The 72,089-nt window shown below is 44.0% G+C and overlaps 2 protein-coding genes and 1 non-coding gene across 3 annotated transcripts; 2 read left to right on the plus strand and 1 right to left on the minus strand.

Annotated features, from left to right (window-relative positions):
• Nucleotides 1-218: 218 nt before the first annotated feature.
• On the minus strand, nucleotides 219-15,326 carry LOC129851541 (transmembrane and coiled-coil domains protein 2-like). The gene is made up of 4 exons (XM_055918162.1): nucleotides 15,282-15,326; nucleotides 2,020-2,430; nucleotides 1,136-1,816; nucleotides 219-980 (listed from the first exon to the last, which is right to left on the minus strand). The coding sequence occupies exons 1-4, from the start codon at nucleotides 15,324-15,326 to the stop codon at nucleotides 681-683; spliced, it is 1,437 nt and encodes a 478-aa protein (XP_055774137.1). The 3' UTR covers nucleotides 219-680.
• trnaf-gaa (transfer RNA phenylalanine (anticodon GAA)) lies at nucleotides 11,049-11,121 on the plus strand. Its single transcript has one exon. It is a non-coding gene; the product is annotated as a tRNA-Phe (tRNA).
• Nucleotides 15,327-34,778: 19,452 nt separating the features above from the next.
• Nucleotides 34,779-36,428, plus strand: LOC129847563 (uncharacterized). Its single transcript, XM_055915302.1, has one exon. It carries the CDS (start codon nucleotides 34,889-34,891, stop codon nucleotides 36,392-36,394), a length of 1,506 nt encoding a protein of 501 aa, XP_055771277.1. The 5' UTR covers nucleotides 34,779-34,888; the 3' UTR covers nucleotides 36,395-36,428.
• Nucleotides 36,429-72,089: the final 35,661 nt, after the last annotated feature.

Raw genomic sequence — 72,089 nt, forward strand, 5'->3', positions numbered from 1 at the left:
TCTCAGCATGCATTGCACCCAGCCCGCCACAGGAGGCGCTAGAGCACAATGGGACAAGAACATTCCTGCCGGCCAAACCTGGGCCAATTGTGCACCGCCCCATGGGTCTCCCAGTCGCAGCCGGCTGCAACAGAGCCTGGACCCAAACCAGGCTCTCTAGTGGCACAGCTAGCACGGCGATGTAGTGCCTTAGACCACTGCGCCACTCGGGAGGCAACAATGCTATTTATATTTGAGTAGTGTAAGATTAATTAATCAAAGTACATGGAAAAACAGATTTTAACAAACAATTAAAAAAATCTACCTGCAATATAGTATGCTGGGGCGTGGTTTATGTTCAACTCTGGTTACTAACACTAACACTGGGTCTATTTTACACCCCTTAGTGTTAATTTAACTCTTTACCGTGTTAATGTAACTCTTGAATCAACACTAGAAATGTTACACTGAAAAACTATGGCCACTTTGCTGTGTTTTATGAAAGGGACACATCTGCAGGCTCTCATACATTTCAAGAACCTTTTAGAATTCTGAAGAACTGTAGATGCCACGTCAAGAACCTTACACTTAACTCCAAGTTTATTTATCGGGCAAGAATTCTCCAAGGAACCTTTATTTTTTTCAGTGTAGGTGATAGGTCAAGTCAAAACAATGTGTGTGGGTGATGACCTATGGAGGGGTCAGCCTGGCAGTAGCCAAAGCTCCCGGAAGTCCCAGTACTTCCAGAGGATAAACAGAAAAATGGCCAGCAAGACAGTGGCAGCCACGCGTGCTCTGGTCTTTATGAGCGGGGTGATAAAGTTAGCAGGGGTGGAGACGAACACTAGCACTACAGCCATGACAGCCAGGATGATGTTGATGAGTTTTCCCAGCAGGGCGTGGGCATTGGCGTTCTCCACACCCTCCCATTGCAGCATCTGCTGCTGCTGCTGTTGCAGCTCTAACCTAGTGATGCGGTTCATGCATGACTCCACCGCCTCCTGTACAAACACACACATTAAATAATATGTATATACAAATACAAACACAGGCAAACATAAAGTTACAACAGCTTTACGTGTACTATAGGCTCCTTTCTGCACTCATACTTGTGTGTTTCAGTACATCTTATACATCCAGGTTTTTGCCTCTTTACCTGAGAGTCTCTGGTTCTCTCATAGGACTGGTAGGTCACTTTCTCTTCCATGCTGGCCAGCTCCTGTATCAGGTTGGACATCTGGTTCTGGTGCAGCTCTGTCAGGTCATTCAGCTGCTCCTCCAGTAGCTCATACCTGTATTTTTCTTCCTGTAGGCACTGGGTCATGTAGGAGTAGTCGCTCTGCAGCTGACTCTTCATGTCCTCGATGGCGTCCTCCATGTGAGCCTGGCTGGCTTTGATCTCCTGCAGGCCTTCCAGCCGAGTGTCCCAGGACCTGTGGTGGTGGTTCCTGGACGGCTCCAACCCCAACACCCCCCCTCCTCCCCCAGCCCCGAAATAATTACTGCTTGTCACAGAGTCACTGGAGCACTCGTCGTCACTACTGTACTTTGAGCTGGAGGCCAAGGTGACGCTGCTACTCAGGGGTACATCATCTAAATGCTCCTCCACACCATCCTCCAGCGAGTGTGTGCTGCCGAATTTGTTGCGGATCAAGCTGACAAACTCCAGGGGCTTAGACACCACAGCTGTATGAGTGAGTTCTGACACGCCCCCTTTGACACCCTCCACCACACCTCCACCAAAGCTACTGATCCCTGCTCGTACGTTAGCCCCTACATCCTTCAGCCCCTGCTGCATATCCCCCAGCACATCCTTAGGCTGCCGGCCCAGACCTTGCTATAAGGAGAGGGAGGTTATGTGGATGGGGGAAAAGGTGTCAACGCAAAAGTAGACCAATTAGACATGGAGGACTCATTTCATTTTCTTTCTCTCTCTCTTTACTCTCACACACACACACACACACACACACACACACACACACACACACACACACACACACACACACACACACACACACACACACACACACACACACACACCTGCTGTATCTCCTTAAACTTCTTGTGGTAGTGATCTAGCTTCTTGTGCAGGTGGGCGATGGTCTGAGCAGACTTCTGGTTCTTCTTCTCAAACACCTGTTTGATACGAAAAGCCTGATGGCTGTTGGCATTGTGGGCCAGCTTCAAGTACTCTGCCACGTTGTCGTTTCGTGCCTCCTGTTCTATCCGAATCTGCTCAATGCTCTTCAGGATCTTCTGCTGTAGCTGCTCCAGAACAGCCCGTGTCCGCTGGGCCTCAGCGCCCACTGACACTTCAGCCCCCCTAGCCAGAGCTTCCACCCCGGCCACAGCCCCTGCTCCATCCACGCTGATGTTAGAGGCAGAAGCTTCAGTGGCGCCATGGCTGGCTGAGAGGGGCAGGTCAAACGTTGTCACCTCACTCTTATCCAGCTAAGGGGGGCGGGGGTGACAAAGTACAGGCAAAGAGACAGAGTGGAGTGAGCATGATTGATTACATTGCAGCATTATATGGTAAAATGTCCCTTTTAAAGCAGAAAACGCATCACAATGTCAGATCTGGTGATTTTTTATATATTTTTTCCCAACCCCAGCCTCATATGCAGTCATTTCCTGACAGAGCTGCCTTCAAACAGGACTAGGTGCTCAATACATTAAATGTTCACATAAATACAATTTTCACATAGGCTGCTAAACTAGGAAATCATGATTTACAGTGCCTTGATTCTAATCAGAATTCTGTTTTTCATTGTGAAGAAACAACAGTTACATGATATGGACAAACATCTGTATTATCAATTGATAATTATATATTCTTTGAACCACAATCTAAGATTTCAAACCGTTCATTGGTCAATTCAATTAATGTAGCATCCCGTTGATTTTGGGAGAATATGAGCACAGCTGTCATACCTTTTAAACAAAAAAAATAAAGAACAATAACTGCATAGCTGAAATAGTTTTGTAGACCACTTATGACATCACCAGGTTACAGGCTGTTCCTTTAATGGAAAAGGAATGCAATAGAATGTATATTTATGGTAATTACATTGATTATGACACAGGAAGCAAGAAGATGAGATGGGCCTGCTCTTCATCTTGACTGTTGTCACACTCAAACATGGATGTGCTGAGCATCAGCAGATGATTTATTCCATTTAACTATAGAAGAGGTACCACCATGCTGGCATAGCCGCAGGAAGTAGGGGTGCTGGAGGTGCTGCAGCACCCTCTGATAAATTGAAATCATTTTGCCAAAATTATATACAGTGCATTTGGAAAGTATTCAGACCCATTGTCTATTTCTACATTTTGTTACATTACAGCCTTATTCTAAAATGTAGAATACATAATTTTTCTCATCAATCTACACACAATACCCCATAATGACAAAGCGAAAACAGGTTTTTAAAAAGACCTTATTTACATAAGTATTCAGATCCTTTGCTATGAGACTTGAAATTGAGCTCAGGTGCATCCTGTATCCATTAATCATCCTTGAGATGTTTCTACAACTTGATTGGAGTCCACCTGTTATATAGATATATAGACAGGTGTGTGCCTAAGGTCCTACAGTTGATAATGCATGTCAGAGCAAAAACCAAGCCATGAGGTCGAAGGAATTGTCCGTAGAGTTCTGAAACAGGATTTTGTCGAGGCACAGATCTGGGGAAGGGCACCAAAACATTTCTGCAGGATTGACGGTCACCAACAACACAGTGGCCTCCATCATTCTTAAATGGAAGATGTTTGGAACCACCAAGGCTCTTCCTAGAGCTGGCCTCCCGGCTAAACTGAGCAATCGGGGGAGAAGGGCCTTGGTCAGGGAGGTGTCCAAGAACCCGATGATCACTCTGACAGCATACTGAAGTTCCTCTGTGGAGATGGTAGAACCTTCCAGAAGGACAACCATCTCTGCAGCACTCCACCAATCAGGCCTTTATGGTAGAGTGGCCAGACGGAAGCCACTCCTCAGTAAAAGGCACATGACAGCTCCCTTGGAGTTTGCCAAAAGGCAACTAAAGGACTATTAGACCATGAGAAACAAGATTCTCTGGTCTGATAAAACCAAGATTGAACTATTTGGCCTGAATGCCAAGCGTCACGTCTGGAAGAAACCTGGCACTATCCCTACGGTGAAGCATGGTGGTGGACACATCATACTGTGGGGATGTTTTTCAGCGGCAGGGACTGGGAGACTAGTCAGGATCGAGGGAAAGATGAACAGAGCAAAGTACTGAGAGATCCTTGATGAAAACCTGCTCCAGAGCGTTCAGGACATCACACTGGGACGAAGGTTCCCCTTCCGACAGGACAACGACCCAAAGCACACAGCCAAGACAACGCAGGAGTGGCTTCGGGACAAGTCTCTGAATGTCCTTGAGTGACCCAGCCAGAGGCCGGACTTGAACCCGATCGAACATCTCTGGAGAGACCTGATTATAGCTGTGCAGCGACGCTCCCCATCCAACCTGACAGCGCTTGAGAGGATCTGCAGAGAACAATGGGAGAAACTCCCCAAATACAGGTGTGCCAAGCTTGTAGCGACATACCCAAGAAGACTCAAGGCTGTAATCCCTGGCATAGGTGCTTCAACAAAGTACTGAGTTAATGGTCTGAATACTTATGTAAAAGCAATTTCAGTTTTATTTTATTTTATGCATTTGTAAAAATGACAATCTGTTTTAGTTGTCATTATGGGGTATTGTGTGTAGATTGATGAGGGGGAAAAACTATTTAATTAATTAATTTAGAATAAATGTAACGAGCGTGCTGAGAGTCGGGAAGCAATTTCAGGGAGTGAGTGTTTTAATAAATAAACGTAACATAATACAAAACAAGAAAACACAAACAACGCACAGACATGACAGAGGAACAGAGACAATAACGCCTGGAGAAGGAACCAAAGGAAGTGACATATATAGGGAAGGTAATCAGAGAAGTGATGGAGTCCAGGTGAGTCTGATGACAGGTGTGCGCCATAACAAGCAGCCTGGTGACCTAGAGGCCAGAGAGGGAGCACATGTGACAATAAGGCTGTAATGTAACAAAATGTGGAAAAAGTCAAGGGGTCTGAATACTTTACAAATGCTTGTGTAACAAAATGCCATGTATAAGGACTACCATCTATGGATTATACTTTTATGTTTTGTTGCGGATGTCAGTCAACAACCTCAATTTGACCGAACAGCACTGTTTTTCAAAGTAGCTTATGTTGTGATAGGCTATTGGCACAAGCGCATTGGCCATCACCGGTGAGTAGCTTAGGCTTCGTGTTCATCATTAGGTAAGTCAGTGCATAGTTTACCTAGTAGCCGACTGTAGCCTATAATTGTATAATATTAGGAGGAAATATATAAATCTGTGTCTCTCTTCATTGGCCTGGGCCCGGTTTCTCAAAATCATCTTAAGGCTAAGTTCGTCATAAGAACCTTTGTAGGAGCATTGTTAACCCCCTAAAGTCCATGTCGGAGCCCCTGCGGAAATCTAACTAGCGTCATTAAAAATCCCCATCAAAGTCTTGTCAGTTTAAACTAGCGATACCTGTTTTCTTTTACATTGGATGCTTCTCAATCCACCGCATCTGCCTATGTAACACTTCTGCATCTGTGGTAAATGGTGACAGAGCTAGAGCCCTGTTTGTCAGACCATGAGACATCCCGAAAATCGGTCTTCTCACAAAATCATCTGTAGCGTCCAAACGGTTTGGCCTACAAACTCTGTCCTCTGTGGAAAGATGAGACTCTCACGATGGTGTTCTCCATTTTGCTCTACGGCGCCCACAAGCGTCTTGGGATTCGTCTGATGTTGGTACAGCCGATCTGGCAACTTCTGTCTGTAGCATCTGAACAGTTTGGCCTACACACTAACAAGACCCCTCTGTGTATAGGTGAGAGTCACAAACACATACATGTTTTTCTCTAGGATGCCCACAGGCCTCACAAGACTCGTCTGACTGTCCCCCGGTACCAGTTGAAGAAAAAAATCTATGGAGTATACATGGAGACTATTTAGTGCAAAAAATAATGGGTTAAATACATGTTTTTTTTTATTTTAATCAATTTTAGATTAAGGCTGTAACGTAACAAAATGTGGAAAAAGTCAAGGGGTCTGAATAATTTCCGAAGGCAATATAAAACAAACTTCCTTTCGATTTTTTGGAGGGGACTATCTGTTGTTTCATGTAGTGAACACACAAGATCTCCACTAGACATAGAATCAAGATGTTTATCTGTCTCTCTGACAGCAGATAACTTCAGAACAAAGTTGACTACAAATAAATACAAAGTTTCCAATGTCTTTGCAATTCTTACAAACCAGTTAAGAATAAAGTTAGGCTTGAAATGAAACCTGAGATGACTGCATTAAAAGATAAATACAATAGGTTAGATAGGCCTATATCAATCATATTGAAATCAATTTCAAGTTCATTCAACTGAGTTTGATTTAGCTAATTGTAGGCTCCTATCTGCAATTTTTGCCTCAATATATTTAATGATGTTGTGTAACAACATGTGTGCAATGATGTCAAATCTACGATTTAGTGCATTATTATAGGGTAGGCTAACATTCGAATTAGCCACCTCAATATTTGTAGCCATATAGGCAATAATATATCTGTGAGCTGAAATAAAAAACTCCTGAAATGTTCCATATGCACAAAAAGCTTATTTCTCTCAAATGTATTTATATCCGTTAGTGAGCCTTTCACCTTTTCCAAGATAATCCATCCACCAGACATGTGTGGCATATCAAGAAGCTGATTAAACAGCATGATCACAGATGCACCAAGTTTTGAGGGCAGGTGCAATTGGCATGCTGAGTACAGGAATCTCCATCAGTGTCACACATTGATTTGTTTCACCTGTCTTTGTGCTTGTCTACACCCCCCTCCAGGTGTCACCCATCTTCCGCATTATCCCCAGTGTATTTATACCTGTGTTCTCTGTTGACTATTCGTTGTGTCTTGTCAAGCAGACCGGCGTTTTTTCCCGTGCGCCTTTCTTTGTCTTGTTCCTGTTTTCGACCATTGCCTGCCCTAAACCTGACTTCCGTTTTATACCTTGTCACATCACCCTGGATTACGGATCTCTGCCTGCCCTGACCCTGCCTGCCGTTCTGTACCTTTCGGACTCTGCTATGGATTACCGACTTCTGCCTGCCCTTGACCTGTCGTTTGCCTGCCCCCGTTTTTGTAATAAACTTTTGTTACTTCGAAACTGTCTGCATATGGGTCTTCTCCTGAGCCTTGACAATCAGAGCTGTTGCCAGATAATTAAATGTTCATTTCTCTACCATAAACTGCCTCCAACGTTGTTTTAGAGAATTTGGTAGTACGTCCAATGGGCCTCACAACCACAGACCACATGTAACCACGCCAGCCCAGGTCCTCCACATCTGGGCAGACAGGCCCACCCACTGGGGAGCCAGGCCCAGGCAATCGGAAATATGTTTTTCACCACAAAAGTGCTTTATTACAGACAGAAAAAATATTCCTCAGCACCCTCTCCCCCTCTCAGACAATCCCACAGGTGAAGCTCACACATGGCTTGGCTGCACCCCAGTCATGTAAAATCCATAGAATAGGGCCTAATGAATTTATTTCAATTGACTGATTTCCATATATAAACTGTAACTCAGTAAAATCTTTGAAATTGTTGCATGTTGCGTTTATATTTTTGTTCAGTATAGTAGCTGATCTGTCATCAGTATTGTGGAATAATTATGTTTCGGTAAGATGTGAATGGAGAAAGCTGATCCGAGAGCATCGCTGCCTTTCTTTCAATCCTATCACTATCGATACATGCTCCAACAATGCACTTAGCAAACGTTCTTTCTGTTACCGATCTTTCTGCTTGGTGTTTTGGGAAATGCATGTTACATCTTCAGCCGTTGAAAGAATGATGCATTGCTAAAACACTCGTAAGCCTATAAGTTCCCTCACTATCGGGATATTGTTTGCATTCAAGACCAGGTCGTTTCTGTTGATCTCAGCTTGTCAGTGTCAGAGTAGCCACTCATTTCTGTAATTTAAAAAAATATTATGCTAATGTATTCTGTTATGTAAATTATGTGCATGAAATGTGTTAATAAAAAATATACTTTTTTGGGGGGAACCCTGCGACAAAAAAAAAAAAATCCCCATGTGTTGAAATCCTAAAAACACCTGTGCTCAACTGTATGTCACTCACCCCTGCAACCCCAACTCAAAACATCTTCCCAGGGCTATGTGTATTGGCTTATTCTGTAGGATTGTACCCTGTTTATTTGTTTCTCTCTTTACACTACAAACATAAGTGTAAACACCTGCAAGACACCTACAACATTGTGCTAAAAAAAAATAATAGCATAAGCTGCTAAAGTTTTAAACTTTCAAGATTAACTGTATCATGAAAGAGGGAGGCCACGTTCCTATGCTTAGATGTTTCTGACGCGTGAAAGATCTTACAACGCCTGGATAGGTATTTTAAGTATCAGCTAACCACATATATATTTTTTTATTTTACCCCATTTTTCTCCCCAATTTCGTGGTATCCAATTGGTAGTAGTTGCAGTCTTGTCTCATCGCTGCAACTCCCGTACGGGATAGGCGAAGGTCGAGAGCCATGCGTCCTCCAAAACAGAACCCAACCAAGCCGCACTGCTTCTTCACACAATACACATCCAACCCAGAAGCCAGCCGCACCAATGTGTCGGAGGAAACACCGTACACCTGGCGACCTGGTCAGCGTGCACATCATATGTTATAGCATTTTATCAGTCAATGACACAGTCAACGACGTGGTACGCAACCATTGGTTGATGCGTTATCTGGTCTTAGCCAAAGACGTTTATAACTAACCTAAGATAGATCACAGCCTGTCGTTTCCAATGGGAACAAATGAGTCATAGTGGGCAGACAAGCAAGGAGGGGGACAGAGCCAAGAACGATCTAGCCTGCTAGCGAGATCTTATTTGCTCATTCTAGCATGTATTTGCATATTTCCGTTAGGGAACGCCTACTCGAAGTACGCGTGTGCAAAAACTCAATTCGCCCTTGCACTCCTTCTAAACAACGGAATTTTTGGGAACTTTGGCAAAGGGTAAAGTTTACAAAACGTAGTCCAATCTTTTCGTAACATATTCTAGTATACTGTATTGAGATCAAATGTTGCATCGATGAGATCTTGTTCCATCCAGTTCCATCTCCCATCTTCCACTGCCGGCCACCGGGCTTCCTCTCACCAACATATTTGGTAGTCAGTGGAAACGCCAAGTGAATGCTTCACATTTATACATCCGCTGAAATATCTGTCCCATTGTACTACTTGTGCCTTACCTGTGGAACACTACGAAAGAGAGGAGTAACGCCCCCCTTCTAGGTCCCGCTCTAGCTCTAACTCAATTGGCCAATTGCACAGCTCTGGTCTGATTAGGCAATTGTTGGTAGCTTCTTGATTGGTTGGCGAGTGCAATTCTTGGAAGCGAACGAAATTGATTGTCGCTACCAGACATTTCCTAGCCTAGACTCACCGTTGTCAGGGTGCGTAAATAAAATACACTAGACCCCTTTCCTGTACACGAAACACTGACAGATGCGCGCGACTCTTGGCTACATTAAGAAACCCACCGCCATGTGCACCCGTTCAACGTTGCCTATATTTTTGTTTTTATTACTTATAAGCAAAATACATTTTTGGGATTCTCATATCCTTATAATGATGTTTTTAATATTGCTTGAACAGTCGATAATATTATATTTGGTTGAGATCTTTGCAAAATAAGTATTTTGGATGCGTCAGTTGTTAGCTAGAATGTTAACGCTCATTGACATAGGCTGTGTAAAAGCTAGCCAAAGATACATTTTACAAGTTGGAAGTGCTTTTTAAGTATAATGCAGTTGATTTGCGATGATGACACAAAAATGATATTAAGCAGAATTTTCATATGAGCTTGAAAATCCAAATAGAATCCAAAAGTAGTGTGAAATGCACTCATAAGCGACATGTAAATAGAGGATTTTTTGTTTGTTGCTGGCGTTATATAAGAGCTCCTTCGTATTCTGCCACCAATTTGCGCGCATCGCCCTCGTGCGGCAATCTTTGCAAACACAGAAAGGTGTCTGCTCAAGCGTTTAGCACAGGAGTGGGCAATCAGTTCTCTAGGGCCTGATTGGTGTCACACTTTTTCTTCACCTCTAGCAAACAGTTGATTAATTAAATTGCATTCTGAGTTACAGTTCCTATAAGGAAATCAGTCAATTAAATAAATGAATTAGACCCGAATCTATGGATTTCACATGACTTGGCAGGGGGTGCAGCCATGGGTGGACCTTGGAGGGCACCCACTGGGGAGTTAGGCTCAGCCAATAGGAATTAGTTATTCCACACAAAAGGGATTTATTACAGACAGAAATACTCCTCAGCTCATCCTGCAGGTGAAGAAGCTGGATGTGGAGGCGCTGGGCTTGCGTGGTTACATATGGTCTGCGGTTGTGAGGCCGGGTTGGAGGTACTGCCAAATTCTCAAAAATTATGTTGGAGGCAGCTTATGATAAAGAAATTAACATTACATATCTGGCAACAGCTCTGGTGGACATTCCTGTAGTCAGCATGCCAATTGCACACTCCCTCAAAACTTCAGACATGTGTGGCATTTTGTTGTGTGACACATTTTAAAGTGGCCTTTTATTGAACCCAGCACTATGTCATGACCATCCTCTTTAATCGGCTTCTTGGTATGCCACACCTGTCAGCTGGATGGATTATCTTGGCAAAGGAGAAATGCTCACTAACAGGGATGTAAACATATTTGTGCACAAAATTCGAGAGAAATATGCTTTTTGAGCCTATGGAAATGTTGTATTTATTTTTTATTTCAGCTCGTGAAATATGAGCCCAACACTTTACATGTTGCGGTTTATTTTTGTTTAGTGTATATTACGAAGTGTCTTCCTTGCTCTGAAGTTGACGACCAAGTTATTGTTGGAGTTTGAGCAGCACCATGCGACCACTCCCAGTATTGTACATTTGACCGTTTAATATACTTACTGATGGCTTGTTATTTAGAGCGCCGAAATAGCTCAGTTGGGAGAGCGTTAGACTGAAGATCTAAATGTCCCTGGTTCGATCCCGGGTTTCGGCAGCAGATCGGTGTCAAACATTTTCCACAACCATTTTCCACCCTGTTTCTCTGAAACGTCGTGTGTATCTCAGCTCATATGTTTTTGAGCACAGGTTTTTAATTTAGACCTACTTCAAGAATTTACCCTATTATCAGCTAATGGTGCAAATGTTGCTAGGAATTTTGAATAATCCTATTAAATTGCAAGTAATTAATCAAGTAGTAATTCCATTGTAAATTCTGTAGTCAATAAAGCATCCTCAAAATATGTTACACAATTTCACCAGGGTTGACCTATTAATTTACTGTTGCACATTATATTTACAGACCCCTTGACAATTTTCCACATTTTGATACATTTTTGTAAAATGGATTAAATAAATAATAATCCTCATTAATCTACACACACTATCCCATAATGACAAAGTGAAAACTGCTTTTTAGAATTTAGCAATTGTATTAAAAATAAAAAACAGGAAAACCTTATTTACATAAGTACATTTGCTATGAGTCTCGCTATTGAGCTCAGGGGAATCATGTTTCCATTGATCATCCTTGAGTGGTTTCTATAAGTTGATTGGAGTCCACCTGTGGTAAATTCAATTGATTGGACATGATATGAAAAGGCACACACCTGTCTATATATTAGGTCCCACAGTTTACAGTGCATGTCAGAGCAAAAACCAAGCCATGAGGTCAAAGGAATTGAACGCAGAGCTCCAAGACAGGCTGTTGTAGAGGCACAGATCTGGTGATGGGTATCAAAAAATGTCTGCAGCATTGAAGGTCCACAAAAACACAATAGCCAAATTCCCTTGCCCCTAAAACCACGAAATTCCAGGCCTGGTCTTAGCTCAACCCAGTTGATGACAGTTTGAATAAAGGTTTTATTTACATGGCCATAGAGTACCACACAGTATGAGTCATAATACCCATAAAACCTAGTGGTCAAACAGGGAAATGGTTCCTATCATTCTTCCACCATTACAACAACAACAAAAAATCGAAAAGGGGATTTAAGAAACACTTTAAAAAAAGGGCTGTGTTTTGAGTAGGCTTAACCTGATATGGTTAGCTGATTTTCGATCAGGTTCAAGTCCGGCCTCTGGCTGGGCCACTTCAGAGACCTGATCCGAAGCCACTCCTGCTTTGTCTTGGCTGTGTGCTTAGGGTTGTTGTCTTGTTGGAAGGTTGAACCTTCACCCCAGTGTGATGTCCTGAGCGCTCTGGAGCAGGTTTTCATCAAGGATCTCTCTGTACTTTGCTCCGTTCATCTTTTCCTCGATCCTGACTAGTCTTCCAGTCTCTGCCACTGAAAAAAATCCCCACAGCATGATTCTGCCATCACCAAGCTTCACCGTAGGGATTATGCCACGGTTTCCTCCAGAAGTGACGCTTGGCATTCAGGCTAAAGAGTTCAATCTTGGTTTCATCAGACCAGAGAATCTTGTTTCTCATGGTCTGAGAGTCCTTTAGGTGCCTTTTGGAAAACTCCAAGCAGGCTGTCTTGTGCCTTTTACTGAGGAGAGGCTTCCATCTGGCCACTCTACCATAAAGGCCTGAATGGTAGAGTGCTGCAGACATGGTGGTCCTTCTGAAAGGTTCTCCCATCTCCAGAGGAACTCTGGAGCTCTGTCAGAGTGACCATCGGGTTCTTGGTCACCTCCCTGACCAAGGCCCTTCTCCCCCGATTGTTCAGTTTGGCTGGATGGCCAGCTCTAGGACGAGTCTTGGTGGTTCTAAACGTTTTCCATTTAAGAATGATTGAGACCACTGTGTTCTTGGGGACCTTTAATGCTAAATGCATTTAATGCATAAATGTTTTGATACCCTTCTCCAGATCTGCCTCGACACAATCCTGTCTCGGAGCTCTACGGACAATTCCTTCCACCTCACTACTTGGTTTTTGCTCTGACATGAACTGTCAGCTGTGGGACCGTATATACTGTAGACAGGTGTATGTGCCTTTCCAAATCACGTACAATCAAGTTGTAGAAACGTCTCAAGGATGATCAATGGAAAAAGGATGCACCTGAGCTCAATTTCGAGACACAAAGCAAAGGTTCTGAATACTTATGTAAATAAGTTATCTGTTTTTGAATTTTAATAAATTTGCAAACATTTATAAACAACTGTTTTCGCTTTGGGATTATGGGGTATTGTGTGTAGATTGATTACGAAAACATTTACTTTAATCCATTTTAGAATAAGGCTGTAATGTAACAAAATGTGGAAAAAAGGAAGGAGTCTGAATACTTTCCGAATGCACTGTATGGACGCGACCCAGTCGTTCGTTCTAAACGTTCAATTGCCAAACTTCTTATCCCTTACTTGCTAGCTAGCCAACTACGGCTAACTTACCTTCACGTCAAAAAGTGCAGCCAGAATAACAGCAAAGTAGCTGCATTTGCATTTGTTTAAGCTGTTTTCTAGTGACATTTCTTTGGGTACATCCATAACAATGAGCTAAAGAGGTGTGATTTCACCTGGCATAGAAAATGTGCTCACTCATCAGGACACTGTTGTTCAGAGGAGGTAGCCAACAACACCACTAACACAATCACTTCAAACTGAAGCTGGAAAAACTTCAAACTGCATTTGGTTTCGTTTGACCTTTTCTTACTTAACATTTTTGTAGATATATCCATAAAAATGATACCAGCTGATTCACGATTTCCACTTGCTGAGAAACACTGCCTGCTTTTCTGTCTCATCCTGACACGTTCATTACTATGGGACGGCTGGAGATCGAATTTGAATATTGAAATAATGTTGCAAATGTCAGAGAGACAGACATCAAGATTTATACAAATCTCCACTGTTGAAAACTAAATGTTAGTCTAAAAGAAATGTGAGATTATGTCTACATGCATTTTATAGTGGAGATCAAGTTTATAAATTGCTTGGCTGGGCTGATGATATAGTGAATTAAATAGTCATTTTAACGTCATAGATTTAGCCAGTGGTAAGTTGAATAGATTTCGACTGGAATGCGGTTTTAACCAATCAGCATTCAGAATTAGTCCCACCCGTTGTATAATTTCCCATAATGGATAATGCAATGTTTGGTGGGTTGCTCTACTTTAAAATCACCCTGACTGGCTCATGTGTAAAATTCCAATCTTGGTCACAATCCAAGCAAAGCCTGACTCCATATCTGTCTCCTCTAATAACTGGGGTCTTATAATGTAATAGTCTCAACCCCTGTCCAAAGCCACGGTTGTGAAAGTATTAAGTTGGCATCTTTCCCCAACCCGTAACACACATCATTTTGCATTCCGAATTTCAAACCGCCTTCTGCTATTCTTCTCATTATGTGTACAGTACATGCGGTTCTAGGCAACTGCATGGCCAAGTTTTACCCTAACACATTGGTGTTAGCAACCTCCTGGTTTACAAGCGACATATCGGCCTGCAAGTCACATTATGCTGAGAGTTAAGATATCCACCAGCTGGAATTCTTATTCCTTCACAACCTGTATTCAGAATGCCTGTCAGGGTTAGGAACATTGATAAGGGACATGACCTAAACCCCTCAAACTCAAATCTGGGCCTCAAAGCCAGTTCCACTGTGTTTTTTCATTGTTCCCCTCTAATCAGGGATTGATTTTAGACCTCGGACACCAAGTGGGTGCAATTAATGATCAGGTAGAAAAGAAACCCAGCAGGCTCCGGACTAGTAGGGTAGGAGTCGAAACCCCCTTACCTAAACCATTTAAACTGGAACAACCCTTTGTAACTAACTGATTGGATATGTTTAGAAATATGTATATTATTTATCTTTGTGTCGCATAATATTAATCAATAAATGTAAATGCAAAAACACAGATATTAAAAACAATCCCCCAAAATCTAGCTGCAATAGAGCATGCTGGGAAATATGATAATGAGTAGAGTAAAACTGAAACCATCACAACCTGACACTCAACACTGGTTAACATCAACACTGGGGTTCCTGATTCAGAGGGGTTGGGTTAAATACGGAAGACACATTTCAGTTGAAAACATTCAGTTGTACTACTGAATAGATATCCCCCTTCCCTTTTATACCACTGGGTGTTAATTTCACTCCTAGAGAGTTAACACTAGACATGTTACATTCAAAAATCAACTCTAGGTAACACTGGTCAATTTGCTGTGTGGACACCCTGCTCCTTACCATCTTACTTTTGACCTCTGACCTGAGAGCACCTGTTGGCAGTGGCAGTGTTGATCTCCACGGTCATGGTCAGTGTGTGTTTAAACTGTCACTACTCTGTTAGCTGCCGCTGTTCCTGTTTCTTAAGACCAGATACTGTATCACTCCTGGTTATTGAGTGAGTTCCCATCAGAATCAACCTCCTAGATGGTGTAACACAAATATTGACCAGTGCCATATTTGTCAGGGAATGAGGCAGTCTGTGGCAAGCAATGTCGGGAGAAGAGGAATATTGAGACAGGGACACAGAAAGGTGGATTTCTGAGGAGGAATGGAGGGAAAAAAGAGGAAGAAGAGGTTGAAGAGGAAAGCAGAGGTTGGATTTGAATTTGAGGAAGATGACGATAAAAATGGAGGCAGGGTGTCGAAGAAGATTGGTGTCAAGTGCAAACAGAGCGAGCCGTGCGCCAGAGTTCGGGAGTTAAAATGGAAGTGAATGAGGGCGAGTTAAGTGAGGTGGAAGGTGTGGTGTAAAGCTCGGCTATTGGCATCGATGGACATGATAAAGAAGAATCTGGTCCAGTAGGAGTGACATTTTTGGAGAAAGTATATCCTTGCCTTTTGGCAGATCCATTTATAGTTTCAGGGTGGGTAGGAAAGGAGTTGGGTGCAGTTGAATCAGTGAAGGTAACCTGTAGTGGATTTATGATATTTGTTTGTGTTTCTTCGGACCAGAGGGAGTGGGCGCTCCGTGTCACGCAACTTGAGTCAATATCTGTTTCTTGCTTTGCGCTTAGGAGTAGGGTACCATTGATGAAAGGAGTGATTTCTGGGGTAGTGTACAGATGAAGCAATTGAGCTTGAGGATTCCTGGTGTTTGTGGTGCCCGCCGTTTCGTGCGACGCAGACCTGGTGGTGAGAGTGGGGAGTTGTCAGTTGTTTTGAGTTCTTGAGTCTGAGTTTTTAACTGACAAAATTGTGTTAGGATATATCAGTTATCCTGTTATAGCTTTTGTGCCGAATCCACGGCATTGTTTCAGGTGCAATGTTTATGGTCATGTCGCAACCGTGTGTAGGAAGGGAGATTCCAAGATGTGGGAAGTGTGCAAGAGGGTATGGGACCAAGGATTGTGAGTTGTCTGTGTCAACTGTAGGGGTGCCTATGTTGCTATGGATCGGAAGTCCGGTGCAAGAGAGGCAGATGGAGGTGGCCAGAGTCAGAGTAGTGCAGAACGGTCGTATGCTGAGGCAGTGAAGAAAGTAGAAGAGGATGGGTCAAGGTTGAAGGATCCTGAGAGGATCCCTGTGAGTATTTGATGACTATGTCAGCACAGAGGGATAGGCCAACGAGTGATACATGCAATGGGTTGGCTTCTTAGCATTCATAGCAATGGTTATCAACTATACCGCAGAAATGGAACGTAAATCACAGAAAATAGATGTTGTGGTGGCAGCTACAGAGAAGAGTTACAAGGTGTGTTGAGTGGTGGTGTCCCGTCCTCCCAGGGCCGGTGGCATGGTGCAGGAGCAGATAGTGTCAAAGTAGTCGAATAGGGTGGTGTTTTTTGTTTATTTTAATGTTTATATGTGTAGGGTTAGTTAGTGGTGAATTTGTTTTATTTTTTATTTTCCCCTTTCCTTTTTTTGGTTTTGTATCACAAAATGTAATGTGATTGAACACATACTGCCGCACAGTAGGTGGCGGTATGCACAAACAAAATGTGTAATCGCCATGATACCAATGAAGAAGAAGTTGATGAAGAAGCCATATCTGTCCATTCTCTTGAGCTGGCAGTCTTGTAGCGTTTTTTTGACTATATTAGCTATGCCCGAATAAAAGACAGTATAGAGGGGGCCATGAAGAATAGACTGATTAACACTTATATCCACAGAAAGCTATAGAGATGTAGAATACAGTGGACTGGTTCATATTTGTGTGTGTGAGACGTACTGAATTGGCATTGCAAAGGCTCATCATACATTCAAATAAAAAATTCTATAAATTATTAATGTGAATGAATAAGGCTTTTCACCTTTTGAATCCTTTACAAATATTGTTTCTAACACAGGGTTCATCACATGACATCAAGGATTATGTGTCTTATACTGTTTAAATGTATCATGAAATTATGAGTAATAATAAAAAAGGGGAAAAAACATATTGAGGTACTAGTTCCATGAATTTGACTGTAGCATTGGCCCCTCTGTCGGACAAACAATACAACATACAACTTGGGAGGCCCAGCTGCTTCTTTTTGTTGTGTTTTTGCTGTTGTTGTGTCCATATCATATTTTACATTTTAAGAGGTTTGGGGGGCTGATGTCTAGTCCTACAGAGACTAAATGGGTCTTTGGGTTGCCCCGAGCGAGACACGTTTAATGGTATGGTACCCCGCAGTTCACTCTACCTCACACGGAAGTCTGTCTATAGCTGTTGAAATCACATGAGCCTCCCTGAGCCAATGAACATTTTGCAGGCACGCTTATGGAACTAGGTGGTTTAGTACGGCACATAATATACACGCTTATGGAACTAGGTGGTTTAGTACGGCACATAATATACACGCTTATGGAACTAGGTGGTTTGGTACGGCACATAATATACACGCTTATGGAACTAGGTGGTTTGGTACGGCACATAATATACACGCTTATGGAACTAGGTGGTTTGGTACGGCACATAATATACACGCTTATGGAACTAGGTGGTTTGGTACGGCACATAATATACACGCTTATGGAACTAGGTGGTTTGGTACGGCACATAATATACACGCTTATGGAACTAGGTGGTTTGGTACGGCACATAATATACACGCTTATGGAACTAGGTGGTTTGGTACGGCACATAATATACACGCTTAGGGAACTAGGTGGTTTGGTACGGCACATAATATAGACGCTTATGGAACTAGGTGGTTTGGTACGGCACATAATATACACGCTTATGGAACTAGGTGGTTTAGTACGGCACATAATATACACGCTTATGGAACTAGGTGGTTTAGTACGGCACATAATATACACGCTTATGGAACTAGGTGGTTTAGTACGGCACATAATATACACGCTTATGGAACTAGGTGGTTTAGTACGGCACATAATATACACGCTTATGGAACTAGGTGGTTTGGTACGGCACATAATATACACGCTTATGGAACTAGGTGGTTTATTACGGCACATAATAAACACGCTTATGGAACTAGGTGGTTTAGTACGGCACATAATATACACGCTTATGGAACTAGGTGGTTTGGTACGGCACATAATATACACGCTTATGGAACTAGGTGGTTTAGTACGGCACATAATATACACGCTTATGGAACTAGGTGGTTTAGTACGGCACATAATATACACGCTTATGGAACTAGGTGGTTTAGTACGGCACATAATATACACGCTTATGGAACTAGGTGGTTTAGTACGGCACATAATATACACGCTTATGGAACTAGGTGGTTTAGTACGGCACATAATATACACGCTTATGGAACTAGGTGGTTTAGTACGGCACATAATATACACGCTTATGGAACTAGGTGGTTTAGTACGGCACATAATATACACGCTTATGGAACTAGGTGGTTTAGTACGGCACATAATATACACGCTTATGGAACTAGGTGGTTTAGTACGGCACATAATATACACGCTTATGGAACTAGGTGGTTTAGTACGGCACATAATATACACGCTTATGGAACTAGGTGGTTTAGTACGGCACATAATATACACGCTTATGGAACTAGGTGGTTTAGTACGGCACATAATATAGACGCTTATGGAACTAGGTGGTTTGGTACGGCACATAATATACACGCTTATGGAACTAGGTGGTTTAGTACGGCACATAATATACACGCTTTTGGAACTAGGTGGTTTAGTACGGCACATAATATACACGCTTATGGAACTAGGTGGTTTAGTATAATACACACCATTCGAAGGACATCAGCGAGCTGAATTCAGCCATATGTCAGACTTATAGTTTTTGCTTTTGTTTAAATGTTTTTTTTTTTTTAAACAGCCTAGTGCACTATGTAACATTTGTTTGGCCAATAACACATCCTATTGAAATGGTGTTTACAGTAGCTAGACTGTACTGTACAATCCCAGTATTCAACTCCTACCACCATCATCAGAAACATTAGCAATGCCGCCGGCCTGCTGACTCAGTGCAGACTCAGCTCCTGACCTGCAACTGTGGTGGAGCTACTGTACGCATCATGCTGTGGGCAGGGAGAGGGGCTTAGAGAGATAAGAGGGGATACACTAATGCTATGACAGTTTGAGTGTGAAAGCCCTGAGACAGCAGGGATAGATAAGGCCTTATCAGCACAGCTGTAAATTCAGTGTCACTTGCTTCAACTTTGAACCAGTGCTTACGTATTCTGTTGAATTATGTAAGCACTCTTGGAACCTCCCTGTATTTGCATTCCTACAGAGCCATTTGTTAAATGTCAAGTAGTGTAGAGATGTTCCGAGTGGATTTAAATGTCACACAATGGTCTGAGTGGCTAAATCAGCGAAGCGGGTGGCGAGGACAGGATGAACCATTCGTTTCCTTCAGCAGACGCCCTTAATAGGCCCACCTCTTCATAAACCCTATATCTGAATACACTTCCTTTCATGCATCTGGTATGATGAACTCGTGTTGACCCGATTGTACTAACAAGGCTAAACAAATCACGTACTGTAAAGTCACCCTTGTACTTGAGCAGGAGAGGAAACAGGATGGCTGACGCCTCAGAGCTGAGAGGCAACTTCTGGCTCGCAGTTGGAGAGGTTTCTGTAGGTCAAATGTTTTAAGCTGTATCAGCTAATCACGTTCCTAGACAGGAGAGAGGGGAAGATAGAGATAGACACACAGCCATGCAAACGTAACCTCTGTGATGTATCTCCTATCCATTACTCTAGACATTCCACATCTTTACTCGCAAACTAGAGCCTACTCTCAGACAACAGCCCACACTCACACACACACAGGGCCAGCCCTAGCCTTTTATAGGCCCTCCACCTCGCGTGCAAAACATTCTAGTGGCCCCCCTTTTGAGCAGCTTTTAAGTAAGTCTACAGATTTTGCCATGGGGAAGAGAGCAGTTTTACAACTGATTTCCTGAAATGTTACCTATTTTGCCAAGGAGTGTGTAGTAGGGATTTCCAAGGTGAATAAAAGAGAAGAGCAGTCACAGATAAAGTCAATCAAAACCACTATGGTTTAATACAAGTTGCCACAGGGAGACAACATCCAGCATTAGAGCACAGAACATGTCTAACTCGCCTAAGCAGGCCCTTATATTCTAATCTAACAGCACCAACCCACTGGGCAAAAACTGGTGTAATGATGTTGAATCAAGGTGGGAAACTCATTGGATATGAAAAAGTCATGAAGGAAAGGGAATTTAGTATTTTTTTCACCCAACTTTTAACCTAAATCCAATGACATGGTGACATTTTTGTTGAATTCACGTTAGTGACAAATCAACCAAATGTAAATCAAAACTAAACGTTGAACTGACGTCTGTGCCGAGTGGGAATGTTTTGTAAAACACCTGCCGAGAGGCTTGTAGGAAGTCACAACATCAACTGCTACAGAATCACAGTGTCACAGAAAACAATAACAACCAGTGTCCTTGGTCCTTGTATCGCCAGTCTGGCGTCAATCCTTATCAACAGATATGACAACAATCCATAACATTCAGTATCAAGTCTAGTGACCATCAACATGTACATAAATGAGTGCCACACAGAACACTGGAAATCATGTGTATTACAGAAAAGGAAAACACAATCAATCTGCTAAGCATTGTCTTAATTACTATTAACTGAATGTTAACTTTATTAATCTTACATTTCCCGATTAGAGGGTGGAGAGATATTTTTGCAGGTTTAAAATTATTTTCCTGTAAATCTACACTTTTACCATGAGTTATGCCATGGTAATATGATATATGCGTGAGAGTGACTAACAAAATCAATGTGGGATCCCTGGTGGTCATGGCCCCTGGGCACGTGCCCTGCATGCCTGGTGGGTATTCCACTATGATTACTAAAGTTTAGATAGCTGGCTAGAATAATTTACCAATCTAATCCTTTTTAGCTGACATACTGGATTTATTTGAGAGACTGTCAGTGACAGACATAATGAGAGATAAACTGCTGATGCACAACCAAATTTCGACCAAATTGCACTTTGTGTATTCTACTATTCTAACTATCAACAGTAAATTGAGACCCCAACTCACAGAGGCTGTTTATGTGGCTAGGGCAGGTTCTGTGAGTGCAGCAAGAGCACTCTGCAGCCTGTAAACAGATATTTCACCCACTCCCTGACGACAAACACACAAAAGCAAGTCTTGCTTTCTGGTGACACAAGGACTGCTGCACAACACCAGGTCTAGACACCCACACCACGACAGGCTGACAATGCTTCCAGGAACTATAAAGGTGACATTTTCTGGTGCCATGACTAAACACATAATACAAAAACATTGACAACAACAACATCTAAAGGAGGTCTATGTTAAGATGCTGCAGAGCTAGACAGTAAACAACTAACTTAGTCTACATCAAGCAATTATTTAGTTAGGTGTCTTAGCTCTCACCCAAACACAGGTACAGTGTATGTGCACTGCTTGTGAACTCTGCAGAGTTGAGCTGTCACTTTAGCCAATCACACGCCAGATGTACAACAAGTTATTTTACGGAGAGACAAAAAAACGAGATTCCTGGAAGTTCTCTCAACATGTTGTTGTGGAAAGGGTGGGTTGAGAGAGAGAGAGAGAGGGGGGTTGAAGGGTATTTTTTTTTAAATGGCACCAAGTCAAATTTTCCCACGCTGACATCTTTGAGACTTCTCGCTCAATGGACAGTGTGTGTGTGTGTGTGTGTGTGTGTGTGTGTGTGTGTGTGTGTGTGTGTGTGTGTGTGTGTGTGTGTGTGTGTGTGTGTGTGTGTGTGTGTGTGTGTGTGTGTGTGTGTGTGTGTGTGTGTGTGTGTGTGTGTGTGTTCGAAGGTCACATACGTAGAGTGATGGCATATTTTAGATTTATTCTGTTTGATGAGTATCAGTCAGTGCATTGCACTAGGCGTCAACCTTTCATATTCCTCTCAATTAAGGTAATCAGTGTGTGTTTATCTGTACCTTTAGACTTGGTGTGGCCTTCGGTCACTTTATGGCTAAGTTAAGCTAACAGCAGTTCTCAGTACACAGTGTCGTGCATATCTTAGTGCTTTGTCCCTCCACAACCTGCAGCAAGAGAACTTTCCACTGTGTCCCACATGGGGGTCCAACCTGGCCCGCGGGTGGTTTAAGTAAATTATTAAAAAAATATATATGTTTTTGTATAAAAAAAATGTAGAAACATTTTTTTGGGGGGGAAACAAACTCAATATAGTTAAAAATGACTAAAACCAAATGGAAACTGTAGAAATGATAATTGAGCAACATACATACTATGTCCAGCTCGCTAATAATTAACCAAATGAAAGCTAGACAGTCAGAGAGTATCAAAACTTATTTGAACATTTTGATGGACAGAAAATATAACACATTTTCATTGTGGCCCTCCGGACCTTGTTGCAGGCCAAATACGGCCCCCGGGGCAAAATTAGTTTGACACCTCTGGTTAACTGGGTAGAGAGAGTCAGGGTTAGTACAGCATAAGATGAACAGTATTATTACTGAGAAACTCAGATGAGCCCTGTGAAATGTACTCTCTGAACTGTGTTGCAGTGGGGAGGGGTACTGGGGGGGTTGGGATAATAATCTTAGTTCAAAGGATTCCTAAATGAGCGCCATCACTACAGCAGAAGCAGCTTTGATTGCATTTTGTTGTGGCGATTTACAAGGTATAGAGATATTTGGGAAAATGCCAAAACCCCTTTAGCTACTCAACCAAGGGATTTGTTTGATTGGCAGGCCTTTTATCACAGACATGCAACACTTTAAACACAACTGTCATTTTATGAGGAGTGGGGCCTGTGACAAGAATCAGTTCTGAATGTTCGTTTGATAGCAGCGGCTCACATCATTACTAGCCCATGTGAGTCCTTCATCAACCTTCCTTTGATGATGTGATGGCGTTGTGTTGTTGATGTAGGGAGGTGTAATGTGAGATGCTATGTGGCATGACTTGGTGGTTGTAATTTTCCTTCAGAGGGACTTCCAATACCAATATGTCAAATCAAATGTTATTTTTATTTTTCACATGCGCCGAATACAACAGGTGTAGATGCTTACTTAAATGCTTACTTACAAGCCCTTAACCAACAATGCAGTTCAAGAAATATAGTTAAAAAACGATTTACTAAATAAACTAAAGTTTTTAAAAAAAAGTAACACAATAAAATAACAATAACGTGGCTATATACCGAGCCAATGTGCGGGGGTACAGTTTAGTCGAGGTAATTTGTACATGTAGGTAGGGGTAAAGTGAGAGAGGAGAGGTTGAAAATGTCAGTGAAGACACTTGCCAGTTGGTCCGCGCATTCTCTGAGTATACGTCCTGGTAAGTCGTCTGGCCCCGCGGCCTTGTAAATGTTGACCTGTTTAAAGGTCTTGCTCACATCGGCTACGGAGAGTGTGATCACACAGTCGTCCAGAACAGCTGGTGCTCTCATGAATGCTTCAGTGTTGCTTGCCTCGAGGGGAGCATAAAAGGTATTTAGGCCATCTGGTAGGCTCGCGTTCCTGGGCAGCTCGGCTGGGTTTCCTTTTGTAGCCCGTAATAATTTTCAAGCACTGCCACATCCGACGAGCGTCAGTGCCGGTGTAGTAGGATTCAATCTTTATCCTGTATTGACACTTTGCCTGTTTGATGGTTCGTCTGAGGGCATAGCGATATTTCTTATAAGCGTCCGGATTAGTGTCCCACTCGGACTCATTAAAGAAAAAATATTGGTCCAGTTTGAGCAATCACTGTTCTGATATCCAGAAGCTCTTTTCGGTCATAAGAGACGTAGCAGCAACATTATGTACAAAATAAGTTACAAACAATGCGAAAAAACACAAAACAGTTGTTTAGAAGCCAGTAAAACGACAACCATACCCTCCGGTGCCATTCTTTCACGAATGTGGTATGTGTCAGGGAGCATGAGCAACAGGGTGCAACATTTTCCTTAAAAATGTTCCTGTCTGTCCATTGAGCCTTGTGTTATAAACGGCATGTAATTATACCATGGGAAAGGAACTTTACGTAGGCTCAGGCACTAGAGGCTGCTGTTGGACATCTCCACGGGTTACTATTGCCGTGACCTTAAGATCATATCATATCTCCTGTAGCTCTTGGGGAATGAAGACGGAACAGAACAGGGTGTGGTCTGCTGGGGAATGAAGACGGAACAGAACAGGGCGTGGTCTGCTGGGGAATGAAGACGGCACAGAACAGGACGTGGTCTGCTGGGGAATGAAGACGGCACAGAACAGGACGTGGTCTGCTGGTGAATGAAGACGGAACAGAACAGGACGTGGTCTGCTGGGGAATGAAGACGGCACAGAACAGGGCGTGGTCTGCTGGGGAATGAAGACTGCACAGAACAGGACGTGGTCTGCTGGGGAATGAAGACGGAACAGAACAGGACGTGGTTTGCTGGGGAATGAAGACGGAACAGAACAGGACGTGGTCTGCTGGGGAATGAAGACGGAACAGAACAGGACGTGGTCTGCTGGGGAATGAAGACGGAACAGAACAGGGCGTGGTCTGCTGGGGAATGAAGACGGCACAGAACAGGACGTGGTCTGCTGGGGAATGAAGACGGAACAGAACAGGGCGTGGTCTGCTGGGGAATGAACACGGAACAGAACAGGGCGTGGTCTGCTGGGGAATGAAGACGGCACAGAACAGGACGTGGTCTGCTGGGGAATGAAGACGGCACAGAACAGGACGTGGTCTGCTGGGGAATGGAGACGGAACAGAACAGGACGTGGTCTGCTGGGGAATGAAGACGGCACAGAACAGGGCGTGGTCTGCTGGGGAATGAAGACGGAACAGAACAGGGCGTGGTCTGCTGGGGAATGAAGACGGCACAGAACAGGACGTGGTCTGCTGGGGAATGAAGACGGAACAGAACAGGGCGTGGTCTGCTGGGGAATGAACACGGAACAGAACAGGGCGTGGTCTGCTGGGGAATGAAGACGGCACAGAACAGGACGTGGTCTGCTGGGGAATGAAGACGGCACAGAACAGGACGTGGTCTGCTGGGGAATGGAGACGGAACAGAACAGGACGTGGTCTGCTGGGGAATGAAGACGGCACAGAACAGGGCGTGGTCTGCTGGGGAATGAAGACGGAACAGAACAGGACGTGGTCTGCTGGGGAATGAAGACGGAACAGAACAGGGCGTGGTCTGCTGGGGAATGAAGACGGAACAGAACAGGACGTGGTCTGCTGGGGAATGAAGATGGAACAGAACAGGGCGTGGTCTGCTGGGGAATGAAGACGGCACAGAACAGGACGTGGTCTGCTGGGGAATGAAGACGGAACAGAACAGGGCGTGGTCTGCTGGGGAATGAAGACGGCACAGAACAGGACGTGGTCTGCTGGGGAATGAAGACGGAACAGAACAGGACGTGGTCTGCTGGGGAATGAAGACGGAACAGAACAGGACGTGGTCTGCTGGGGAATGAAGACGGAACAGAACAGGGCGTGGTCTGCTGGGGAATGAAGACTGCACAGAACAGGACGTGGTCTGCTGGGGAATGTAGACTGCACAGAACAGGACGTGGTCTGCTGGGGAATGAAGACGGAACAGAACAGGGCGTGGTCTGCTGGGGAATGAAGACGGCACAGAACAGGGCGTGGTCTGCTGGGGAATGAAGACGGCACAGAACAGGACGTGGTCTGCTGGGGAATGAAGACGGAACAGAACAAGGCGTGGTCTGCTGGGGAATGAAGACGGCACAGAACAGGACGTGGTCTGCTGGGGAATGAAGACAGCACAGAACAGGGCGTGGTCTGCTGGGGAATAAAGACGGAACAGAACAGGACGTGGTCTGCTGGGGAATGAAGACGGCACAGAACAGGACGTGGTCTGCTGGGGAATGAAGACGGCACAGAACAGGACGTGGTCTGCTGGGGAATGAAGACGGAACAGAACAGGACGTGGTCTGCTGGGGAATGAAGACGGAACAGAACAGGACGTGGTCTGCTGGGGAATGAAGACGGAACAGAACAGGACGTGGTCTGCTGGGGAATGAAGACGGCACAGAACAGGACGTGGTCTGCTGGGGAATGAAGACGGCACAGAACAGGGCGTGGTCTGCTGGGGAATGAAGACTGCACAGAACAGGACGTGGTCTGCTGGGGAATGTAGACTGCACAGAACAGGACGTGGTCTGCTGGGGAATGAAGACGGAACAGAACAGGGCGTGGTCTGCTGGGGAATGAAGACGGCACAGAACAGGGCGTGGTCTGCTGGGGAATGAAGACGGCACAGAACAGGACGTGGTCTGCTGGGGAATGAAGACGGAACAGAACAAGGCGTGGTCTGCTGGGGAATGAAGACGGCACAGAACAGGACGTGGTCTGCTGGGGAATGAAGACAGCACAGAACAGGGCGTGGTCTGCTGGGGAATAAAGACGGAACAGAACAGGACGTGGTCTGCTGGGGAATGAAGACGGCACAGAACAGGACGTGGTCTGCTGGGGAATGAAGACGGCACAGAACAGGACGTGGTCTGCTGGGGAATGAAGACGGAACAGAACAGGACGTGGTCTGCTGGGGAATGAAGACGGAACAGAACAGGACGTGGTCTGCTGGGGAATGAAGACGGAACAGAACAGGACGTGGTCTGCTGGGGAATGAAGACGGCACAGAACAGGACGTGGTCTGCTGGGGAATGAAGACGGAACAGAACAGGACGTGGTCTGCTGGGGAATGAAGACGGAACAGAACAGGACGTGGTCTGCTGGGGAATGAAGACGGAACAGAACAGGACGTGGTCTGCTGGGGAATGAAGACGGAACAGAACAGGACGTGGTCTGCTGGGGAATGAAGACGGAACAGAACAGGACGTGGTCTGCTGGGGAATGAAGACGGAACAGAACAGGGCGTGGTTTGCTGGGGAATGAAGACGGCACAGAACAGGGCGTGGTCTGCCGGGGAATAAAGACGGCACAGAACAGGACGTGGTCTGCTGGGGAATGAAGACGGCACAGAACAGGACGTGGTCTGCTGGGGAATGAAGACGGCACAGAACAGGACGTGGTCTGCTGGGGAATGAAGACGGAACAGAACAGGACGTGGTCTGCTGGGGAATGAAGACGGAACAGAACAGGACGTGGTCTGCTGGGGAATGAAGACGGCACAGAACAGGACGTGGTCTGCTGGGGAATGAAGACGGCACAGAACAGGACGTGGTCTGCTGGGGAATGAAGACGGAACAGAACAGGACGTGGTCTGCTGGGGAATGAAGACGGAACAGAACAGGACGTGGTCTGCTGGGGAATGAAGACGGAACAGAACAGGACGTGGTCTGCTGGGGAATGAAGACGGAACAGAACAGGACGTGGTCTGCTGGGGAATGAAGACGGCACAGAACAGGGCGTGGAGAGGGATAAGTGTGTGAAGTATATGTGTGTATGTGTGTGTACATCAGCAGAAACTCTAACTCTTATAGCCCCCCCTAAATCTCTGTGGGGAGGCCATATGACTATAGTGACCACTCCATAAGTCCTAGATGACAGATAATAACTGGTGTCCAAAACGAAACAGTAACAGTGACATAGAGTATATAGAGGCTATGGCAGCTAGCCCATCTTAAACAGCTGTCCCACCGTCAACCACACCACACGATGCTGATTCATGCATGGGTTTTCACTGACACAAGGATGAGGTGTAATTTCTGAGAAGGCCAGAATAATTAGAGTGTGTGAACATGTCACAGTGGCTTTGTGAGGTGACATTTAGTGTGTGTGTGTGTGTGTGTGTGTGTGTGTGTGTGTGTGTGTGTGTGTGTGTGTGTGTGTGTGTGTGTGTGTGTGTGTGTGTGTGTGTGTGTGTGTGTGTGTGTGTGTGACTGTGCGTCTACAGGCTACAGATGAGAGGTTTGGTAAATAGCAGGTGAGGTGAGCTAGGCAACCGAGTCTGGTGAAGCCTGCTCAACTTCCTGGTCCCACGGTGTGTTTATGTAAACCTAATGATATGTACTCAGTGGCTCTGGGATGTGTTTACACAGAGACAACATCTCCTTCAGCCAGGGACACACACACACATGCGAGAGAGAGAGAGAGAGAGAGAGAGAGAGAGAGAGAGAGAGAGAGAGAGAGAGAGAGAGAGAGAGAGAGAGAGAGGGAGAGAGAGAGAGGAGAGAGAGAGTGAGAGAGAGAGAGAGAGAGAGAGGACAGAGGAGAGGAGAGAGAGAGAGAGAGAGAGAGAGAGAGAGAGAGAGAGAGGAGAGAGAGAGAGAGAGGGAGAGAGGAGAGAGAGAGAGAGAGAGAGAGAGAGGAGAGAGAGAGAGAGAGAGAGAGAAGAGAGGAGAGAGAGAGGAGAGAGAGAGAAGAGAGAGAGAGAGAGAGAGAGAGAGAGAGAGAGAGAGAGAGAGAGAGAGAGAAATTAATGACCATAGAAAACAGACAGGCAGATACAAAAACACATCAAATACATAGGCCGATACGTTAATGTCTGTTGAATTGGTTACTGCTTCTGAAAAATTCTACTTAGCATTCCGATGCCACTGCAGAAGAGAATTTGAATCTGGGAGAGAGAGTCCCATGTGAAAAAATACTATAGTATTCACTGTAGTGCTTTTTGCAGACTTTAATGTAGTATTTACTGTAGTGTTTTTGTTGACTGTAGTATTTACTGAAGGGGGAGTTTCTCCTTGAGGAAACCTACTGGAGAAATACCAAAATATTTTCTGTAGATATTAAGGACTTAGTTCTGAACGGTGGTGTAAAGTACTTCAGTAAAAATACTTTGAAGTGCTACTTAAGTAGTTTTTGGGGGGTATCTGTACTATTTATATATTTGACAACTTCTACTTGACTACATTCCTGAAGAAAATATTGTACTTTTTACTCCATACATTTTCCCCGACACCCAAAGTACTAGTTACATTTTGAATGCTTAGCAGGACAGGAAGATGGTCCAATTCACGCACTCATCAAGAGAACATCTCTTGCATCTCTACTGCTTCTGATCTGATGGACTCACTAAACACAAATCAAATCAAATTTTATTAGTCACATGCGCCCAATACAACAGGTGAAACCTTACAGTGAAATGCTTACCTACGAGTGTTCTGTGGATTGTTTGTGCATCCCTGTGTGTTGCGCTGGTAGCATTGGACAATGTTAGCCCTCTAACAGCCGTGTCCTCTGTTAAAGGCACTAATTGCCAGTAGTGCTGCTGTCCTAATTATCAGGATCTATTGTCAAATTCTCTCTAGAGGTCCAGTAGCTGAAAAAAAGCCATATTACAACCCATGTGTTGTGATAATTGCGTTGTTTGCTCTATAACCTGTTAGTCATATCCCTTTCCACCGTGATATGTAAGCCTAAGGCTGAGACAATAAGAACACACAGTGGCAGAATAAATCCAACCACACCTTTGTTTCATCACAAAACTCGAGAGCAACATCTGTACAGTGAAGTCCACAAACAAACAGTTACATGACCTCCTACAGCATGGTCAAGCAAGTTAATGTTTCCGCCATTTTCGGACTAATAAACAACTATTGATTTAGAACCACGGACAGCTAACGCAAGTCGCAAAGAAAACAGGAACTGCTTCCACTATTCCAGCACCATTTCAACTTCAATATTTCAACATCATCAAATCACCTGTGCTTATTAGTCTAATACAGTGACAACTAAGATACCAAAAACAATTGAGTCCAATCAACGTAAGCTTAATATGATATGGCTGTCCATGGCACTGGTTTTTGTGTGTGTGTGTGTGTGTGTGTGTGTGTGTGTGTGTGTGTGTGTGTGTGTGTGTGTGTGTGTGTGTGTGTGTGTGTGTGTGTGTGTGTGTGTGTGTGTGTGTGTGTCTGCGTGTGTGTGTCTGCGTATGTGTGTCTGCGTGTGCGTGTGTTCATGCAAGTAGAAAAAAACACTCAGAAACGCCAATGTCATCTTCCTCTTTTTCATGACTCTGTTATATATTACACGCTTTTAGTTTTTGTTGTCCTAGGCTAACCTGCTAAAATGCTTGCTCCCTAGCCTAACTTCCTTTCATGGGCAACGATGTGCCAGGTCAGCTAGTTAACATTAACCTATTACATCTAGCTACATATTGAACTTCCATTCTATCAGGCAAGGGGCACAATGTATGAATTTATGGCTTCCCTTGCATTCAATGCTACAGGCGGCAACAATGTCATATTCTTTCTGAGCAGACAACATCAGATAGATATGCTACACATTCTTAGACAGAGGCGAGCTGTTTCACTTGCTCGGATGCTTTCTCCAATGAGATATATTCAGCCTCTTGCGAGTTGAATGAAAATTATGAAACACAGAGAGACTAAAAAATTTTATATTTAATTTTGGAATTTTTGGGGGAGAGCCTGGCTTCCCTTGGCTCCATGAATACACATCACTGTAGAGGTCCACTCTGCACGTGTTGGAACATTGCTGAAAACAAACCCACTTCCCCTGTTCTCTTTCTGTTCTCTCTCTCTCTCTTCTGTCCCCCCCTTCCCCTTCTCTGCTCTCACTCATTCTTTGTAGTTTCAACATCTGGAACATTTCCTCTCTCAAATCTCCCTTGACACACACGCACCTGCACACACACGCGCACGCGCACGCACACTAATGATACACATACACACATACAGTGCACACACATGGATACAGTACACACATAACTTGCCTAGTTAAATAAAAAATATATATAAAAAATGAAATACAGCCACGTGACTAGTTTAGGCTCCTCCCTATTTTACAATATCAGTATTGTCATGACTGACCACGAGAATCCAAAGAGGTCAGATCAAAATTATGAAAGTGTTTTTGTTAAGAGTGGGATGTGATTTGATAAGTTATAAGAGATAATTGTTTTCCATAACTTTGCACAGTGAGTAATCACCGCCCGGGAGTGGGCCAGTCTGCCGGTACCGCCCCTTTCGAGCAAAAGGTATAAATGATGGGTTACAAAATTAACACATTGAACCAGAAAAAGCGTGAAGTGGCAGTTACACGTTTAAAATGGTTTGAACTTTGAATCTCAACACGAGGTGGAGATGATAAAACCACCTCCCGGACAATCACTGGTATGGCTGATTAGCTGTCCGAAGTAAAGTATCTTCAAAGGCGAATTTAATTAGGACCATCCTATTACTTTGCTCAAACCGTTGTATTACGCTACTCTCATCTCCCCACTGGGGAACCATTGATATGGCTAGCTAGCCTATCTTCAAAGAAGTATCTTCAAGAGCGAATGGAAGGAAAATCAACTCTGTAGTTCTGTTCAGGACTACACGACAAGTCAACGGATACCGGACAACTACGAAGAAGGACAACAGTAGAAGAGTTGTTGGAACCATTTCGGACAATCAAAGCCTTACAAGCGTGCCGTGAAAAGGTCAAACACCCTTTACAAGGCTGCACCGTTCACCGAGTGATCCCCGGTGAACCCAGGCATTTCACGTAAATACATTCATGATTTCTTGCTCAAAGCAGGCGGCAGTTCGTGTGCGAAGTATATGGTTATTGTAGGTGAGAGTAGCTTCTGAATGTCGCACTGTTAAAACTTCTTATGGCTTGGGGGTGCTTTTTTCACGTCCGGATGAAAAGTGTGCCCAAAGTAAACTGCCTGCTCAGGCCCAGAAGCTAGGATATGCATATAATTAGGTGGATTTGGATAGAAAACACTCTAAAGTTTCTAAAACTGTTTGAATAAAGTCTGTGAGTATAACAGAACTGATTTGGCAGGCGAAACCCCGAGCACAATGCATTCAGGGATTTTTTTTTTAGGTCAATGTTTTCCATTTTGTTTTCTATGGCAAGGTCGTTTTAATAGAAATATGCTTGCAGTTCCTATAGCTTCCACTAGATGTCAACAGTCTTTAGAAATTGGTTGATGTTTTTCTTTAGAGAAATTAATAAGTAGCCTTGTTATTTTCCTGTGTCACTCCAGGTGCACTCTAATGTTTTGGTGCGCGCGATCTGGAACGTGCTTTTTTTGTTTTCCTCCTGTATTGAACACAGTTTATCCTGTCTTAAATTTGATCTATTATTTACGTTAAAAAATACCTAAAGTTGTATTAGGAAAGTTGTTTGGACAAAGGTTACAGGTAACTTAGGAGATATTTTGTAGTCATGTAGCGCGAGTTGGAACCGGTGTTTTTCTGGATAAAACGAGCCAAATAAATGGACATTTTGGATATATAACGACGGAATTAATCAAACAAAAGGACCATTTGTGATGTTTATGGGACATATTGGAGTGCCAACAGAAGAAGCTCAACAAAGGTAAGGCATGAATTACAGTGATCCCTCGCCACTTCGCGGTTCACTTATCGCGGATTCGCTATTTCGCGGATTTTCATAATGCATTTTTTTTTTTTTTTTGGTGCATTGTGCTCTGCATTCTGATTCGCTAAAAACTCACTCCCGCTTCTTGTATCAAATGACAAAGCCACAAAGCGACGATGAAAGAGAAGAGGGAGAAGAGGACACGAGAGATGAGGAGGAAGGACTAACGCTTGGTCGCTTAGCAACCATGGTGCGAATGGCCACTGAACTTAAGCGAGTAGCTGAGGAATGGGACCCTTTGATGAGCCGTTCATTACAGTTCTCCAACGTAATCGATGGTGGCATGTCGGTGTACAAGGATCTTTTTGCAAAGAAGAAAAAAGAGCGACAACAGCTGCCTATCACTATGTTCTTCTCCCGAACAAACACACCTGCACCGCGGGCTTCAGAAGAAGAGAACACTGCAGAGCGCAGTCAGGATGCAGCGGCCCAGTCTGAAGAGCAGTGAAACGGCCTACACGTGAGTCACTGTATTTGTATACATGTAATATACATGTATACAAATATAGGCAGACGTGTTGCTGTGCGTTTTGTTGCTGTGCGTTTTGCTGCCAACTTTACTTTACTTTGCTAGCTGACAACTTTACGTTTTTTGTTTTGTTTCTGTTTTTAATTACCGTTTATATTTTTAGTTTTTCCATCGCAACTTTTTTCCCTCATTCAACTTTTTCACTCCGGACGCTTTATCTGGACATGGTTCGTCAACACCTTCAACAGCCGAAGCTAAGTAGTAACATTAACATGATGTCTTCTAATTGCAGTCGCTGTACTCATAATATACAGGAGAACGATCGCCTTACGGCGAAAATAGCTGTGCTGCAAGCCCAGCTTCAGACGCAATCGTTAGGCAAGGGTAATTTCAGTGTAGGAAAGGAAGAAACAGCGTCTGTGCCACCAGTAAGTACAGATAGTAACGTTAGTATAAATCCCCCCGCACAGTCCCCGCAGCCGGACAACTTTCTCATGGCTTCTGGAGGGAAATGCTGTTGGAATGCTCAACCGGTGTCGCTCATTCAGCCGACAGAAACTTTCAACCGGTTTTCCCCATTATGTAGCGAGTCGGAGTCTGAGTCTGAGTCTTCTCTTGTCTCTACTCCTCCCGTTACGGGGTCTGAGACGCCGAAGGCTCCCACCGTTAGCTCTGACAAATTGAAAACCCTAGTCATTGGCGACTCCATTACCCGCAGTATTAGACTTAAAACGAATCACCCAGCGATCATACACTGTTTACCAGGGGGCAGGGCTACCGACGTTAAGGCTAATCTTAAGATGGTGCTGGCTAAAGCTAAATCTGGCGAGTGTAGAGAGTATAGAGATATTGTTATCCACGTCGGCACCAACGATGTTAGGATGAAACAGTCAGAGGTCACCAAGTGCAACATAGCTTCAGCGTGTAAATCAGCTAGAAAGATGTGTCGGCATCGAGTAATTGTCTCTGGCCCCCTCCCAGTTAGGGGGAGTGACGAGCTCTACAGCAGAGTCTCAGCACTAAATCGCTGGTTGAAAACTGTTTTCTGCCCCTCCCAAAAGATAGAATTTGTAGATAATTGGCCCTCTTTCTGGGACTCACCCACAAACAGGACCAAGCCTGACCTGCTAAGGAGTGACGGACTCCATCCTACCTGGAGGGGTGCTCTCATCTTATCTACCAACATAGATAGGGCTCTAACTCCTTTAGCCCCACAATGAAATAGGGTGCAGGCCAGGCAGCAGGCTGTTAGCCAACCTGCCAGCTTAGTGGAGTCTGCCAATAGCACAGTCAGTGTAGTCAGCTCAACCATACCCATTGAGACTGTGTCTGTGCCTCGACCTAGGTTGGGCAAAACTAAACATGGCGGTGTTCGCCTTAGCAATCTTATTAGGATAAAGACCTCCTCCATTCCTGCCATTATTGAAAGAGATCGTGATACCTCACATCTCAAAATAGGGTTACTTAATGTTAGATCCCTCACTTCAAAGGCAGTCATAGTCAATGAACTAATCACTGATCATAATCTTGATGTGATTGGCCTGACTGAAACATGGCTTAAGCCTGATGAATTTACTGTGTTAAATGAGGCCTCACCTCCTGGTTACACTAGTGACCATATCCCCCGTGCATCCCGCAAAGGCGGAGGTGTTGCTAACATCTACGATAGCAAATTTCAATTTACAAAAAAAAAAAATGGCGTTTTCGTCTTTTGAGCTTCTAGTCATGAAATCTATGCAGCCTACTCAATCACTTTTTATAGCTACTGTTTACAGGCCTCCTGGGCCATATACAGCGTTCCTCTCTGAGTTTCCTGAATTCCTATCAGACCTTGTAGTCATAGCAGATCATATTCTAATTTTTGGTGATTTTAATATTCACATGGAGAAGTCCACAGACCCACTCCAAAAGTCTTTCGGAGCCATCATCGACTCAGTGGGTTTTGTCCAACATGTCTCTGGACCTACTCACTGCCACAGTCATACTCTGGACCTAGTTTTGTCCCATGGAATAAATGTTGTAGATCTTAATGTTTTTCCACATAATCCTGGACTATCGGACCACCATTTTATTACGTTTGCAATCGCAACAAATAATCTGCTCAGACCCCAACCAAGGAGCATCAAAAGTCGTGCTATAAATTCTCAGACAACACAAAAATTCCTTGATGCCCTTCCAGACTCCTTCTGCCTACCCAAGGACGTCAGAGGACAAAAATCAGTTAACCACTTAACTGAGGAACTCAATTTAACCTTGCGCAATACCCTAGATGCAGTTGCACCCCTAAAAACGAAAAACATTTGTCATAAGAAACTAGCTCCCTGGTATACAGAAAATACCCGAGCTTTGAAGCAAGCTTCCAGGAAATTGGAACGGAAATGGCGCCACACAAAACTGGAAGTCTTCCGACTAGCTTGGAAAGACAGTACCGTGCAGTACCGAAGAGCCCTCACTGCTGCTCGATCATCCTACTTTTCCAACTTAATCGAGGAAAATAAGAACAATCCAAAATTTCTTTTTGATACTGTTGCAAAGCTAACTAAAAAGCAGCATTCCCCAAGAGAGGATGGCTTTCACTTCAGCAGTAATAAATTCATGAACTTCTTTGAGGAAAAGATAATGACCATTAGAAAGCAAATTACGGACTCCTCTTTGAATCTGCGTATTCCTCCAGGGCTTAGCTGTCCTGGATCTGCACAGCTCTGCGAGGGCCTGGGATCGGGAGAGACACTTAAGTGTTTTAGTACTATATCTCTTGACACAATGATGAAAATAATCATGGCCTCTAAACCTTCAAGCTGCATACTGGATCCTATTCCTACTAAACTGCTGAAGGAGCTGCTTCCTGTGCTTGGCCCTCCTATGTTGAACATAATAAACAGCTCTCTATCCACCGGATGTGTACCAAACTCACTAAAAGTGGCAGTGATAAAGCCTCTCTTGAAAAAGCCAAACCTTGACCCGGAAAATATAAAAAACTATCGGCCTATATCGAATCTTCCATTCCTCTCAAAAATTTTAGAAAAAGCTGTTGCGCAGCAACTCACTGCCTTTCTGAAGACAAACAATGTATACGAAATGCTTCAGTCTGGTTTTAGACCCCATCATAGCACTGAGACTGCACTTGTGAAGGTGGTAAATGACCTTTTAAATGGCGTCAGACCGAGGCTCTGCATCTGTCCTCGTGCTACTAGACCTTAGTGCTGCCTTTGACACCATCGATCACCACATTCTTTTGGAGAGACTGGAAACCCAAATTGGTCTACACGGACAAGTTCTGGCCTGGTTTAGATCTTACCTGTCGGAAAGATATCAGTTTGTCTCTGTGAATGGTCTGTCCTCTGACAAATCAACTGTAAATTTCGGTGTTCCTCAAGGTTCCGTTTTAGGACCACTATTGTTTTCACTATATATTTTACCTCTTGGGGATGTTATTCGAAAACATAATGTTAACTTTCACTGCTATGCGGATGACACACAGCTGTACATTTCAATGAAACATGGTGAAGCCCCAAAATTGCCCTCGCTAGAAGCCTGTGTTTCAGACATAAGGAAGTGGATGGCTGAAAACTTTCTACTTTTAAACTCGGACAAAACAGAGATGCTTGTTCTAGGTCCCAAGAAACAAAGAGATCTTCTGTTAAATCTGACAATTCATCTTGATGGTTGTAAAGTCGTCTCAAATAAAACTGTGAAGGACCTCGGCGTTACTCTTGACCCTGATCTCTCTTTTGACGAACATATCAAGACTGTTTCAAGGACAGCTTTTTTCCATCTACGTAACATTGCAAAAATCAGAAATTTTCTGTACAAAAATGATGCTGAAAAATTAATCCATGCATTTGTTACTTCTAGGTTAGACTACTGCAATGCTCTACTTTCCGGCTACCCGGATAAAGCACTAAATAAACTTAAGTTAGTGCTAAATACGGCTGCTAGAATCCTGACTAGAACCAAGAAATTTGATCATATTACTCCAGTGCTAGCTTCCCTACACTGGCTTCCCGTTAAGGCAAGGGCTGATTTCAAGGTTTTACTGTTAACCTATAAAGCGTTACATGGGCTTGCTCCTACCTATCTTTCCGAGTTGGTCCTGCCGTACATACCTACACGTACGCTACGGTCACAAGAAGCAGGCCTCCTAATTGTCCCTAAAATTTCTAAGCAAACAGCTGGAGGCAGGGCTTTCTCCTATAGATCTCCATTTTTATGGAACAGTCTGCCTACCCATGTGAGAGACGCAGACTCGGTCTCAACCTTTAAGTCTTTACTGAAGACTTATCTCTTCAGTAGGTCATATGATTGAGTGTAGTCTGGCCCAGGAGTGTGAAGGTGAACGGAAAGGCTCTGGAGCAACGAACCGCCCTTGCTGTCTCTCCAGGGCCGGTTCCCCTCTCTCCACTGGGATTCTCTGCCTCTAACCCTGTTACTGGGGCTGAGTCACTGGCTTGCTGGTGCTCTTTCATGCCGTCCCTAGGAGGGGTGCGTCACTTGAGTGGGTTGAGTTACTGACGTGAACTTCCTGTCTGGGTTGGCGCCCCCCCTTGGTTGTGCTGTGGTGGAGACCTTTGTGGGCTATACTCGGCCTTGTCTCAGGATTGTAAGTTGGTGGTTGAGGATATCCCTCTAGTGGTGTGGGGGCTGTGCTTTGGCAGAGTGGGTGGGGTTATATCCTTCCTGTTTGGCCCTGTCCGGGGGTTTCTTCGGATGGGGCCACAGTGTCTCCTGACCGCTCCTGTCTCAGCCTCCAGTATTTATGCTGCAGTAGTTTATGTGTCGGGGGGCTAGGGTCAGTTGGTTATACCTGGAGTACTTCTCCTGTCTTATCCAGTGTCCTGTGTGAATTTAAGTATGCTCTCTCTAATTCTCTCGTTCTCTCTTTCTCTCTGAGAACCTGAGCCCTAGGACCATACGTCAGGACTACCGGGCATGCTGACACCTTGCTGTCCCCAGTCCGCCTGGCCTTGCTGCTATTCCAGTTTCAACTCTTCTGCCTGCGGTTATGGAACCACTACCTGTCCCAGACCTGCTGTTTTCAACTCTTAATGATCGGCTATGAAAAGCCAACTGAGATTTATTCCTGATTATTATTTGACCATGCTTGTCATTCATGAACATTTTGAAAATCTTGGCTCTCTCTAATTTTCTCCTTCTCTCTTTCTTTCTCTCGGAGGACCTGGGCCCTAGGACCATGCGTCGGGACTGCCGCCCGTGGTGACTCCTTGCTGTCCCCAGTCCGCCTGGCCTTGCTGCTATTCCAGTTTCAGCTGTTCTGCCTGCGGTTATGGAAACGCCACCTGTCCCAGACCTGTTGTTTTTCAACTCTTAATGATCAGCTATGAAAAGCCAACTGAAAATTATTCATGATTATTATTTGACCATGCTTGTCACTTATGAACATTTTTGAACATCTTGGCATAGTTCTGTTATAATCTCCACCCGGCACAGCCAGAAGAGGACTGGCCACCCCTCATAGCCTGGTTCCTCTCTAGGTTTCTTCCTAGGTTTTGGCCTTTCTAGGGAGTTTTTCCTAGCCACCGTGCTTCTACACCTGCATTCTAGCTGTTTGGGGTTTTAGGCTGGGTTTCTGTACAGCACTTCGAGATATTATCTGATGTACGAAGGGCTATATAAAATAAAATTGATTGATTAATAGTTGCTAATTGTAAAAAAAAAAAAAAGTTTTCTATTTCGCGGATTTCACTTATCGCGGGTCATTTTCGGAACGTAACCCCCGCGATAAACGAGGGATTACTGTACATCTTTATTTCTGAGTTTTGTGTCGCGCCTGGCGGGTTGAATTATGATTGTCTGTCTTTGTTTGATGGGGTGCTGTCCTCAGATAATAGCATGTTTTGCTTTCTCCGTAAAGCCTTTTTGAAATCTGACACTGTGGCTGGATTAACTTTTTAGGGATAGGGGGCAGCATTTTCACTTTGGATGAATAGCGTTCCCAGGGTGAACTGCCTCCTACTCTGTCCCAGATGCTAATATATGCATATTATTATTACTATTGGATATAAAATACTCTGAAATTTTTAAAACTGTTTGAATGATGTCTGTGAGTATAACAGAACTCATATGGCAGGCAAAAACCTGAGAAAAAATCCAAACACAAAGTGAGAATTCTGAGGCTGGTCGATATTCAACTCATCGCCTATTGAAATCCCAGTGGGATATGGATCTGTTTGCACTTCCTACGCCTTCCACTAGATGTCAACAGTCTGTAGAACGTTGAATGAAGCTTCTACTGTGATGTTGAGCCGGATGGAGGCTGTTTGAGTCAGTTGGTCAGGCAGAGTGCCAGGTCCTGGTCATGCGCATTCCACATGATCTCGACTTGCATTCCATTACTTCTATGGACACAAAGGAATTCTCCGGTTGGAACGTTATTGAATATTTATGATAACAACATCCTAAAGATTGATTCTATACTTAGTTTGACAAGTTTATTCGACCTGTAATATAACTTTTTGAAGTTTTTGTCCGAAGTTCCCCTGGACCTGCACGAGCGTTTTGGATATGCGTACTAAACGTGCTAACAAAAGTAGCTACTTGGACATAAATAATGGACATTATCGAACAAAACAACAATTTATTGTGGAACTAGGATTCCTGGGAGTGCATTCTGATGAAGATCATCAAAGGTAAGGGAATATTTATCATGTCATTTCGTATTTCTGTTGACTTCAACTTGGCGGAGAAATGTTGTTTCTATCTGAGCGCCGTCTCAGATTATTGCATGGTTTGCTTTTTCCGTAAAGTTTTTTTAAAATCTGACACAGCGGTTGCATTAAGAACAAGTGTATCTTTAATTCTATGTCAAACATGTATCTTTCATCAAAGTTTATGATGAGTATTTCTGTTATTTGATGTGGCTCTCTGCAATTTCCCCGGATATTTTGGAGGCATTTCTGAACATGGCGCCGATGTAAACTGAGATGTTTGGATATAAATATGCACATTATCGAACAAAACATACATGTATTGTGTAACATGATGTCCTATGAGTGTCATCTGATGAAGATCATCAAAGGTTAGTGATTCATTTTATCTCTATTTCTGCTTTTTGTGACTCCTTGGCTGGGAAAATGGCTGTGTGTTTTTTGGACTTGGCGGTGATCTAACATAATCATATGTTGTGTTTTCGCTGTAAAGCATTTTTTAAATCGGACACGATGGGTAGATTACCAAGATGTTTATCTTTCATTTGTTGTATTGGACTTGTTAACGTGTGAAAGTTATATATTTCCCCAAAATTATTTTGAATTTCCCGCGCTGCCTTTCCAGCGGAATGTTGTCAGGGGTTCCGCTAGCGGAACGTGTGTCCTAGAAAGGTTAACAACAAGTGTAGCTTTATTTTGGTGTATTGCATGTGTGATTTCATGAAAGTTTAATATTTATAGTAATTTAATTTGAATTTGGCGCTCTGCCATTTCACAAGATGTTGTCAAATCGATCCCGCTGAAGGGATTTGATCCATAACAAGTTTTAAGTGTCTCTGTCTCTCTCTCTCTCCATCTCTTCTTTAACAAGCATCCATGTTGTTGTCATTCCATTAGGGATCTGTTTTCAGCGTATTACGTCTCCAGTCAATAACCGGTGCAGAGTGCGTAGGTTTATCCTGTGTTCTCATTTAATTAGCTAGTAAATAAATAATTAAACCAATTTGTGTAGTACTGAATCATAAGTAAAGCTCGTTTTTTGCAGATGAAAGGAGGTTACAACTATTCAGAATGGGGATATTGGGTTCCAAGATGGCGTAGCAGTCGGACGTGTGTTTGTCTTGTCCCGTCTTGTCCCGCGTAAATAGTCCTCGTATTTTTTGTATACATTTCGTATATATTTTAATTTCACTTTCCATCTAGGAACTGAATATACATTCCCGCAACCCGCCTCACCCAATGTGGTACGGATCTGCTATTTTTTTTATACTTTAGAACCGTAACCCCAATCAGAAGCTAGCCAGATAACTAGCTACTAGCTAGTAGTCAGTTAGCCACTGCTGCGGTCTTCACCCTTAACTCGGACACCAGCCAGCTTCAGCTCGGGCCAATACCTGCCAGTCTGCAGGCGCGATATCAACCCAGAGCATATAGGACTGCTTTTTCTCTACCACATCACCGGATTCCTGACGCAAGCTCTGGACAATTACACCGGATCATCGTCGCTAGCTAGCTGCAACCAAGTGGCTACTACTGGCTAATACCTCTGTCCCGAAACAAGCACCAGTTAGCCTTGAGCTAGCCTCGAGCTAGGCCCATCTGCCGGCTAGCCGAAGAGGTCTACCAGCGAATTCTTGGGCTACAATACCTCTTTTGCCAATTGGACTGGACCCTTTATTGCCGACACGGAGCCCCGCCGATCCATCACGACTGGTCTGCCGACGTAATTGTCCGAGGTGGTTTCAACAGGCTTTTCCATTGCGACGTTTCTGAATACCCATCTGCTAATTATTAGCTGTCTTATCGGCTGCTATCTAAATAAGTATACCAGACAATGTTTTTCTTTTTTCTTGGGTCACTATATCTATTTTGCCAATTGGATCGATCCCCTCTACCACACGGAACCCCACTAATCTACCGACGGAAACGAACGAGGTGACAAAAAAATAAATAATAATAATAATAAAAAAAAAAAAAACAGACCTCCATCCTATGTTATCTTGCTACCGATAGCCAGCTACCCGGCCAGCTGTCTGGATCGCCGTGACCCCAACCAACCTCTACTCACTGGACCCTTATGATCACTCGATTAAGCATGTCTCTCCTTAATGTAAATATGCCTTGTCCATTGCTGTTCTGGTTAGTGTTTATAGGCTTATTTCACTGTAGAGCCTCTAGCCCTGCTCACTATATATCCAACCTCTCAGTTCCACCACCCACATATGCGATGACATCACCTGGTTTCAATGATGTTTCTAGAGACAATATCTCTCTCATCATCACTCATTACCTAGGTTTACCTCCACTGTATTCACATCCTACCATACCTTTGTCTGTACATTATTCCTTGAAGCTATTTTATCGCCCCCAGAAACTTCCTTTTACTCTCTGTTCTAGACGTTCTAAACGACCAATTCTCATAGCTTTTAGCCGTACCCTTATCCTACTCCTCCTCTGTTCCTCTGGTGATGTAGAGGTGAATCCAGGCCCTGCAGTACCTAGCTCCACTCCTATTCCCCAGGCGCTCTCTTTTGATGACTTCTGTAACCGTAATAGCCTTGGTTTCATGCATGTTAACATTAGAAGCCTCCTCCCTAAGTTTGTTTTGTTCACTGCTTTAGCACACTCTGCCAACCCAGATGTTTTAGCCGTGTCTGAATCCTGGCTTAGGAAGACCACCAAAAATTCTGACATTTTCATCCCTAACTAGAAGATTTTCAGACAAGATAGAACGGCCAAAGGGGGCGGTGTTGCAATCTACTGCAAGGATTGCCTGCAGAGTTCTGTTCTACTATCCAGGTCTGTTCCGAAACAATTTGAACTTCTTCTTTTAAAAATCCACCTCTCTAAAAACAAGTCTCTCACTGTTGCCGCCTGCTATAGACCACCCTCTGCCCCCAGCTGTGCTCTGGACACCATATGTGAACTGATTGCCCCCCATCTATCTTCAGAGCTTGTGCTGCTAGGCGACCTAAATTGGAACATGCTTAACACCCCAGCCATCCTACAATCTAAGCTTGATGCCCTCAATCTCACACAAATTATCAATGAACCTACCAGGTATCACCCCAATTCCGTAAACACGGGTACCCTCATAGACATCATCCTAACCAATTTGCACTCCAAATACACCTCTGCTGTTTTCAACCAAGATCTCAGCGATCACTGCCTCATTGCCTGTATCCGTAATGGGTCAGCGATCAAACGACCTCCACTCATCACTGTCAAACGCTCCCTGAAACACTTCAGTGAGCAGGCCTTTCTAATCGACCTGGCCGAGGTATCCTGGAAGGATATTGATCTCATCCCGTCAGTAGAGGATGCCTGGATATTTTTTTTAAATGCCTTCCTCACCATCTTGAATAAGCATGCCCCATTCAAGAAATTTAGAACCAGGAACAGATATAGCCCTTGGTTCTCTCCTGACCTGACTGCCCTTAACCAACAGAAAAACATCCTATGGCGTTCTGCATTAGCATCGAACAGCCCCCGTGATATGCAACTTTTCAGGGAAGCTAGAAGCCAGTATACACAGGCAGTTAGAAAAGCCAAGGCTAGCTTTTTCAAGCAGAAATTTGCTTCCTGCAACACAAACTAAAAAAAGTTTTGGGACACTGTAAAGTCCATGGAGAATAAGAACACCTCCACCCAGCTTCCAACTGCACTGAAGATAGGAAACACTGTCACCACCGACAAATCCACTATAATTGAGAATTTCAACAAGCATTTTTCTACGGCTGGCCATGCTTTCCACCTGGCTACCCCTACCCCGGTCAACAGCACTGGCCTCCCCTCTGCTACTCGCCCACGCCTTCCCCATTTCTCTTTCTCCCAAATACAGTCAGCTGATGTTCTGAAAGAGCTGCAAAATCTGGACCCTTACAAATCAGCCGGGCTAGATAATCTGGACCCTTTCTTTCTAAAACTATCTGCTGAAATTGTTGCCACCCCTATTACCAGCCTTTTCAACCTCTCTTTGGTGTCGTCTGAGATTCCCAAAGATTGGAAAGCAGCTGCGGTTATCCCCCTCTTCAAAGGGGGGGGCACTCTTGACCCAAACAGCTACAGACCTATATCTATCCTACCCTGACTTTCTAAGGTCTTCGAAAGCCAAGTCAACAAACAGATTACCGACCATCTCGAATCCCACCATACCTTCTCCGCTATGCAATCTGGTTTCAGAGCTGGTCATGGGTGCACCTCAGCCACGCTCAAGGTCATAAACGATATCTTAACCGCTATCGATAGGAAACAGTACTGTGCAGCCATATTCATTGACCTGGCCAAGGCTTTTGACTCTGTCAATCACCACATCCTCATCGTCAGACTCGACAGCCTTGGTTTCTCTAATGATTGCCTCGCCTGGTTCACCAACTACTTCTCTGATCGAGTTCAGTGTGTCAAATCGGAGGGTCTGTTGTCCGGACCTCTGGCAGTCTCTATGGGGGTGCCACAGGGTTCAATTCTTGGACCGACTCTCTTCTCTGTATACATCAATGATGTCGCTCTTGCTGCTGGTGAGTCTCTGATCCACCTCTACGCAGACGACACTATTCTGTATACTTCTGGCCCTTCTTTTGACACTGTGTTAACAACCCTCCAGGCGAGCTTCAATGCCATACAACTCTCCTTCCGTGGCCTCCAATTGCTCTTAAATACAAGTAAAACTAAATGCATGCTCTTCAACCGATCGCTGCCTGCACCTGCCCGCCTGTCCAACATCACTACTTTGGACGGCTCTGACTTAGAATATGTGGACAACTACAAATAACTAGGTGTCTGGTTAGACTGTAAACTCTCCTTCCAGACTCACATCAAGCATCTCCAATCCAAAGTTAAATCTAGAATCGGCTTCCTATTCCGCAACAAAGCATCCTTCACTCATGCTGCCAAACATATCCTTGTAAAACTGACCATCCTACCAATCCTCGACTTCGGTGATGTCATTTACAAAATAGCCTCCAAAACCCTACTCAATAAATTGGATGCAGTCTATCACAGTGCCATCCGTTTTGTCACCAAAGCCCCATATACTACCCACCACTGCGACCTGTACGCTCTCGTTGGCTGGCCCTCGCTTCACACTCGTCGCCAAACCCACTGGCTCCAGGTCATCTACAAGACCCTGCTAGGTAAAGTCCCCCCTTATCTCAGCTCGCTGGTCACCATAGCAACGCCCACCCGTAGCACGCGCTCCAGCAGGTATATCTCTCTGGTCACCCCCAAAACCAATTCTTCCTTTGGCCGCCTCTCCTTCCAGTTCTCTGCTGCCAATGACTGGAACGAACTACAAAAATCTCTGAAACTGGAAACACTTATCTCCCTCACTAGCTTTAAGCACCAGCTGTCAGAGCAGCTCATAGATTACTGCACCTGTACATAGCCCATCTATAATTTAGCCCAAACAACTACCTCTTTACCTACTGTATTTATTTATTTTGCTCCTTTGCACCCCATTATTTCTATCTCTACTTTGCACCTTCTTCCACTGCAAACCAACCATTCCAGTGTTTTTTTACTTGCTATATTGCATTTACTTCACCACCATGGCCTTTTTATATTTTATTTATTTATATATATATTTTGTTTGCCTTCACCTCCCTTATCTCACCTCACTTGCTCATATTGTATATAGACTTATTGTTCACTGTATTATTGACTGTATGTTTGTTTTACTCCATGTGTAACTATGTGTTGTTGTATGTGCCGAACTGCTTTGCTTTATCTTGGCCAGGTCGCAATTGTAAATGAGAACGTGTTCTCAATTTGCCTACCTGGTAAAATAAAGGTGAAATAAATAAATAAAATATGATACTAGGTTATGATTAATGATAAATTGACTGTTTATAGATGTGATAATGTCACGCCCTGACCATAGTTTATTTTGTATGTTTCTATGTTTTGTTTGGTCAGGGTGTGATGTGAGTGGGCATTCTATGTTGTATGTCTAGTTTGTCTGTTTCTATGTGTTTGGCCTGATATGGTTCTCAATCAGAGGCAGGTGTCAGTTGTTGTCTCTGATTGGGAGCCATATTTAGGTAGCCTGTTTGTCATTGTGGTTGGTGGGTGATTGTTCCTGTGTCTGTGTTTTCAGCATACGGGACGGTTTCGGTTTCGTTCGTTCACTTTGTTGTTTTTGTTTAGTGTTCTATTTCTTTATTCAAATATCGACACTTACCACGCTGCGCATTGGTCCGCCGATCCTTCCTACTACTCCTCCTCAGAAGAGGAGGAAGACGAGCGCTACAGATAGGTAAAAACCTTTTAGAGTTTAATTCAGGAGGTGGGAACTCTTCAAAGAACTGCTCTTGTGGTGCCCCAGATCCTAATGAGTTAATTGTTACATGATTAATTTAATTGGGTAACAATTAAACATAGTTAATTAGATAAATAACATTCTTCAGATTAATGTTAAAGTCAAGTCATGACAGTGTGTATAATTTTACAGGGACTGTATACACTGCAATCTGCAAAACAACCCACATATATAGACACACATACTGTAGGCTATTCAATTTCTGTATCTTGTCTTAATGGTCTAGTGTGCCTCTTGCTGAGTTTAGTCAGTGTGCAGTCTGCCTGCCTGACTGTGCAGACATAACTCAGACCTTTGCAAAACAGATGGGTGGAGAGGGAGTGATACAGATCTGTGTGCATAATCACTCTAGTTGTATGATTCTCTCCTCATTTGCTCTAGAGGAATTTCCCAGTCCTAAGCTCACTCACGTGTTTGGCTCTATATTTTCCAAATGTGATCTGATATGGCTCTCAGAATCAGATTGTGTCAAGTTGGCTGGATGTCATTTGGGTGGTGGACCATTCTTGATACACATGGGAAACTGTTGAGCATGAAAAACCCAGCAGCTTTGGCACCTACTACCATACCACGTTCAAAGACCACTCTTAATGGCACACACACACAATCCATGTCTCAATTGTCTCAAAGCTTAAAAATCTCTTCCCCTTCATTTACACTGAATGAAGTCGATTTAACAGGTGACATCAATAAGGGATCCTAGTTTCACCTGATCATTCTATGTCATGGATAGAGCAGGTGTTCCTAATGTTTTATACACTCAGTGTTTATCGTTTTTTACAAGAACACACTTCTAAAAAATCTATTGAAAATAAAATGTGGAAAAGGTTAGGGTAGCCTACAGTTTATAACCTACAATGTTGTATCATGTTAGTGAGCATGTTAGAAGTATATTTGCTTCTGCAAGTTTTACTTTAACGCATTGATAGTTTGTGAGAACTCAGTTATGCATGAACTGATAATATGTGCAAATTATGTTCATATTCCTGTCTTCTCTTGGTGTGGCTGAGCTGACTGCTATCAACAAAGACCACTCCACTTTGTCCAATTGGAAGGTGACTATCACGTAATGTTGACCAAAGAAATAGTCAAAATCTTTATCCCCGCCAACGTCTCGTTTCTCCATAAGTGATGACACACGTGGGAGACGGCATGAAAAAGTTTGGCATTCATCAACGGTATGTGAGCCTGAACAGTGTCTGTAACAACTGTATCAAGCTGTCTTCGGTGTATCATTTATAAACCAATTATTGTTACAATTTATCCACCGCATTTCCCATACAAAGGCCAAAGCTCGTGCTGCTGTCTTGCTCTCAACTCAATTCGCTAGATAGTTTTGGATTTGAAACTCTACTTTTCTTGCTTTTCTCACTAGTCCAAATTTCATATTTGAAATTAAACTGTAACTAATAATACCCCAAAATACACGTTATACTCTTGCCCACTGAACGCTAGTGGCATCACATATGACCATTATTTTACAAGACCTCCTGTGGACTGGTTCTGTTGAAATGACACTTGGTTGTGATAGTGTTCACTGTTACCTAGCTACTGCACTGGGAAATTACGTTTGAGCAGGCTGTCTTCAGACCTAATGCTGCAACCTGGACTCGGGTGTAGATGTAAATGTAAATCCGGGAAAGTCCAATTAGAAGGATATGTTACGTTTCGTATGGTATGTATTAATTTGTGAATGTCCATCTTCCATTTGGTATGATATGCTACGAATTACAATTCGTATGATATGTTACGAATTGCAATTTCTACAATATGTTATGAATTGCTAAATGTATGACATGTTCCGAATTCCAGTTTGTGGTGGATAGGTGGCTAACGGTACCGTTAGCTAGGTTGCTAACATTAGCTAGGCTAGGGGTTAGTGTTAGAGGTTAGGGTTAAGGTTAGAGTTAGGGTTAGCTAACATGCAAAGTAGGTAAAAAGTAATGTTAGCTAAAATGTTAAGTTGCTAAAATGCTAAAGTTGTCTATAATGAGATTCAAACACACATGCTAGACATTTGTGTTATACGCCTACCCATCCAACCTGACCAACCACCCTACTTCATTTTTGCCTTAAGTACCCTTCTGTCTTATATAACCATACAAAAACATATGATGGCGCTAGAGGGAATAGCAGCCGTTTTACAGACCAATTGTGCTATTTTGTGTATTTTTGTGTATTTTTTTTTGTACATGATTTTTTGGAAAAGGATGTTTCCGCCATTGTTTCCTATGACCAAAAAGAGCTTCTGGACATCAGAACAGCTATCACTAACCTCAATTTGGACTAAAACTTATACTTCAATGAGTCCGAGGCGAAAGACATAAACTCAGCAAAAAAAGAAACATCCTCTCACTGTCAACTGTGTTTATTTTCAGCAAACTTAACATTGGTAAATATTTGTATGAACATAACAAGATTCAACAACTGAGACATAAACTGAACAAGTTCCACAGACATGTGACTAACAAAAATGGAATAATGTGTCCCTGAACAAAGGGGGTCAAAACCAAAGTAACAGTCAGTATCTGGTGTGGCCACCAGCTGCATTAAGTACTGCAGTGCATCTCCTCCTCATGGACTGCACCAGATTTGCCAGTTCTTGCTGTGAGATGTTACCCCACTCTTCCACCAAGGCACCTGCAAGTTCCCGGACATTTCTGGGGGGAATGGGCCTAGCCCTCACCCTCCGATCCAACAGGTCCCAGACGTGCTCAATGGGATTGAGATCCGGGCTCTTCGCTGGCCATGGCAGAACACTGACATTCCTGTCTTGCAGGAAATCACACACAGAATGAGCAGTATGGCTGGTGGCATTGTCATGCTGGAGGGTCATGTCAGGATGAGCATTCAGGAAGGGAGGAGGATGTCTTTCCTGTAACGCACAGCATTGAGATTGCCTGCAGTGACAACAAGCTCAGTCCGATGATGCTGTGACACACTGCCCCAGACCATGACGGACCCTTGACCTCGATCCCGCTCCAGAGTACAGGCCTCGGTGTAACACTCATTCCTTCGACGATAAACGCCAATCCGACCATCTCCCCTGGTGAGACAAAACCGTGACTCATCAGTGAAGAGCCCTTTTTTCCAGTCCTGTCTGGTCCAGCGACGGTGGGTTTATGCCCATAGGCAACGTTGTTGCCGGTGATGTCTGGTGAGGACCTGCCTTACAACAGGTCTACAAGCCCTCAGTCCAGCCTCTCTCAGACTATTGCGGACAGTCTGAGCACTGATTGGGGGATTGTGCGTTCCAGGTGTAACTCGAGCAGTCACTCCCATCACTCCCCCTTCCAGTTAGGGGGAGTGATGAGCTCTACAGCAGTCTCACAACTCAATCGCTGGTTGAAAACTGTTTTCTGCGCCTCCAAAAATATATAATTTGTAGATAATTGGCCCTCTTTCTGGGACTCACCCACAAACAGGACCAAACCTGGCCTGTTGAGGAGTGACGGACTCCATCCTAGCTGGAGGGGGGCTCTCATCTTATCTACGAACATAGACAGGGCTCTAACTCCCCTAGCTCCACAATGAAATAGGGTGCAGGCCAGTCAGCAGGCTGTTAGCCAGCCTGCCAGCTTAGTGGAGTCTGCCACTAGCACAGTCAGTGTAGTCAGCTCAGCTATCCCCATTGGGACCGTGTCTGTGCCTTGACCTAGGTTGTGCAAAACTAAACATGGTGGTGTTCGCCTTAGCAATCTCACTGGAATAAAGACCTCCTCCATTCCTGCCATTATTGAAAGAGATTGTGATACCACATCTCAAAATAGGGCTACTTAATGTTAGATCCCTCACTTCCAAGGCAGTTATAGTCAATGAAATAATCACTGATCATAATCTTGATGTGATTGCCCTGACTGAAACATAGCTTAATCCTGATGAATTTACTGTGTTAAATGAGGCCTCACCTGGTTACACTAGTGACCATATCCTCCGCGCACCCTGCAAAGGCGGAGGTGTTGCTAACATTTACGATAGCAAATTTCAATTTACAAAAAAAAAACAGAAGTTTTCGTCTATTGAGCTTCTAGTCATGAAATCTATGCAGCCTACTCAATCCCTTTTTATAGCTACTGTTTACAGGCCTCCTGGGCCATATACAGCGTTCTCACTGAGTTCCCTGAATTACTATCGGACCTTGTAGTCATAGCAGATAATATTCAAATTTTTGGTGACTTTAATATTCACATGGAAAAGTCCACAGACCCACTCCAAAAGGCTTTCGGAGCCATCATCGACTTAGTGGGTTTTGTCCAACATGTCTCCGCACCTACTCACTGCCACAGTCATACTCTGGACCTAGTTTTGTCCCATGGAATAAATGTTGTGATCTTAATGTTTTTCCTCATAATCCTGGACTATCGGACCACCATTTTATTACGTTTGCAATCGCAACAAATAATCTGCTCAGACCCCAACCAAGGTACCACAAAAGTCGTGCTATAAATTCTCAGACAACCCAAAGATTCCTTGATGCCCTTCCAGACTCCCTCTGCCTACCCAAGGACGTCAGAGGATAAAAATCAGTTAACCACTCCATTTCTTTACAATTTTTAAAATTTTTATCCCATTTTTCTCCCCAATTTTCGTGGTATCCAATCGCTAGTAATTACTATCTTGTCTCATCGCTACAACTCCCGTACGGGCTCGGGAGAGACGAAGGTCGAAAGCCATGCGTCCTCCGAAGCACAACCCAACCAAGCCGCACTGCTTCTTAACACAGCGCCCCTCCAACCCGGAAGCTAGCCACACTAATGTGTCGGAGGAAACATCGTGTACCTGGCCCCCTTGGTTGCGGGCACTGCGCCCGGCCCGCCACAGGAGTCGCTGGAGTGCGATGAGACAAGGATATCCCTACTGGCCAAACCCTCCCTAACCCGAACGACGCTATGCCAATTGTGCGTCGCCCCACGAACCTCCCAGTCGCGGACGGCTGCGACAGAGCCTGGGGGCGAACTCAGAGACTCTGGTGGCGCAGCTAGCACTGCGATGCAGTGCCCTAGACCACTGCCCCACCCGGGAGGCCCAGTTAACCACTCAATTTAACCTTGCGCAATACCCTAGATGCAGTCGCACCCCTAAACTAAAAACATTTGTCATGAGAAATAGCTCCCTGGTATACAGAAAATACTCGAGTTCTGAAGCAACCTCATCCAAGAGGGTGTGGCAGTGTAGGCGTGTTTTGTTTCGTCCTCTTTAGTACTTTTGTATTTTTCGTATTTTTTTGTATATATATATATTTTTTTAATCTCTCTTTTCAATTTTTTTATTCGATTATACCTTCCGGTTACCTACCTCACCCAATGTGATACGGAATCGCTATTATTTTTTAACTTTGGAACACATGCAAGAACCTCCAGTAGCTAACCAGCTAATCAGCTGCAAGCTATTTAGTCATTTTTAGCCACTGCTAGCAGCTTTTACCTTCTGCACAGACACCAGCCCTGTTATTAGCCTGGATATTACTCACCAATTTACCAGCATCGGAGTGTCTCTCCACAACAACGCAGGATTCCTGCCGTAATCGCTGAGCCACTACTTCTGATACTCACAGCTAGCTTGCAGCTAGCGCCACTGCCACGAAGCTAGCACCAGTTAGCAAACAAAATTCTACAATACCTCTTTCGCCATCTGGCTTGGATTCTCTGTCGACACGGCGCCCCGCCGCACCACCATGTCTGGTCTGCCGACGAATACCCCATCCGCTGTGCCCTCAACCGGCCTCCGTCTGAGCAGACCTCCTCCGTCTGAGCAGACCACCCCTGGGCTACTAACTTTAAACGCCGCGTGCTAGCGTAGTGGCGGCTTCCCTGCTCCATCTACGGCTGCCCCCTGGACACTATGATCACTTGGCTACATAGCTGATGCCTGCTGGACTGTCCGTTAATTCACGGTACTCCATTCTGTTTATTTGTGTTTTATCTGTCGGCTCTGTGTTTTAACCCAGGCTCTGTGTGTAGTTAATCCGACCCTCTCTGCCTAGTCATCGCCATTTTACCTGCTGTTGCTGTGTTGGCTGACTAGCTGCTGTTATCTCACCTGTTGTTTTAGCTAGCTCTCCCAATCAAGACCTGTAATTACTTTATGCCTTACTGTATGTCTCTCTCAAATATCAATATGCCTCGTATACTGTTGTTCAGGCTAGTTATCATTGTTTTGGTTTGCAATGGAGGCCGTAGTTCCACTCTCCGTACCTCTGATAACTCCTTTGTCCCACCTCCCACACGTGCGGTGACCTCACCCATTGTGACCAGCATGTCCAGAGATACAACCTCTTATCATCACCCAGTGCCTGGGCTTGCCTCTGCTGTACCCGTGCCCCACCATACCCCTGTCTGCACATTATGCCCAGAATCTATTCTACCACGCCCATAAATCTGCTCCTTTTATTCCTTGTCCCCAACGCTCTAGGCGACCAGTTTTATAGCCTTTAGCCGCACCCTCATCCTACTACTCCTCTGTTCCTCGGGTGATGTGGAGGTAAACCCAGGCCCTGCATGTCCCCAGGCACCCTCATTTGTTGACTTCTGTGATCGAAAAAGCCTTGGTCTCATACATGTCAACATCAGAAGCCTCCTCCCTAAGTTTGTCTTACTCACCGCTTTAGCACACTCTGCCAACCCTGATGTCCTTGCCGTGTCTGAATCCTGGCTTAGGAAGGCCACCAAAAATTCTGAGATTTCCATACCCAACTATAACACTTTCCGTCAAGATAGAACTGCCAAAGGGGGAGGAGTTGTAATCTACTGCAGAGATAGCCTGCAAAGTTCTGTCATACTTTCCAGGTCTATGCCCAAACAGTTTGAACTTAAAATTAATCTCTCCAGAAATAAGTCTCTCACTGTTGCCGCCTGCTACCGACCCCCCTCAGCTCCCAGCTGTGCCCTGGACACCATCTGTGAATTGATCGCCCCCCATCTAGCTTCAGAGTTTGTTCTGTTAGGTGACCTAAACTGGGATATGCTTAACACCCCGGCAGTCCTACAATCTAAGCTAGATGCCCTCAATCTCACACAAATCATCAAGGAACCCACCAGGTACAACCCTAAATCCGTAAACATGGGCACCCTAATAGACATTATCCTGACCAACTTGCGCTCCAAATACACCTCTGCTGTCTTCAATCAAGATCTCAGTGATCACTGCCTCATTGCCTGTATCCGCTACGGGTCCGCGGTCAAACGACCACCCCTCATCATTGTCAAACGCTCCCTAAAACACTTCTGCTAGCAGGCCTTTCTAATCGACCTGGGCCGGGTACCCTGGAAGGATATTGACCTCATCCCGTCAGTTGAGGATGCCTGGTCATTCTTTAAAAGTTACTTCCTCACCATCTTAGACAAGCATGCTCCGTTCAAAAAATGCAGAACTAAGAACAGATATAGCCCTTGGTTCACTCCAGACCTGACTGCCCTCGACCAGCACAAAAACATCCTGTGGCGAACTGCAATAGCATCGAAGAGTCCCCGCGATATGCAACTGTTCAGGGAAGTCAGGAACCAATACACGCAGTCAGTCAGGAAAGCAAAGGCCAGCTTTTTCAAGCAGAAATTTGCATCCTGTAGCTCTAACTCCAAAAAGTTCTGGGATACTGTAAAGTCCATGGAGAACAAGAGCACCTCCTCCCAGCTGCCCACTGCACTGATGCTAGGAAACACTGTCACCACCGATAAATCCGTGATAATCAAAAACTTCAACAAGCATTTCTCAACGGCTGGCCATGCCTTCCTCCTGGCAACTCCAACTTTGGCCGACAGCTCCCCCCCGCTGCTACTCGCCCAAGCCTCCCCAGCTTCTCCTTTACCCAAATCCAGATAGCAGATGTTCTGAAAGAGCTGCAAAACCTGGACCCATACAAATCAGCTGGGCTTGACAATCTGGACCCTCTATTTCTGAAACTGTCCGCCGCCATTGTCGCACCCCCTATTACCAGCCTATTCAACCTCTCTTTCGTATCATCTGAGATCCCCAAGGATTGGAAAGCTGCCGCGGTCATCCCCCTCTTCAAAGGGGGAGACACCCTGGACCCAAACTGTTACAGACCTATATCCGCCCTGCCTATCTAAGGTCTTCGAAAGCCAAGTCAACAAACAGATCACTGACCATCTCGAATCCCACCGTACCTTCTCCGCTGTGCAATCCGGTTTCCGAGCCGGTCACGGGTGCACCTCAGCCACGCTCAAGGTACTAAACGATATCATAACCGCCATCGATAAAAGACAGTACTGTGTAGCCGTCTTTATCGACCTGGCCAAGGCTTTCGACTCTGTCAATCACCATATTCTTATCGGCAGACTCAGTAGCCTCGGTTTTTCTAATGACTGCCTTGCCTGGTTCACTAACTACTTTGCAGACAGAGTTCATCGGAGGGCATGTTGTCCGGTCCTCTGGCAGTCTCTATGGGGGTACCACAGGGTTCAATTCTCGGGCCGACTCTTTTCTCTGTATATATCAATGATGTTGCTCTTGCTGCGGGCGATTCCCTGATCCACCTCTACGCAGACGACACCATTCTGTATACTTCTGGCCCTTCCTTGGACTGTGCTATCTAACCTCCAAACGAGCTTCAATGCCATACAACACTCCTTCCGTGGCCTCCAACTGCTCTTAAACGCTAGTAAAACCAAATGCATGCTTTTCAACCGTTCGCTGCCTGCACCTGCACGCCCGACTAGCATCACCACCCTGGACGGTTCCGACCTAGAATATGTGGACATCTATAAGTACCTAGGTGTCTGGCTAGACTGCAAACTCTCCTTCCAGACTCATATCAAACATCTCCAATCCAAAATCAAATCTAGAGTCGGCTTTCTATTTTGCAGCAAAGCCTCCTTCACTCACACCGCCAAACTTACCCTAGTAAAACTGACTATCCTACCGATCCTCGACTTCGGTGATGTCATCGACAAAATAGCTTCCAATACTCTACTCAGCAAACTGGATGCAGTTTATCACAGTGCCATCCGTTTTGTTACTAAAGCACCTTATATGACCACCACTGCGACCTGTATGCCCCAGTCGGCTGGCCCTCGCTACATGTTCGTCGTCAGACCCACTGGCTCCAGGTCATCTACAAGGCTATGCTAGGTAAAGTGCTGCCTTATCTCAGTTCACTGGTCACGATGGCTACACCCACCCGTAGCACGCGCTCCAGCAGGTGTATCGCACTGATCATCCCTAAAGCCAAAACCTAATTTGGCCGCCTTTCCTTCCAGTTCTCTGCTGCCTGCGACTGGAACGAATTGCAAAAATCTCTGAAGTTGGACTTTTATCTCCCTCAACAACTTTAAACATCTGCTATCTGAGCAGCTAACCGATCGCTGCAGCTGTACATAGTACATCGGTATATAGCCCACCCAATTTACCTACCTCACCCCCATACTGTTTTTATTTATTTACTTTTCTGCTCTTTTGCACACCAGTATCTCTACTTGCACATGATCATCTGATTTATCACTCCAGTGTTGATCTGCTAAATTGTAATTATTCGATTTATTGCCTACCTCCTCATGCCTATTGTATATAGATTCTATTTTTTTCTACCATGTTATTGACTTGTTTATTGTTTACGCCATGTGTAACTCTGTGTTGTCTGTTCACACTGCTATGCTTTATCTTGGCCAGGTCGCAGTTGCAAATGAGAACTTGTTCTCAACTAGCCTACCTGGTTAAATAAAGGTGAAATAAAAAAAATTAAAGTAAAATTCCAGAAAATTGGAACGGAAATGGCGCCACACCAAACTGGAAGTCTTCCGACTAGCTTGGAAAGACAGTACCGTGCAGTATCGAAGAGCCCTCACTGCTGCTCGATCATCCTATTTTACAACTTAATTGAGGAAAATAAGAACAATCCAACATTTCTTTTTGATACTGTCACAAGCTAACTAAAAAGCAGCATTCCCCAAGAGAGGATGCTTTCACTTCAGCAGTAATAAATTCATGAACTTCTTTGAGGAAAAGATCATGATCTTAGAAAGCAAATTACGGACTTCTCTTTAAATCTGTGTATCCCTCCAAAGCTCAGTTGTCCTGAGTCTGCACAACTCTGCCAGGACCTAGGATCACGAGAGACACTCAAGTGTTTCAGTACCATATCTCTTGACACAATGATGAAAATAATCATGGCCTCTAAACCTTCAAGCTGCATACTGCACCCTATTCCAACTAAACTACTGAAAGAGCTGCTTCCTGTGCTTGGCCCTCCTATGTTGAAAATAATAAACGGCTCTCTATCCACCGGAGGTGTACCAAACTCACTAAAAGTGGCAGTAATAAAGCCTCTCTTGTAAAAGCCAAACCTTGACGCAGAAAATACAAAAAACTATCAGCCTATATCGAATCTCCCATTCCTCTCAAAAATGTTAGAAAAAGCTGTTGCACAGCAACTCACTGCCTTCCCGAAGACAAACAAAGTATACGAAATGCTTCAGTCTGGTTTTAGACCCCATCATAGCACTGAGACTGCACTTGTGAAGGTGGTAAATGACCTTTTAAAGGCGTCAGACCGAGGCTCTGCATCTGTCCTCGTGCTCCTAGCACTTAGTGCTGCTTTTGATACCATCGATCACCACATTCTTCTGGAGAGATTGGAAACCCAAATTAGTCTACACGGACAAGTTCTGCCCTGGGTTAGATCTTATCTGTCGGAAAGATATCAGTTTGTCTCTGTGGATGGTTTATCCTCTGACAAATCAACTGTAAATTTCGGTGTTCCTCAAGGTTCCTTTTTAGGACCACTATTGTTTTCACTATATATTTTACCTCTTTGTGATGTCATTCGAAAACGTAATGTTAACTTTCACTGCTATGCGGATGACACACAGCTGTACATATCGATGAAACATGGTGAAGCCCCAAAATTGCCCTCGCTGGAAGCCTGTGTTTCAGACATAAGGAAGTGGATGGCTGCAAACTTTCTACTTTTAAACTCGGACAAAACAGAGATGCTTGTTCTAGGTCCAAGAAACAAAGGGATCTTCTGTTGAATCTGACAATTAATCTTGATGGTTGTACAGTCGTCTCAAATAAAACTGAAGGACCTTGGCGTTACTCTGGACCCTGATCTCTCTTTTGACGAACATACCAAGACTGTTTCAAAGACAGCTTTTTTCCATCTACGTAACATTGCAAAAATCAAATGTTCTGTCCAAAAAGGATGCAGAAAAATGTATCCATGCTTTTGTCACTTCTAGGTTAGACTACTGCAATGCTCTACTTTCCGGCTACCCGGATAAAGCACTAAATAAACTTGCGTTAGTGCTAAATACGGCTGCTAGAATCCTGACTAGAACCCAAAAATTTGATTATATTACTCCAGTGCCTGCCTCTCTACACTTGCTTCCTTTTAAGGCAAGGGATGATTTCAAGGGTTTACTGCTAACCTACAAAGCATTACATGGGCTTGCTCCTTCCTATCTTTCCGATTTGGTCCTGCCGTACATACCTACACATATGCTACGGTCACAAGACGCAGGCCTCCTAATTGTCCCTAGAATTTCTAAGCAAACAGCTGGAGGCAGGACTTTTTCCTATAGAGCTCCATTTTTATGGAAAGGTCTGCCTACCCATGTGAGAGACGCAGACTCGGTCTCAACCTTTAAGTCTTTACTGAAGACTTATCTCTTCAGTAGGTCATATGATTGAGTGTAGTCTGGCCCAGGAGTGTGAAGGTGAACGGAAAGGCTCTGGAGCAACTAACCGCCCTTGCTGTCTCTGCCTGGCCGGTTTCCCTCTCTCCACTGGGATTCTCTGCCTCTAACCCTATTACAGGGGCTGAGTCACTGGCTTACTGGTGCTCTTTCATGCCGTCCCTAGGAGGGGTGTGTCACTTGAGTGGTGTTACGCACGCCTCTGAGAAGAGGGAACGCAACTCCCTGCTACAACTCAACTCTCTGAAGTGCAAGAGGTATGGACTGTAGGTGCGAGTAAGGATGACACAAAAGCAGATTTTACCGTTTACTTGGATTTATTTTCTTACACGGTAATATGGGGAAAAGGGGCTGGACGGAACCAAAGCAAAGAAAGTAAATATCAAAGTTCCCCCTCTCCTATCTAACCTGCCTACCCACTTAACTTACCTAACTTAACACCGCCTGGTGCCCTAACCTAAATACAGGGGGTGGTCCGCCCAGGTCTTACCTAGTGTGCATAGACAGTAAATATACTACGGGTATATGTATGCCCGCGGGCCTCTTGCCTAAGCACTCCCAAAGTGCCTTCTCCTTCCCCCCTGGGAACAAATGAAACAGAGTAATTATTAATGATTTCACAAACACTCACAAACACAGGACATAGAAAAACTGCTACCAACAACAACAGTACATACCACACTTTCTGATACACAACCCACACTATATCACAATCTAATTTTTCTCTCTCTCAATCTCCAAATCTCTACTCCTTATCCCATACTCCCGGCAGAACACTGGCTTTTATCTTCAGGTGGCAATGGTGATTAGAGTCAGCTGCTTCTTGACGAGGGGGCGGGGTCAGCTCCAATCACCAATTAGCCTGGTGTTGACCAATCAGCTGGTTGGGGAGTACTTCAGGAAGCCATCTCCTGAAACACACACTCAAATACAAAACAGAACACAGAAACTGGGGAACGTAACAAGTGGGTTGAGTCACTGACGTGGTCTTCTTGTCTGGGTTGACGCCCCCCCTTGGGTTGTGCCGTGGCGGAGATCTTCGTGGGCTATACTCTGCCTTGTCTCAGGATGTAAGTTGGTGGTTGAAGATATCCCTCTCCTGGTGTGGGGGCAGTGCTTTGGCAAAGCGGGTGGGGTTATATCCTGCCTGTTTGGCCCTGTCCGGGGGTATCATTGGATGGGGCCACAGTGTCTCCTGACCCCTCCTGTCTCAGCCTCCAGTATTTATGCTGCAGTAGTTTGTGTCGGGGGGCTAGGGTCAGTCTGTTATATCTGGAGTATTTCTCCTGTCTTATCCGGTGTCCTGTGTGAATTTAAGTATGCTCTCTCTAATTCTCTCTCCCTCTCTTTCTTTCTTTCTTTCTTTCTTTCTTTCTTTCTTTCTTTCTTTCTTTCTTTCTTTCTCTCTCTCGAAGGACCTGAGCCCTAGGACCATACCTCAGCACTACCTGGCCTGATGACTCCTTGCTGTCTGCAGTCCACCTGGCCGTGCTGCTGCTCCAGTTTCAACTGTTCTGCCTGCGGCTATGGAACCCTGACCTGTTCACCGGATGTGCTACCTGTCCCAGACCTGCTGTTTTCTACTCTCTAGAGACCGCAGGAGCGGTAGAGATACTCTCAATGATCGGCTATGAAAAGCCAACTGACAGTTACTTCTGAGGTGCTGACCTGTTGCACCCTCGACAACTACTGTGATCATTATTATTTGACCATGCTGGTCATTTATGAACATTTTAACATCTTGGCCATGTTCTGTTATAATCTCCACCCGGCACAGCCAGAAGAGGACTGGCCACCCCTCAGAGCCTGGTCCCTCTCTAGGTTTCTCCCTAGGTTTTGGTCTTTCTAGGGAGTTTTTCCTAGACACCGTGCTTCTACACCTGCATTGCTTGCTGTTTGGGGTTTTAGGCTGGGTTTCTGTACAGCACTTTGAGATATCAGCTGATGTAAGAAGGGCTATATAAATACATTTGATTTTATTTGATTAATCAACAAGTTAATTATTAGAATCAGGTGCGCTAGATTAGGGTTGAAGCAAAAACCTACCGGATGGTTGCTCTCCAGGAACAGGGTTGGAGAGCTCTGCTTTACACCAGACTATTTACCAAGAGAGTTTTGTCTATTTACCACCACAAACTGATGCTGGCACTAAGACCACACTCAATGAGCTGTATAGGGCCGTAAGCAAATGTTCACCCAGAGGCAGCGCTGCTATTGGCCAGTGACTTTAATTCAGGGATAACTGAACTCAGTTTGACCTATTTTCTACCAACATGTGCAACTACAGATCACCTTTATTCCACACACAGAGGTGCATACAAAGCTCTATCTCACCCTCCATTTGGCAAATCTGACCATAACTCTCTCCTCCTGATTCCTGCTTACAAGCAAAAACTCGAACAGCAAGTACCAGTGATACGCTCAATACGGAAGTGGTCCAATGAAGCAGATGCTGAGCTACAGGACTGTTTCGCTAGCACAGACTGGACGGACGCTTCTAAGAAATCCTACTACACCCTTCACCGAACAATTTTGTGTACCCTCAGGCTAGTGCGGTGGAGGAGATCTTTGTTGGCTATACTCAGCCTTGTTTCAGGGTAGTAAGTTGGTGGTCTGTTGATATCCCTCTAGTGTTGTGGGGGCTGTTATTGAGAAAAGTGGGTGGGGTTATATCCTTCCTGGTTGGCCCTGTTCGGGGATATAGCCGGACTGGGCCACCTTGTCCCTCGACCTGAGCCCTAGGACCATGCCTGCCTGGCCTGGCTGTCCCCAGTCCTGGTCCTGGACGTGCTGCTGCTCCAGTTTCAACTGTTCTGCCTGCGGCTATGGAATCCAGACCTGTTCACTGGACTTGCTACCTTGTTCCGGACCTGCTGTTTTCGACTCTCTCTCTACCGCTCTCTACCGCTCTCTCAACCTCTGAATGCTCAGCTATAAAAAGTCAAATGACATTTACTCCTGAGGTACTGACCTGTTGCCCCCTCTACAACCAATGAGATTATTATTTCACCCTGCTGGTCATCTATGAACGTTTGAACATCTTGAAGAACAATCTGGCCTTGATGGCCATGTACTCTTATAGTCTCCACCCGGCACAGCTAGAAGAGGACTGGCCACCCCTCGGAGCCTGGTTCTGAGGCTCCTGCCTTTCTAGTGTGTACTTCCTGGCCACCGTGCTTCCACATCTGCATTGCTTGCTGTTTAGGGGTTTAGGCTTGATTTCTGTATAAGCACTTTGTGACGTCTGCTAATAAAAAAATGGCTTTATAAATACATTTGATTTGATGATCAAACAGTCAAAGCGTCAGTACAGGACCAAGATCGAATCCTACTACACCGGCTCTGATGTCGAATGTGGCAGGGCTTGCAAACCATCATGGATTACAAAGGAAAACCCAGCCGCAAGCTGGCCTCTATATAAGACAGTTATTATTCATCTGTGACCCTTATGCAATTACAGGCAGGGTGGGGAATCAACACCAGCCACCAACCAAATGCTGGTAGATTTTGGCATTGGCTGGTAGACTGTCTATTATTACCGGCCAAGTTGGCAGGTGGTCACACAGTTGTTGTTTTTTATCCGATTTTGCAGATTATTTTTCTCAGACCTTTCTTTCTCAAGACTAAATATCCCGAAGCCTCTGTGCATGTGCGGATCACATTCTGCACCTCTACTTTTCACACATTTTTGTGATCTCCTTCCTTTCACATTTCTCACTGTCAATCGTGAATGATAATGATAATACGTTTTACTGGTGAAATGGCCATGGAGCCTCTGCATACCAATAATGTGATTTTAATCAGTTTCATGGGGATATATGCATTAGATCTTTATACAGTGTTTGAAGTAGCCTACAGTGTTTTGAATGATGTACAGTGAGTGAATTTTAGAGCAGATGGTGTAAAATAACTGTAGCATAGCCTACCTGTGTGTTCTGCCTAGTGTTGCGCGCAGTTGAGTTTTGGCCACATGAGAATAATGCGGTGGTGTTTGTGTCTTGCAGTAATGCAATACCATGTTTTTACATTCGGTTATGTAGAATATTATTATTATGTGATCGTGCAGACTTTGATCTAACGTTATTAAACAAGCACCAATAGCCAGAGTAGCCTTACCTCTACAAGGAGAACCAGAGACCGTGTAATGTTGAGCATAAACACATGCACAGAACGTGATCTGCACATGTGCCGAAACTTTAGGATCTTTAGTCCAGAAAACAAAGGCCCAATAAAAGTCTGATTCACAGCCACTCCGTAAAAAATAATGTGTGTGTGTGTGAACGAAATGTGGCTTGTAAAAAATTTAGATTGGCTGGTAAAATTTGGACCTCCACCAGCCAATGTTAATTTCACATTCTGATTACAGTACTCATTACAGCTCTAACCATACACACAGAGACATACACACTCATGACACATTCCTAGTGGCGCCACCACTGCTGGGCACTGGCTGTAAGGCGATAGAGGGAGCGGGAACTGAGCAGGAACTGGATGAGAAGCAAAGGGAAAAGAAGAGAGGATTAGATACATCTCACTACCATGACTCATTGAGGCTGTCTAGACTATTATTAGTACAGAGAAGAAGGGGGGCTTTTATACAGGGAGAGATGGCAGCGACGGTTGTTGTTGCTGGATCGTGGTAACTGGAAAGAAGGGGAGGTTGTCACTGATCATGATCAGACGATGACATACAGAAACTATTTCTACTCTTTCAGCAGTAAGGCTGTGGCCTATTCTACTTATTCTCTCTCCCTTTCCCTCCCCCTCTCTCTGTGGAGGTAGTGGCATGGCTATATTTAAGCTGCCCTCTCCCAGTCAGCATACTCTCATTCTCTGGCACTACCTCTGCTTCTCTTTCTCTCCTATTAAATGCTCCAACTGTTTTTAGCACTCCAACTGAAGGTTCTAATCCACCCTCCCTCCCTCTTTCAGAATCTTTAAAAGTTTATCTTCCTATTAATAGTTCATCTGTTCCTTTCCCCCCCATGTCTGGAGATGGCTCTTCCAGTTCTTGTGCTTTTCTACTCCATCTGTATGTCCCTCCGGAGTGTACGTACAGTGCCTTCCGAAAGTATTCAGACCCCTTGACTTTTTCCACATTTTGTTACGTTAAAGCCTCAGCAATTGACACACAATACCCCATAATAACAAAGCAAACTGGTTTTTAGAATTGTTTTGCAAATATACACTACCGTTAAAAAGTTTGGGGTCACTTAGAAATGTCCTCGTTTTTGAAAGACAAGCACAGTTTTTGTCCATTAAAATAACATCAAATTGATCATAAATACAGTGTAGACATTGTTCATGTTGTAAATGACTATTGTAGCTTGAAATGGCAGATTTTTATGGAATATCTACATAGGTGTACAGAGGCCCATTATCAGCAACCATCACTCCTGTGCTCCAATGGCACGTTGTTAGCTAATCCAAGTTTATAATTTTAAAAGGCTAATTAATCATTAGAAACCCTTTTGCAATTATGTTAGCACAGCTGAAAACTGTTGTTCTGATTAAAGAAGCAATAAAACTGGCCTTCTTTAGACTATTTGAGTATCTGGAGCATCAGCATTTGTGGGTTCGATTACAGGCTCAGAATGGCCAGAAACAAAGAACTTTCTTCTGAAACTCGTCAGTCTATTCTTGTTCTGAGAAATGAAGGTTATTCCATGCGAGAAACTGACGATCTCATACAACGCTGTGTACTACTCCCTTCACAGAACAGCGCAAACTGCCTCTAACCAGAATAGAAAGAGTGGGAGGCCCCGGTGCACAACTGAGCAAGAGGACAAGTACATTAGAGTGTCTAGTTTGAGAAGCAAGTCCTCATCTGGCAGCTTCATTGAATAGTACCCGCAAAACACCAGTCTCAATGTCAACAGTTTAGAGGCGACTCCAGGATGCTGGCCTTCTAGGCAGAGTTGCAAAGAAAAAGCCATATCTCAGACTGGCCAATAAAAATACAAGATTGAGATGGGCAAAAGAACACAGACACTGGACAGAGGAAGATTGGAAAAAAGTGTTATGGACAGATGAAGTTTGAGGTGTTCGGATCACAAAGAATGCCCCAAGCATGGTGGAGGTAATGTGATGGTCTGAGGGTGCGTTGGGGGACATTTGTGAGATGCAGAAAAAATGAAAAGATGCTGGAGGACTGCTTGACGCCATCTGTCAAGCATGGTGGAGGCAATGTGATGGTCTGAGGGTGCTTTGGGGGAAGAAGGAAGGCTATCACTCCATTTTGCAACGCCATGCCATACCCTGTGGACGGCGCTTAGTTTTGCCCATTACTACAGTTTGCAACTGCACATGGGGACAAAGATCATACTTTTTGGAGAAATGTCTTCTGGTCTGATGAAACAAAAATAGAACTGTTTGGCCATAATGACCATTGTTACGTTTGGAGGAAAAATGGGGATGCTTGCAAGCCAAAGAACACCATCCCAACCGTGAAGTATGGGGGTTTCAGCACCATGTTGTGGGGGTGCTTTGCTGCAGGAGGGACTGGTGCACTTCACAAAATAGATGGCATCATGAGGGAGGAAAATGATGTGGATATATTGAAGCAACAAGACATCATCAGGAAGTTAAAGCTTGGTCACAAATTGGTCTTCCAAATGGACAATGACCCCAAGCATACTTCCAAAGTTGTGGCAAAATGCCTTAAGGACAACAAAGTCAAGGTATTGGAGTGGCCATCACAAAGCCCTGACCTCAACCTCCTATTGAAAATTTGTGGGCAGAACTGAAAAAGCGTGTGCGAACAAGGAGGCCTACAAACCTGACTCAGTTACACCAGCTCTGTCAGGATGAATGGGCCAAAATTGACCCAACTTTTTGTGGGAAGCTTGTGGAAGGCTACCCAAAACGTTTGACCCAAGTTAAACAATTTAAAGGCAATGCTACCAAATACTAATTGAGTGTATGTAAACTTCATCACCGGCAATGTGATGAAATAAATAAAAGCTGAAATAAATAATTCTCTCTACTATTATTCTGACATTTCACAATGTTTAAATAAATTGGTGATCCTAACTGACCTAAGACAGGGAATTTTTACTAGGATTAAATGTCAGGAATTGTAAAAAAAAAAAAAAAAAAAAAACGGAGTTTAAATGTATATGGCTAAGGTGTATGTAAACTTCCGACTTCAACTGCATATAGATATATATATTTACCCCCCAAAAAATATATGGGAGATTGGAAATGATGCAGACAATTACATTGATGGAGCAACAATCTATCCGGAATATTAAAGCTGATCCTCCCCCTAAATTTTGTATTTATTTTAAGAAATCATTATTTATAACCTTGTCAACATCTTGACTATATTTCCTATTCATTTTGCAACAAATTACATTGATGCATTCATGGAAAACGAGGAAGTGACCTATATATATTTTTTCCTTATTTCTTATTCCTTATTCACCTACCAACAGTACCACGACCCTAAGCACACAGCCAAGACAACACAGGAGTGGCATCAGGACAAGTCTCTGAATGTCCTTGAGTGGCCCAGCCAGAGCCCGGACTTGAACCCGATCGAACATCTCTGGAGAGACCTGAAATAGCTGTGCAGCAATGCTCCCCATTCAAACTGGCAGAGCTTGAGAAGATCTGCAGAGGATAAATGGGAGAGACTACCCAAACACAGATGTGCCAAGATTGTGGCGTCATACCCAAGAAGACTCAAGGCTGTAATCGCTGCCAAAGGTGCTTCAACAAAGTACTGAGCAAAAGGTCTGAATACATTACATTTACATTTAAGTCATTTAGCAGACGCTCTTATCCAGAATACTTATGTTAATGTGATATTTCAGTTTTTAAAAAATTATAAATTAGCTAATAGTTCTAAATACCTGTTTTTGCTTTGTCATTGTGGGATATCGTGTGTATATTTATGAGGGGGAAAAAATGATTTAATCAATTTTAGAATACGGCTGTAACCTAACAAAATGTGGAATTAGTCAAGAGGTCCGAATACTTTCTGAAGGCACTGTATGGGGGAATGTGGAGAGGCATAGTGTGGAGGATGGCACACCATTTCATCTCACTTTGTTGTAAAAGTTACTTGTTAGTTAAATACTTGATTCATCCACATTGTTATGGCATTGAACAATTGCACTGAGTCAAACTCTATAGTGCACAAACACTCATTGAGAAAAGTGTGTGTGTGTGTGTGTACTGTATGTGTGTTAAGAAGCTCCCTCTTCTGTGGTTGGCATGCCCCCAGTCTGTTGTCCTCTTTTGTTCTCAGCCGGTCTGTGTTCTCTGAGTGACTGGTCTAAATGCCTGCTCTTCCTACACATCGCTCTCTTTTTCTCTGTGTCCTCCTTTTGTTCGCTCCCTCTTTTAATCTGAGGGATTAAGCTGCGTTGGTGGTGGTTGTGGACAAAGCTTAAGAGGTCACAGTTATGCAACCTACCCATAATCCAACAGACATATAGAGTCAGACAGGCTGAAACTATAGCCTAAATGGTCTGGGGGTGGGGACTGAATGTTCACCCTTACATAATTGACATTGGCGGGTAGAGAGAGACAGACTGACACACACACACAGACACAGACACAGACACAGACACAGACACAGACACAGACACAGACACAGACACAGACACACACAGACACACACAGACACACAGTTAGATTTAGTGCTGGACAGCATACTACAGCTCTGTAGCCATCAATAGCTGTTTTTATGCCAGTATGTTGTATTGTTATTGCTCTGTCTATGGATTTACTGCAGTTCAGTTTCCCTGGCTAGAGACTGAGGCTAGGGCTGAGAATGTGCTGAGGCTGAGCATGGGGCTGAACCTGGGTTGGGGCTATGGGCTAAGGCTGAGGTGGGGGCTGTAGGCTGAGACTAGGGCTGAGGCTGAGCATGCGGCTGAACCTGGAGTTGGGGCGGTAGGCTAAGGGTGAGGCTGTGGGCTGAGACTAGGGCTGAGGCTGGGACTGTGTGTTGAGGTTGGGAAGAGAGCCCTGTTATGTGGGCAGAAATCCCTCTCCGTTCTAATCTGTCTCCCAGGCATTTCTAGAGATGAGCTCCTCGTGTGTCAATGTCGAAAGGCTCTTATTATACAGGTTTATCAAAACATTTTCATGTGGGATCAGAGAATGTAAGGGACATGAATGGGAACGATGGCCTAGAATACATGACCTTATTTTTTACATGGAGGAGAACTCCCTATTCTACTGGCTCAGTTCAGGCTACCATTTCAGTTCTGGTTCTCAGTTCAGGCTACCATTTCAGTTCTGGTTCTCAGTTCAGGCTACCATTTCAGTTCTGGTTCTCAGTTCAGATTGTGTCATTTCACTGTGTGCACATGCTGTATAAATTTGGGTCAGTTTATAGAAATGGTGGATATCGAGTTCTGTGAGCATGTTTGACATTGTGAGTGTGTTTGTGTGTAGTACAAGGTGACTCTCTCTACCCTTTTCTCTTTCTCTCTGTGTGGGTAGTTTTCCACTGTGTGCTAGGGAAGCTGATGAGACACAAGCTTCGTGACTGCGTCCTTCACAAAAGCAGCTCAGGTTAGCCATGCTCTATGTCAGGTAGCAGTCTCATCCTTCACCCACTATCTCTCTCTCGCTCTTTTCCTCTCTCTCCCTTGTTCCCTGCCTAGACACTGCAGCACTCTACTTGGAAATTTCCAGACTGCGGCAGAGAGACTCAGAGAGGAGTAGGAGGGTGTCTGTGATGATAGAGAGAGTGTGGGAGAGAAGGAGGAGAGAAGGGGAGGGAGGGGATGAGAGAGTGTGTATATGTGAAATAGGTAAGTGATGAGGCTTGACTTTATCACCACATTGAGAGGAACATATTGACCCTTGACGCAGGGCAGTGTGTGTGTGTGTGTGTATGTTGAGGGTTAAGAGAAACTGAAAGAAACTAAAGGGATAAAGAGATCATGGAGGAGGAAAGGAATAGTAAAAGAGAAGATGAGCAGCTGAATGTACTGCGGGATACTATGAAATGAAAACAGGGATGGTGAGGAGGAGAGAATGACTGAGGAATCTGAACAGATGGATACAAGGAGGGAGACGAAGCAGAGGGGTAGAGAGAGTGAATGTGTGCCAGGGAGGGATTGTCACATGTGCTCCCTCTCCTGCCTCTAGTTCAACAGGTTGCTCGTTATGGCACACGCCTGTCACCATCGTTACACGCACCTGCGCGTCATCAGACTCACCTGGACTCCATCACCTCCTTGATTACTTGCCCTATATACAGTTGAAGTCGGAAGTTTACATACACTTAGGTTGGAGTCATTAAAACTTGTTTTTCAAACACTCCACAAATTTCTTGTTAACAAACTATAGATTTGGCAAGTCGGTGAGGACATCTACTTTGTACATGACACAAGTAATTTTTCCAACAATTGTTTACAGACAGGTTATTTCACTTATAATTCACTGTATTATAATTTCAGTGGGTCAGAAGTTTACATACCCTACGTTGACTGTGCCTTTAAACAGCTTGGAAAATTCCATAAAATTATGTCATGGCTTTCTAAGCTACTGATAGGCTAATTGACATAATTTGAGTCAATTAGTGGTGTACCTGTGGATGTATTTCAAGGCCTACCTTCAAACTCAGTGCCTCTTTGCTTGACATCATGGGAAAATCAAAAGACATCATCCAAGACCTCAGAAAAAAAGTGTAGACCTCCACAAGTCTGGTTCATCCTTGGGAGCAATTTCCAAATGCCTGAAGGTATCACGTTCATCTGTACAAACAATAGTACGCAAGTATAAACACCATGGGACCACTCAGCCGTCATACCGCTCAGGAAGGAGACGCGTTCTGTCTCCTACAGGTAAATGTACTTTGGTGCGAAAAGTGCAAATCAATGCCAGAACATCAGCGAAGGACCTTGTGAAGATGCTGGAGGAAACAGGTACAAAAGTATCTATATCCACAGTAAAACGAGTCCTATATCAACATAACCTGAAAGGCCGCTCAGCAAGGAAGAAGCCACTGTCCCTAAACCACCATTAAAAAGCCAGACTACAGTTTGCAACTGCACTTGGGGATAAAGATCATACTTCTTGGAGAAATGTCCTCTGGTCTGATGACACAAAAGTAGAACTGTTTGGCCAAAATGACCATCGCTATGTTTGGAGGAAAAAGGGGCGACTTGCAAGCCGAAGAACACCATCCCAACCGTGAAGGCCGGGGTGGCAGCAACATGTTGTGGGGGTGCTTTGCTGCAGGAGGGACTGGTGCACTTCACAAAGTAGATGGCATCATGAGGCAGGAAAGTTATGTGGATATATTGAAGCAACATCTCAAGACATCATCAGGAAGTTAAAGCTTGGTCGCAAATGGGTCTTCCAAATGGACAATGACCCCAAGCATACTTCCAAAGTTGTGGCAGAATGGCTTAAGGACAACAAAGTCAAGGTATTGGAGTGGCCATCACAAAGCCCAGACCTCATTCCTATAGAAAATGTGTGGACAGAACCTGAAAAGCGTGTGTCGAACAAGAAGATCTACAAACCTGACTCAGTTACACCAGCTCTGTCAGGAGGAATGGGCTAAAATTCACCCAACTTATTGTGGGAAGCTTGTGGAAGGCTACCCAAAATATTTGACCCAAATTAAACAATTTAAAGGCAATGCTACCAAATACTAATTGAGTGTATGTAAACTTCTGACCCACTGGGAATGGGATGAAAGATATAAAAGCTGATATTAATCATTCTCTCTACTATTATTGTCACACTTCTCGTGGGCTGAAGGAAGAGTGGACCAAGGTGCAGCGTTTAAAGTGTTCATGATTTAATCCAAAAAAACAATCGAACAAAAACAACAAACAGGAGAACGAAAGCGAACAGTTCTGTCAGACAAACAAAACAGCTAAACAGAAAATAACTACCCACAAAACACAGGTGGGAAAAGGCTACCTAAGTATGGTTCTCAATCAGAGACAACGATAGACAGCTGCCTCTGATTGAGAACCACACCCGGCCAAACACACAGAAAGAAAAAACATAGAACACAAAACATAGAATAGCCACCCAAACTCACGCCCTGACCAAACCAAAATAGAGACATAAAAAGGATCTCTAAGGTCAGGGCGTGACAATTATTCTGACATTTCACATTCTTAAAATAAAGTGGTGATGCTAACTGATGACAGGGAATTTTTACTAGGATTAAATGTCAGGAATTGTGAAAAACTGAGTTTAAATGTTTTTGGCTAAGGTGTATGTAAACTTCCGACTTCAACTATATGTCACTCCCTGTAGTTTCTTCCCCAGGTGTCATTGTTTCTGTTCCTGTCTCATGTCTGTGCGTTATTCGTGTTTCTTATTTTGTATTATGTGTTAATTTATTAAAAACACTCACTCCCTGAACTTTCTTCCCGACTCTCAGCGCACTCTTTACAGAATGACAACTCACCAAAGGGAAGTATCAGGGAGTGTTTTTTGTTTGTTTTGGAGATGATGTCGGGTCCGAGTGTCAGAACCAGAGCTACCTGGGAGGCTTCAGCCGGTTTAGAAAGAGAAGGTGGTAGGAGTATAGTTTTGTGTCTCCAGGCAAAAAAATCTGTAACCGAAAAGGGTTCTTCGGCTGTCCCCATAGGAGCACCCTTGGAAGAACCCTTTTTGGTTCCAGGTAGAACCCTTTCCACAGAAGGTTCTACATGGAACCCAAAATAGTTATATCTGGAACCAAAAAGGTTTCTACAGTACCTGGAACCAAAAAGGGTTCTCCTATGGGGACAACCGAAGAACCCTTTTGGAAGCCTTTTTTCTAAGAGTGCAGGGTGCTTTTATCTCTCATTGAGCTCTGTAGAAACACATGCAGCCCTCTTCATGTGCAGGACCAGTGAAGCACTGCAGTACCACACTACCATTGCATGGGACTAACACACACACACACACAAGACTGCAGCCCACTCACACACATACATATTTACACTTATTAACGTTAATACAGTACATACACACTCACACAAACGGGACTATAGCTCATATTTGTGCCCACTTACGATCATGCATATTTACAAAGTGGTTCACTAACACACACACACTTATGCACACATACACATTTCTCAAACACCCATAAACACATACAGACCCTTTGTGTGATGTGGTTGAAAATCTCATATCTGGTACTCACCTGCTGAGGTGAATGCTTACTCACATATAGGCAGAACATACTGACATACTTGCTACAGAAAGTATGTTAAACTACCACCCACATGCATAAGGCCATTGTGTACAGTACATATACACGACACTCAGCAGCTAACTTAGTGTCAGTGACATTAGACAATAATACCAATACAATACCGCAATATTGTACCAAAGCAATTACCGATATATGATATACCAATCGAATCAATGACTATTCAAACTTGGTTCCTTTATTACTTCCTGTATGTTATACACACATAGCTAAGGCTAAGGCGGTGAGGCTCAGGCTGTCAGACCCCTGGCCTCTGTGAATAATTCACTGTTCATTTTCCATGTAAAACTGAAGTTGTTTGAGTGATGTTTACTCGTCTTGCTCAGGTTCTAGGGGCAAAAGTTGCTGAATGTTGTTTTATTGAAGAAGCCCTGGCCTGTAGCACAGATTGCCACACACACACCAGCACTCTTCCATAGACTGTCAGATTTACAGTACCAGTCAAAAGTTTGTACACACCTACTCATTCCAGGGTTTTTCTTTATTTTTACTATTTTTTACATTGTAGAATAGTAGTAAAGACATCAAAACTATGAAATAACACATATGGAATCATGTAGTAACCAAAAATGTGTTAAACAAATCAAAATATATATCTGAGATTCTTTAAAGTAGCCACCCTTTGCTTTGTACACTCTTTGCATTCTCTCAACCAGCTTCATGAAGTAGTCACGTGGAATGCATTTCAATTAACAGGTGTGCCTTGTCAAAAGTTCATTTGTGGAATTTCTTTCCTTCTTAATGCATTTGAGCCAATCAGTTGTGTTGTGACAAGGTAGGGGTGGTATACAGAAGATAGCCCTATTTGGTAAAAGACCAACACCATATTATGGCAAGAACAGCTCAAATAAGCAAAGAGAAATGACAGTCCATCATTACTTTAAGACATTAAGAACTTTTAAAGTTTCTTCAAGTGTAGTCGCAAAAACCATCAAGCACTATGATGAAACTGGCTCTCATGAGGACCGCCACAGGAAAGGAAGACCCAGAGTTACCTCTGCTCCAGAGGATAAGTTTATTAGAGTTAACTACACCTCAGATTTCAGCCCAAATAAATGCTTCAGAGTTCAAGTAA

This window comes from Salvelinus fontinalis, chromosome 3, assembly GCF_029448725.1.
Source record: "Salvelinus fontinalis isolate EN_2023a chromosome 3, ASM2944872v1, whole genome shotgun sequence".
NCBI lineage: Eukaryota > Metazoa > Chordata > Actinopteri > Salmoniformes > Salmonidae > Salvelinus > Salvelinus fontinalis.

Bases quoted from the DNA above. Each gene is read 5' to 3' on its own strand.
- LOC129847563 (XM_055915302.1), top strand. From the start codon at position 34,889: ATGGCGTTTTCGTCTTTTGAGCTTCTAGTCATGAAATCTATGCAGCCT.
- LOC129851541 (XM_055918162.1), bottom strand. From the start codon at position 15,326: ATGACCGTGGAGATCAACACTGCCACTGCCAACAGGTGCTCTCAG. The intron at 1,817-2,019 runs GTGTGTGTGTGT...CTCTCCTTATAG, and splicing joins AGTTTAAGGAGATACAGCAG to CAAGGTCTGGGCCGGCAGCC. The intron at 981-1,135 runs GTAAAGAGGCAA...GTGTTTGTACAG, and splicing joins AGAGAACCAGAGACTCTCAG to GAGGCGGTGGAGTCATGCAT.